Source organism: Ruditapes philippinarum, unplaced genomic scaffold (genome assembly GCF_026571515.1).
Source record: "Ruditapes philippinarum isolate M1 unplaced genomic scaffold, ASM2657151v2 ctg2809_1_1_1_1, whole genome shotgun sequence".
NCBI classification, from domain to species: domain Eukaryota; kingdom Metazoa; phylum Mollusca; class Bivalvia; order Venerida; family Veneridae; genus Ruditapes; species Ruditapes philippinarum.
Genome location: NW_026857798.1, coordinates 40,452 through 112,540, shown reverse-complemented (window position 1 = coordinate 112,540; position 72,089 = coordinate 40,452). Strand labels below are relative to the sequence as shown.

Sequence of the window (72,089 nt, the reverse complement as noted above, 5' to 3'; positions counted from 1 at the left end):
TCAGACTATTTTGAGCAGGTTAAAAGTGAAAGCCTTAGAAAAATCCGTGAAAATGTCTGTTTTCTGTTCAAAATATCTCAAGTTTTAAGTAAATGGCAGGATTTCCTGTTATAAATATAGACGTTCATCCATTGGGGTCACGCAAGCCAAATATCTACCCCGTGAGTCTTTCCTTGAAAGTTTTACAGACGCTCAATCTTGTCCGGTCGAAGAAAAAATGCTGCCGTTGTAGGCAGATACATATTATAAATGCTGCCGTCGATGGCAGAAATACCACGAAAGTGGCTAACATTCTGACAGAAAATCAAATTCAATCTTTTATCAATTCCTCTTTTCTTTGCGTCCTTTTAGTCAGAATTGAGACGTTAAACTATCATTTCTAATATTTTCTCAAGATAGAAAAGTTATAAACCCATTACCCATGAGCATCTTGTGAAAAATGGCTGTTTTCATTGAAAGGTCTCCCGTTACAAGTTCAAGTTGCTATAAAACTATAAAAAACTGCTTCAATACTAATCAAACTTGGCACAAATGTTGACTGGACCATTGCCTTTGTAACAACATGTTCAGTCTGAAATTTCCTGTTACCATAGCAACTAGGGAACATCTCAAAATTGCCAAAAATCACTATTTTGCGTTGATTTTTTCCATCAAAATTGATTTCAAGTGCTGCAACTTCTCAATGGATTGAGATAGAGTCAAAGGCTTTTCAGCATTGGTTACACGTTACCTTATGATCGACCTGGGGCCATTTTTAGCCTCCCACAAGTTCAAAGTTTTCTTGGCACATCCCCCTTCTGGCAACCCCCTGATGTATCTTTTGGATTGTGGGGGGGGGGGGGGCGCCGAAAAAGTGGTCAATTTTTTAAACAACATTTATCAAACAAAAACAAGTGTTTGGGGGCCTAAATAAGGCATTTTTTACCATTTGAGAAAGCAAAAAAGGAGTGGGGGTGAAAAAGGCGTCGAAAGGCGTATATATCTGGTAATGGGTTAACAGAAAATGATAAAAAAACGAAATTACCCAAAAACGCGTTTTTCCATGTTAAAACATGGCCTCACATATGATTTTAAAGAAAAATTGCTGTTTTGTAGATTTTTTGATTTTTTTTCATTAATGCGGTATGTGCATGGAAAAAAAGCTAATTAGCAACATGCAGTTACAATACAAAAAGTTATGATTTAGTACCACAAAATTTCACTATAAATAGAGAAATGAACATGAAAAAACTTCATTTTTCTATATTCATGCATGTGTGCTTGATCTGTTGTGTCTGTCAGTTACATGCATACAATAATATATGTATCTTAAGTTTAGCAGCGCACTCCCTTTTTAAGACATAACGCCAATTGCATATTACAGCAAGTAACTTCTGTAAGTGGATATTCATTTGCTAGCATATGACATTATTTTCTCGAGGTAATAATGTTCATCGCTTTATGACAAATAAAGGCTGAAATTTACTTAATCGGCGCAGATTATAAATTATTAAATTGATGTAATAAAGGGGAGACTATTAACCTCGCAACTGACATCAGTGTATCATAAAACAATGTATGTTAATGTAAAATGGAAAGATAATATTATTGACAGTTCAACTATTTTCCTATATTATCAAGATCTTGAAAAACACGACAACGTGGATTCATTTCTTTAAATTTTCATGTTTGTAATAGCGTTGTAGTTTGCCTTTGAATTACATTTACTATGCTAAACTATTAACAACAGTTCTAACATCACGTGCTCCCATTTAACTATATATTTTTTCATTCATTTTAGTTGTAACCATAACAACTTATAAAGATGAACCTTTCGATGATTCATATCACAAGATGAAAATAAATCCTGTATTTATAGGAAAAAAACTAGAATTTTTTTATTTGTTATATTCTTTTTCTCCTTTTTGACCTTTCAATTCATATGAACAAATCAAGCACACATGCATGAATATAGAAAAATGAAGTTTTTCATGTTCATTTCTCTATTTATAGTGAAATTTTGTCGTACTAAATCATCACTTTTTGTATTATAACTGCATGTTGCTAAAAAGCATTTTTCGATGCACACACCGCATTAATAACTTTTCTATCCTGAGAAAATATTAGAAATGATAGTTTAACGTCTCAATTCCGACTAAAAGGACGCAAAGAAAAGAAGAATTGATAAAAGATTGAACTTGATTTTCTGTCAGAATGTTAGCCACTTTCGTGGTATTTCTGCCATCGACGGCAGCATTTATAATATGTATCTGCCTACAACGGCAGCATTTTTTCTTCGACCGGACAAGATTGAGCGTCTGTAAAACTTTCAAGAAAAGACTCACGGGGTAGATATTTGGCTTGCGTGACCCCAATAGATGAACGTCTATATTGATAATAGGAAATCCTGCCATTTACTTAAAACTTGAGATATTTTGAACAGAAAACAGACATTTTCACGGATTTTTTCCAAGGCTTTCACTTTTAACCTGCTCAAAATCACGCCCGGCAAACTGTCGCTCCACTTCAAAATTGTGGTGTACGGTAAAACGAGCGAACGGCATTTCCGAGATAGAGCGGAAGGCCGATTTAAACGCCTAATTGCAAGTATTGTTTATGTTTTTGTCTTGTTATTCATTTTAGTTGTATTTTTTCGAAAAACGGAAAATGTGAATCCGTGTAGGATTGATTTAGGCTTCCAATGATCTAACCTGTTACAAAAAGAAAATTATATTAGGCCCGGGACAACTTTTCTCCCTGACGAAGCGAACGATGATTTGTAGAATATTGAACTTCTCAACCATAGAAATGCCATACCTTTCGGATTTCTTGAAAAAGTGTATTAGTAAATTATCAACCCGTAATAAGAACTTGTCCTTCGTGCAAAATAAATTACTCCTGAAAGATTTCTTAAATTTATAAACCGATATTTTTCGAAAGTAGTGGAGCGAAAGGGCAAGAGATGGAGCAAAAGGTTCGATGTTGAGCGCAAGGCGATATTAATTTGACGTATTAGGAGGAGCGTAGTCTATGACTTTTTACATATAAAAGCTATAGAAGTTAAAATAGACGTGATCAAGTGTTAAGACCGAGATATATATACATTTTGAAGACAACAAATAAAGTGTGATATCCTTTCAACGACTATAGCGTAATAAATGTAATCTCGAAGGTGTCACCTATGGCTTCCGTGTAGATTCCATTATTTATGTTCGAATTTTGGATGAGGCCCGACCATTGAATCATACACATGTATGCATGGCATACTACAGGATGCCACTTATTCGAGGTCAATCATGATTTTTGACACGGTTATGTACATTTAAAAACGTGTGCCCGTGCAAATGCGACAAAATCGAATATTTTTAGTTCTACCGCGAACAAATGTTTCCGACCAGGTACGTGTAACTCGATTGTTCACGCCAAAATGTTATGTTTTTCAAAAAGTTAGATATTCAAGGTGCAGAACAGAAACAAAATTATGCAATGCACGGAACACATTAAATTAAATGGATCACTACTACCGAGTTCAGTTCACAGTGACTTTCTGTAATTAATAGCTCTAACGTACCTGTTCTGAGCAAAAACACAAAAAAGCCACGTTTTCATGAATTTGTAAGGTGGGGAATCGCTATGAAAATGGTTGACAAGGTGTCAGTCTTTATAAGGATATAACACATGTTCCAGTTATTTTTTAAGATACTCCCTCCCTTATTTAGCATTGTTGTTTAGTTTATTATTTTCGTCTGTAAGTGTAAATTGAAATTTCTACTATAGCTAGGTCTATTATATTATTGATAATTTTAGTCCGTACACCGACTGGGTTCTGCCTCACTTTGAGAGGAAAATAATAAACTAAACAACAATGCTAAATAAGGGAGGAAGTATCTTGAAACATAACTGGAACACGTGTTATATCCTTATAACGACTGACACCTTTTCAACCATTTTCATAGCGATTCCCCGCCTTTCAAATTCATGAAAACGTGACTTATTTGTGTTTTGCTCAGAACATGTACGTTAGAGCTATTAATTACAGAAAGTCACTGTGAACTGAACTCGGTAGTAGTGATCCATTTAATTTAATCTGTTCCGTGCATTGCATAATTTTGTTTCTGTTCATCACCTTGAATTTCTAAATTTTCGAAAAACATAACATTTTGGCGTGAACAATCGAGTTACACGTACCTGCTCCGAAATATTTGTTCGCGGTAGAACTAAAAATATTCGATTTTGTCGCATTTGCACGGACACACGTTTTTAAATGTACATAACCGTGTCAAAAATCATGATTGACCTCGAATAAGTGGCATCCTGTATTATGCCATGCATTAATGTGTATGATTCAATGGTCGGGCCTTATCCAAATTTCGAACATAAATAATGGAATCTACACGGCAGCCATAGGTGACACCTTCGAGATTACAGTTATTACGCTATAGTCGTTGAAAGGACATCACAATAAATTAGTTCTCTTTAAAAGGTATATATATCTCGGTCTTAACACTTGATCATGTCTATTTTAACTTCTATAGCTTTTATTTATAAAAATCATCGACTACGCTCCTCCTAATACGTCAAATTAATATCGCCTTGCGCTCAACATCGAACCTTTTGCTCCATCTCTTGCCCTTTCGCTCCACTTCTTTCGAAAAATATCGATTTACAAATTTAAGAAATCTTTCAAGAGTAATTTATTTTGCACGAAGGACAAGTTCTTATTACGGGTTGATAATTTACTAATACACTTTTTCAAGAAATCCGAAAGGTATGGCATTTCTATGGTTGGGAAGTTCAATATTCTACAAATCATCGTTCGCTTCGCCAGGGAGAAAAGTTCTCCCAGGCTTAATATAATTTTCTTTTTGTAACAGGTTAGATCATTGGAAGCCTAAATCAATCCTACACGGAACTACATTTTCCGTTTTTCTAAAAAATACAACTTAAATAAATAACAAGACAAAAACATAAACAATACTTACAATTAGGCGTTAAAATCGGCCTTCCGCTCTATCTCGGAAATGCCGTTCGCTCGTTTTACCGTACACCACAATTTTGAAGTGGAGCGACAGTTTGCCGGGCGTGTATTGAGAGACAAAACAATTTGTCTTTACAGACAAGGAGTCCTCATTTCGAGGTTACTTTGTTCTGCTTCAACTAAAATAAATGGTGCCTAAAAGTGGCCTTCATCTAGAGGTATCTTTAAGACAAGTTTGACTGTATACTCTTAATTTGTACTTTTTTCAAGAGATACCAGTTAAACTTTCTCAGAACTACTGTATAACTCAATAACTGATTGCTTGAACAATGATTGCTCGCATTTTTCACTTATTCGAACCAGCAAAATTCCTATATAATTTGATGTTGTTTTACCTCAGTGTCACTCAAACTGATTTCTCGAACAAGATTTCTGGTCCCTTCGGCAGAAATATTGTATGTTTGAGTCTAATCACTGTTCAATGTCCGTAACTCTGAGATGTATTTTGACAGAATTGTGGCCCTTTTTGAACTAATACTTGTGTTGCTTGTTAATTGCTCTTCTTTCACCATATAGGTCTGGGAATGGTCGGGTATGCTGACCTGGACAGCTCTTGTTGAACTGCCATTTATAAAATGGTGGATATTTGTGCAAAAATCACTGTATGTAGCAACTTCCATAGCCTTCAGGTCTTTTTGAGGAACTGATATGTTAAAACAGTTGTGATCAGAGCTGATTTTAGCTTCAACGTTGTATATACATTGAACCCAGTGGCACAATATTAATATGAGGCTATATGGCTTATATTAAGTCGCTTACAAATTTTTGTAAAGTTTATCAACACACTTTTATACATATCCTTCGATATATTTGTTAAAGGTTAATGATATATTTGTTTACGAATGATTTTTTTTGTTACTATTGTGTATGCCTTTATTCAGATAAATGTTCAAATCTTAATGCTGGTGATGGAATGAACATATCATTACTTCGGGATGGGAAGACAACTTCTGCAGTATTCATGTGTGAAACGGGATATAGTTTGTCACATTTGAATAATGTCACATGTCTTAGTAATGGCAGTTGGAACACAGCAGTGCCATTTTGTGGTAAGCAAAACAATTTTATATTAAGATACCATCATAATTCACATTTTAGATATTATAGCAAATGTTTTAGAATAAACGCCCCTTTGATCTTGTTGATATACTTATGGTGAATTATATGCTTGGCGTGTGTATATTTTCTTAAAAAAACATGCTTCACACACATAGCACACTGTCAAAACTGTGCATGCATGTATGAAATTCACTTGAAAGTCAAAATTAATATATTTGAAATTAAAGATGGAAGATTTAGATTTTCGTTATTTCATCTTCCCCCCTACTTTAAACTAGGTACATAGAAATTTACAATGAAACACCATTAAAAGTTCACTTAACACTAGTATAAATTAATAACTCATGTTTTTGCTTTCAGTTATATGTGAACCATTGAATGCTACAACGGCTCTGTCATATAGTTTAAATTCAAACGGTAAATTGACCTCAGCAACATTTGTGTGTTCAACTGGATATGATATGACTGGACCAAAAAGTCTGTGGTTCTACTCAGGTGCATGTTTTTGCCTGAAATAAAACCTCAACCAGGAAAGCTGCAAAGCAACCATATGACCTACACTGTGTTGATGTGACGTAGAAAACCCAACCAAAAACAAAACAAATATGTTTTGATATAGGATTAAAGGACTGGACCCTTAATGCACCAGTCCAGCTACACACACTAGGGAGTGAAGATAAAATGAGCCAATTTCTTAAAATAAGTCCCCTCGGTTTCAAGTTAATGGTAGTTTTGTTTTGGAAGCCACAATAGCATGTAAATTTTTTGCCCAGACTTGCAGTGTAGGAGCAGATTAAACATAGAATGTTTTATCTGAATGTGCACTCGGTGCCAAAGGTTTAGTAATTGTTTGTAAAATTGACAGGTGCTTTGCTTTACATTGAAAATAAGTTAAATAACTTTAATTCACTATAACTATACCTATTGCAAAAAAGCAACAGATGAAAAAGATGGTTGTGGTAAATTTCCAGTGAATAACTTTTGGGATACTATAAAAGTACAACAAAATTTAAAAAAAACTTTTCAAAAATAAAAATACAGCATTTCTGAGGCATTATGTGCCTTTAAAATATCAGTATTTAATGAGAAGTTGCTATTTATACTTAGTTTGTTTTATTATTTGCAGTAAAAACATCGGTCGAGGCCGGTCAGCAGGGTAGCAATGATGGTACAAGCTCTGGTGTTGCTATAGCCTTTGGTGTTCTGTTTAGTATTGCCACAATAGTGGCTATAATTCTTGCTGCTATTGCATGGAGATTGTGGAAGAAATACAAGTCAGTTGGTGGAGCAAAAGCTAGCACATATATACAAGGTAACTGTAATTTTTCTTAACCCTTTAATTAGGAACTCTCTGTTATAATAAAAGTATACAGAACTCCTTTAATGTACTTTTGGATTTGTTCATGTTCAAATCCAGCCGGGGAATTGGATAGATTCAGAAGGAAAATTAAGTTTAAGTTATAAAGTCATTAATTGGTTTTGCCTTGAATATTTGTATGTATAAATGCAATATTGAATACATTTTTGTACATTTTGAAAAAACTATGTTACTGTTACCAAGGGTGAACTAATTTGTTGGTACATTTGTATATACATTTAACAGATATAGGAATTCATGGAGAAATGTTGCTGGCAATTATTATACAATGTACATGTGCTGTTGGTTTTATTCAGATGTGAAACCAAGTTCATTATTTGATGAGATTGACCAAGACAAAATTACTCCATCAAGAGCACCTTTAGGCCATCAGCGCCATGTGACAGATATGGGACGTGCTGACTCATCATTGGCACCACTTGCCCATCTAAAACATGAGACTGATACACTGGGTAAGATGAACTCTAATTCCCCAGCCCCACTTACCACCAGAAATATTGAACTTCAAAGACCACCTATGATGATTGGTCGTCGGTCTCCTACCATGTACTCATCAACGTCTGCCACTCCTTCATCATTACGATCAATCAGTCTAGGATCATTTCTACCAGATCAGATCGGTTCTCCAAGAGACACATCATCGCCAGCATCAAATGTTTTAGATATACCAAAAATCCAGATCGAAGACTCAAAACCAAAAAGAGTAGCAAAGAAAGCAAGGAATCAGGATACAGAACCGAAATCCGGAAAATTGTCACCATTCATGCCAATTAAGGAGACACCTGTATATCGTGAAGGTAGTCCATTACCTCAGCAGATTCTTACACCAAGAAATGCTGATGATATTGCTAGAGAGCTTAAACAGGTAAAAAATAGTGCAGATGATAAACCGAGAAGAAAGCGTGAAAAGAAACCAAAAGGTGACCTCATTGATAAAGATAAAAACTTGTTGAAAATATATAGCAGGAAGGATACAAGTTCTCCAACACCAGGAATATCTTCCCCGCAGTATCAGAAGCTAGCAGGTTATGAACAAGATAATGAAATTTCTGACATTGAAGTTTGATGGGTTAATTATGCTTGTCATTATGTTAAGTGTACATCTGTGTGTTTAAGAGATAAACTATTCTAGTTGTCTGTCAACATCCTCGCAAGGAGTTTGACGAAAAAATAGAAAGATAAAAAATTTTCAATGTTTTACTGATTTTTTTTCATCTTTTAAGAGCATCAGTGAATAAATTATTTTAGTAATAGTATTGCATGTACGTGTAATTTGATTTAATTTTTTTGATAATTGTAAACATTAAAGTCTTATATATACAAAGTTATGTTTGTTTAATTATTACTTCCCCAAAACATAATAGGGAAGAGGGGATACTGGAATGAAATTGTCATGTCGGTCAATCAGTTGTTCGGTCCATGCGTCTCATCATGTCCTTTTTAGCTCGACTATACGAAGTATATGGAGAGCTGTCCTACTCGCCCCGGCGTCGGCGTCGGCGTCCGCGTCCGCGTCCAGATTTTAGATTAAAGTTTTGGTGCAGTAAAATATTTTTCACTATTATAACTTTGTCATTTATTAAGGTATCAACTTCAAACTTCAAATATATGTTCCTTATCATCAACCACATCATATGTGACAAGGTTCATAACTCTATTTTCAGATTTATCTCCCCTTGAACTTAGAATTTTCCTTAAAAAATACTATTTTTTACTGTTACTTCCTTATTTCTTAAGGGATCAACCTCATACTTCAAATATATGTACCTTATTATCATCCCCATCTTATGTGACAAGGTTCATAACTCTAGCACCAATAGTTTCAGATTTATCTCCCCTTGAACTTAGAATTTTCCTCAAAATGTACTATTTCTTATGGTGTCTTCTTTATTTCGTAAGGGATCAACCTCATACTTCAAATGTATTTACGTTATCATCATCCCCATCTTATGTGACAAGGTTCATAACTCTAGCACCAATATTTTCAGATTTATCTCCCTTTGAACTTAGAATTTTCCATAAAAAATATTTTTTTTACTGTTATTTATTTATTTCTAAAGGGATCAACTTCATACTTCAAATATGTTTACGTTATCATCATCCACATCTTATGTGACAAGGTTCATAACTCTAGCACCAATATTGCAAGAATTATCTCCCCATAAACTTAGATTTTTTTACTAGAAAAATGTTATTTTTTATTATAACTTTTTTATTTTTAAAGGTATCTACCTCAAATTTCAAATACTTATTCCTTATCAACAATTACATTTTATGTGACATTGTTCATAACTCTTGATGCAATATTTACAGATTAATCTCTCTTTGAACTTAGGATTTTCTTTAAGAAATATAATAACTTCTTTACTTTTTAAGGTATCTACTTCAAACTTCAAATATATATTTCTTATCATTACACAAATGTTGTGTGACAAGGTCCATAACTCTAGCATGACTATTTCTAGAATTATTCCCCTTGATCTTGGAGTTTATGTTAACAAATATTATTTTTTTACTATAACTTAATACATAATTATACATAATTGATTTTTCTTTCATAGTTTTGTCCTCCTTACTGCGTCCAGTATTTTATTAGTCGAGCTTCGCTGTCTCCTGTGACAGCTCTTGTTATAAATCCTATAAGACCGGAAAGATTATTCAATCTTTGCGCGTAAGTTCAACTCAGCAAGGCAATGTTCAAACACTCTGGTTGCAATAATGCAGGCTTAACGTCACCCTTGAAGGTCATGATTTGAACATTTTGTTTCTGCCCTAAAATATTAACTTTTAAACGAAATGATGAATTGCACTACTTAATACCCTGTTTCATGTGGGGGTATTAATTTGGCAATCCTGTGCCATCTATAGTGAAATATTAGTTTTATTAATATGTTTGTTTTATTTTTGCGTTTTTAAGACGTCTTCTTTTTAAGAAAAAGTGTAGATATTAATGTGGATTAGTTGTTGTCTGCTAAACTTAGAGAAAATTTATCCCATTCAATTAAAAGACTTAATCTGGTTTTATCATGAGACTGGAATGATTTGGTTATTTCAACAAGGTGAAGTTGTAAGACAAGTGTTATTAGCTCACCTGTCACAAAGTGACCTGGTGAGCTTTTGTGATCGCTTTTTGTCCCGCTTCCAGCCGTAAACTTTTACTTTAAATGACATTTCCTCATAAACCACTAAGCTAATTTCATCCAACCTTCACAGGAATGTTCCTTTGGTGGTCACCTTTAAAAATATTTTAAAGATTTTTATTCCATGCAGAACTCTGGTTGCCATGGCAGCCAAAAGAAAAAAAAACTTAAAAAGAATTCTTTAAAAATAAACACGAAGAGCTAGACATTAGATATCCGGCATGAAACATCTTCTAGTGAGTGTCTACCAAGTTTTTTCAAATAAAAGCCCTAGGGTCAAAATTGGCCCTACCCAGGGGGTCATTGATTTCCCTTATATGTATATAAGAAGAACGTAAAAAATCTCTTTTAAAAAAACTCAAATAGCTAGAGCATGAATCATCTAGTAAGTGTACCAAGTTTGCCCAAATAAAAGCCCCGGGGTCAAAATTGGCCCTGACCCAGGGGGATCATTGATTTCCCTTTGTCCTTAATTAGCTCATTAGTTCCGAAGGTTCAGGGTGGGCTATTAGTATAAAAAGGGAATGCTCAGGCATCTGTTGTCATTCGTCAACATTAATCTTCTCCTCTGAAACAGTTGGACAGATTCACTTCAAAATTGGTCTGAAGCATCCTTGTGACAGTCACACATAAATTTGCTCATATCATTGCAATTGGCCCATTTTAGGGGTCAAGAGAGCTGAAATAGAAAAAAATCTGGAAACAAAGTGATCCCTCGGAAGCATTTATCACATCAAAATTACATGAAAATTGCAGAATCGGTTTGATTGAGTCTGTACATGAGGGAAAATGAATAAGTGCAACATCCCTCACAACCCCTAGCACCGGCTTGAGCGCTACTCATTTCTCAACACTTAATAGTGCTGGCATCAATGATCCCGAAAGACCAAAAAAATATAACATCACCGAAGTGAAGTATGGGCAACTTTTTACAGCTGCCACGCAGCACTTGACACCTGCTGTTGTAAAGTATAAAAAATCTGGAAACAAAATGATCCCTCGAAAGCATAAATTACAACAAAATTACATGACAATTGCAGACTCGGTTTAATTGATTCTATACATGAGGTATAATGAATAAGTGCAACATCTCTCACGTCCCCAAGCACCGACTTGAGCAGTACTCAATTCTCAACACTTAATAGTGCTGTAGACATCTTCTTCTACAGAACTAATTGATTCATGATCACCAAACTTTGTCTGTAGCATTCTTATGTAGTCTGTAATCAAATTTGCTCATATTAATTTGATTGGCCCCTTTTAGGGGTCTCTAGTGCTGAAAAGAGAGAAAAAACCTTTAAGACATCTATTTTTACAGAACTAATTGATTGATGATCACCAAACGTTTTCAGTAGCATTCTAAGATAGTCTTTTCTCAAATTTGCTCATTAATTTTATCTGCCCATTTAAGGGGTCTCTAGAGCTAGAAATAGAAAAACCTTTAGATATCTTATTCTACAGAACTAATTAATAGATGATCACCAAACTTTGTCTGTAGCATTCTTTTGTAGTCTTTTACCAAATTTGCAAATCCATTTTAGGGGCCTCCAGAGGTAAAATAGAAAAAAACCTTAAGACATTATCTTGTACTGAAGTAAATGATGGATGATCACCAAACTTTGTAGCATTCTTAACTAGTCTTTTATCAAATTTGCTCATAATAATTTGATTGGCCCGTTTTAGGGGTCTCTAGAGCTAAAAATAGAAAAAAACCTTTAGACATCTATTTCTACAGAACTAATTGATTGATGATCACCAAACTTTGTCTGTAGCATTCTTAGGTAGTGTTTTATCAATTTTTTCATATTATTTTGATTGGCCCTTTTTAGGAGTCTCTAGAGCTAAAAATAGAAAGAAAAAAACATTAGACATATAAACAACCAGCCGAGGTCTTCATATATGCTTGCTATACACCAAGTTTGATTACAATATCTCATTTCTAACTCTTATTATTGTCCTAACATATATGAAGACCTCAGCTGGTATTGCATTTAGACTTCCTTGGGTCAAGGTAAAGGTCACCAGTACTAAAAATAGAAAAATAGTTTTGGACAGTAACTAGAGTTAGGAAAGAGATTTTGTAATCAAACTTGGTGTATTGCAAGCTCATATGAAATGCCCAGTTGGTATTACATTTGGACCCCCGAGGTCAAGGTCACAGTTACTAAAATAGAAAAATGGTTTCCGGACAACAACTAGAGTTAGGAATGAGATATTGTAATCAAATTTGGTGTATAGCAAACTTCTATGAAGACCCTCGGCTGGTATTGGATTTGGACCATTGGGGGTCAAGGTCACCGTTACTAAAAAAGAAAAATGGTTTCAGGACAATAACTTGAGTTAGGACTCAGATATTGTAATTAAACTTGGTGTATAGCAAGCTTATATGATGACCCAGGCTGGTATTGCATTAAGACCTCCCTGGAGTCAAGGCCAAGGTCACCGTAACTTAAGATATAAAAATGGTTTTAGGACAATAACTAGACTTGGGAATGAGATATTGTAATCAAACTTGGTGTATAACAAGCTTATATGAAGACCCCGGCTGGTATTGCATTAAGATCCCCTTGGGTCAATGCCAAGTTAACCACAACTTAAGATATAATCAAAGGGCTGCAAGTTCTGTGGTATTTTCTGATCTTTACAGTCTAAATCGTACTGACTATCTGTATGTATTTTCCTATATAGGTTTATTTTTATATACTATAATTCATCTTACGCAGCGACTGCGTTAAGATTTTTTTCTATAACAGTTTGGGATTGATACATATGGCATTTTGCATGACTAGAGTTGCATCAAAAATCATTTTTTATGACAGCCACACTTTATCCTTGCATATCGTGGCTACTTCCTTAAAAAAGACACTTCATAAAAAGTTGCCTCGACTAGAATTTGAACCTTAGGCCTCTCACACCCTAAACGAGCGCGATACGAGCGCGATACCCCTGCACCACGGTGAAGTAATACGTAATATGTAGCCTGAATAAAAACAAATACATTGTAATTCCAAATTGAGAATTTCCATTTCGTGTTTGTAATCCTTATCAATTTCGAGGTATTTTGTTCACGATAAACCTGTTTAACTATGATAAAAATAATTTAGAGAAAATCTTTTCGCCAAAACAGTCCGACATGTATATATTCCACTACTCGGCAGTCAGATTTATTTGTATACTACGCCCTGGAGTATTCAGTAATCGACATAGCTAAAAATAGCATTTTCATTGATTAAAATGATATTCATCCGCGAAATTTGTGATTGTAACCTCATATTTCTATTGACTAATCTGAACTTTCAATGCACTGTAATTCGTTAAATGCCTACATTAAAAATTATTCTGTCTTTTAAATTGCTGGTTTTTAAGCAGTTTTGAGTGAGAACTACTTTGCGTTGTTAGGTCTGTTAGGAAATTTTGTGTTAGACCGTGGATGTTAGCTATGTATTTACTGATCTTGCGATCAGAAAATACAAAAATGGTTTCAGGACAATAACTAGAGTTAGGAATGAGATTTTGTAATCAATTTGGTGTACTAAACTAGCTTATATGAAGACCCTGGTTGGGATTGCAATTATATGAAATAATTCTTTGTACACAGTTGATACTTATAGTTTTCTATAAGTTGAGTTCATTTTTGTTTTATTTTCAAAAAGTCAAAGTTACTGGAGGGGGTATTAATCACTTTCAGTGATAGATCTATTTTTTAGGTACAGTTATGTTTCCATATAGAATGTATGAAAAGTTTGTTGTCCCAAACTGTATACTTTAAACATCTACACCTTACATATTTTGCATGTGACATTTTTAGTATTCATTCACAAAAGTTATATAAAAATTGTCCCATCAAAATAGGAACACACTTGCATCATAAACATTTTTAATAAAGACTTTCCAAAAAATTAGGACAAAATATTTCAGTTTATATAGTGAACAATGAAATGATGGATTCGATAAGTGATCTAAGGCCATCTTGGCCCTATTGTTTATTATTAAGGGAAAAAAACCAATCAGTGTTGTGAAAGTATATCAATAGAGGGACAAGTTAAAGTAGAGCCGGACTTGCATTTCGGCAAGTTCGTTTGAAAAATAATTTCTAATACTGAAAAACAATTGTTTCTGATGAGTGAATCAGGGCCATCACGTCCCTCTTGTTTCAATTAATACAGTGTGCAACATTCCAACTGCTCCAGCAAATGGTGAAGTTTTTAGATCAGATTACTATCGCATTTTTGGCAATTCTTACATTCTTAATCATTCATAATCGTGTATGAATCTGTGTAAGAAGATAAATATTAAGCTGTATTCTCGGCATTTGAAAAGGCGAGATTTTGGCATTTAATCATTCAAGCAACTTGTCAGGTAAATAGTGCTCAAACACTTTTTCTAGTAACTCAATTTCGAGAAATTATACCATTTTACATGTGTATCTCATTTTAAACTGGAGAATATTGGACAAACATTAATTGATAATTATATCCCTGACAAAGTTTTTGGGGTGTAAACTGGAATCAGCTGGTGGTGGGTCGGTCGGTACGTTGTAGATTTCTTGTCCGTGACGTAATTAAAGAAGTATAAAAGGTCTCAACTTAAAACTATGTAAATATATAATCTCACTGAGTAGAAGTGCAGTGAATAAGAACCGTAACCATCTCAACCCAAATTTGGTGTTATTACCCTTTGTTCATTTTTTTTACTTTGAATTTTGTTGGACATAACTTGAGAAATATATAAGGTATAAACTTTGTAGACTGAGTAGAAGTACAGTGCATAAGAACCCTTGCCCTACCTTTGGAGTTGCCTTTCTTCTTCACTTTGCCCTTTGTTCATTTTTACACTTTGAACTGTGAAACATAACTTGATAATTGTTAAAAGTATCAACTTTAAACATTGTATGTAGATGATTTTCATTGAGTAGAAGTGCAGTGCTGAAGAACATCTACCATAGCTTCCCTATTTTTGGAGTTATTGCCCTTTTTTCATTGCTTTACTTTAATATTTGTCCTGGACATAATTTGAGAGCTGTAAAAGGTATCAACTTGAAACTTTTAAGATAGATAGATCTCACTGAGTAGAAGTGCAGTGTAAAAGAACCGTAACCCTCCCTACCCTTATTATTGAGTTATTGCCCTGTGTCCATTTTCTACACTTTGAACTTTTTCCAGGTCATAACTTGAGAACTATGAAAGATATCAACATGAAACTATGTATGTAGATAGATCTCACTGAGTAGAAATACAGAAATCTTAGGGAGAAAGAACAATTAAGTTGCCCTAAAAAGAAGTCATGAAATCTTCAAATCCGAACTTTAATTTATCTGATTAATGTAGGATCATTTGAAAAAAAAACTATAAACTACTGCATTTTCCCTGTGTGCAAAATTATTAACTAAAATGCATGTTTTCTGACAAGCGAGTGTTGGGGTATTAGGCACTTGTGACAATTTATAGTTATTTTTGATTCTGATAGGGCTAAACATTAAAAACAATTATCATGAAAAAGTCATGAAATATTTACACCGTAAGGATATTGAATTATAATTTTACGTAATATCCAATTGGTGTAAAATTTGTATTCATGATGCTTGTACCTGTATTTTTTCCCTTTATAAGTAGACAATATTTGATCTCTTATAGATTTATTCTTTTTCAGTCAATTTAGTATGTGTGTCCAATACAATACAAAACATAAAATATCATTCAAAAATAATTCATACAAGTAATGTTTATGTATCTGAAACTATCTATATTATAAAGGATTTCATAATTTTACTTACACATTTCCTTTGTTTCAGATATTTCTAAATCTAAAAGACTAAATTTGATAACAATATCGATTGATACTTTCAAAATAAACGAGATGAAGTTCTATTTCTTCATTAATATTCTTACAAATTATTTAAAGTGGGGAATGGTATTATAATTACATATAAAGTACTCACAAGGCACATGAAAATTACCAAATTTTTTTTTTGTTAAACAACAATATATCTAATTTATTTCACTTACTAATTGTAAAATAAAATTATAAACTTGATAGAAAATCCTATAAGTATAAAGAACACTCTTATTTGACAATTTTAAATTTAAAAAAGTATTTACAAAAAAACATATTTAAATACATAAGAATAATTAAAAGTGAATTTTTACATTAAACATTTTACAAGAAAACATTTTTCTGTAAATCTTATTGTTAATCTTTAATTTGTAAAAGTAATATAAATCTTAATGATGTAAAATTACTAAACTTGTAACTTAACCCTTGATATGTAAAAATGTAACATTTCACTATTTAAACTATAATGAAATAAAATTACAAAGTTTGTAACTAAGTAAGATATAAAAAATATATCAAATTTAAAGAAAACAAAAAATAACAAAGTAAACAATATTTAATCTCTAGAAGATTTATTCTTTTTCAGTCAATTTTAGTATGTGACTGCCAGAGTACTGTGAAAGCTTATATACAGGCATCTGGTATCTGCCAAATACCTTGATGAATATTCTTTATTTCTATTTCGAATTATTTATTAAATTTATGTCACTTTTACTTTGTGTCTTAATTTGTATTTACAACAATATATTTTTCAAAAGTATAGAAAAAAGTGGTTTTAGGCAAACATTACACATAACATTATATGTTATTTTCGTTTTGGAGTGATATATGTGGATATATTACCTGCTAAGATTTTATATCACCCGAGCCGGTAGGCGAGGGTGATATTTTATCTTGGCAGGTAATATATCCACATTATATCACTCCGAAACCAAAATAATAATTTTATTACCCTTCCCCTGCCGAGTTTAGACAATTTTTTTTTCAAATGAAACGTCGAAATAAGATTCCATTTAGGGTACCTCTTCATCACAACATGATGTCACATAAATACATGACGTATTTTTCCCGTACCTAACGAATGTAAACAAGAGAAATGGAGTAGTCTATTGAAAGCACTTTTTTGTAATTAATATCAAGCTTTTACAAGGTCATATTTGTTTTCAATACTGATGAGAATTTGTATCATTACTCTACTTTGGTAAATATTTATCATTTGACTGTTAAAAAGTGCTGGTAAATCGGAATTTACATCGCGTAAAATCGAACCGTACGCGCATCACCTCAGCGCATGTCGTTTACAACGTTGGGTACCCAACGGGGAAATTTAATGTGTATATTACCCGTCTGGCTCGGTTATATTAATTTCTTTCGGGTGATCAATATCCAATCAAAAAGGCGGAAAAAATCTGGAAGGGTAATAAAAATTATAATAATTCTTACACAATAATTTTGTTGACAATTACTGAAGAATGTATGAACCTGTTGTTAAGTAATCATGACAATAATACAATATAGTTTGAGAGGAAATCTTATTACTTAATAACAGAACAGTGGTAAATAAAAAAATTTGTAAGGTTTGTAACAATGACACCTTTTTACATACCATACATAATTTATCTAATACTTGTTTACATTTGCAAAGTTTAAAAAAAATCATAAAATAGTCTTAATTTCTTAACAAAAGTAATTCTGATTTTCATTTCTTTATAAAATGGTTCAAGCAGTTTTGTATTGCATGTAAGTGCATCAGTGATCTTCTATCAGTCAGTCCTAAAAAATTGTTATAATACTCTAAAAATATCCAACAGCTTAAAGATTACATGTTTCACACTTTTAGTAGCAAATAAATTACATATTTTGTATTTTCAATTTTATTCAGTAACAGAAGCAAAAAGATAACACACTCTTTATTTTCAGATTATGTTAAACATTACATTCAGTTACAGGAGCAAAAACATTACATATTCTTTATTTTCAGACTTTTGTGAAACATAACATTCAGTAACAGGAGCAAAAATATTACATATTCTATATTTTCAGACTTATGTGAAACATAACATTCAGTAACAGGAGCAAAAATATTACATATTCTATATTTTCAGTCTTATGTGAAACATAACATTCAGTAACAGGAGCAAAAAGATTACATATTCTATATTTTCAGTCTTATGTGAAACATTACATTCAGTAACAGGAGCAAAAATATTACATATTCTATATTTTCAGACTTATGTGAAACATAACATTCAGTAACAAGAGCAAAAAATTCCATTTTCTGTATTTTCAGTTGAAACATAACATTCTTTAACAGGAGTAAAAAATCTTACATTTTCTGTATTTTACATTCATCAAATTACATTCATTTATCAAATTACATTTAGTTAAAGGAGCAAATAAATTACATATTCTATATTTTTATGATTAATGTGAATTATTACATTCATTAACAGGAGCAAACATTCTTTATTTTCAGTCTTATGTGAAACATTAAGTTCAGTAACAGGAGGTTCTATGGAGCTATGGAGTAATAGTGAATCCACATTTGCCAATATTACATGCAGTGCCGGGTTTAGCATGGACGAGCAGTCAGCATTACAATGCCGTAGTGATGGGGCATGGGATTTTAATACACCATCATGTGGTAAGACAATTTTGTATAACCATTCAAGATAAAACTAATCTGTGTGTATAAATAGATTACTGAACTCGATACAGTGTTGGAGTATAGATTACTGAACTCGATACAGTGTTGGAGCAGTACCTCTAGACGCTTGCAGAAATATGATCACAAAATAGACATTTTTTTTTTGCTGATTCTTACATTTTCCATTTATTATCGCATATAAATTGATGTGAAGAGAGGAATTAGACATTTTAAAGTTCATTTCATTGGGTGAAAAGGCGATATTTTAGCATTTAATCATTCAAGTGCCTTTTCTGGTATATACCCGAATATGGTATTTAGTGTGGTGCTCCAATCCTTTTTTAAGTGTCACTCATATATAGATGATATAAGAGTTATGGTCAGTTTAACTTTGAAATAATACCTTCTTTTAAAACAAAGCTTTTCATTCATTTTCACCACCACAAGAGGCTGTTATGAACTTTTATTAAAATCACCAGAATGTAAAGGTTACAAATGTTTTATGGTAGCAAGGCATATATTTTAAGGCAAAAATATGTTTTGTTAAAACTGGCACACGCTTTTTATTACTTTGGGACTATACGCCGCTTTTCATGGAATGGCACGGTAGTGTCACATTATAGGTTCCATGATAACCGCCGTATGAACACATCTGCGGATGTTTCTAAATTCAAAATTTCACTATTTCATGTTTAAATGTTGAATTCTGCTTAAGCCGGTGCTAGGGGGCGTGGACGGTAATTGCACTTTCCAGTACCGTCCATGAACAGGCTCAATCAAACCGAGCCTGCAACATTTTCAATTTTGTCGTGTTGGGCTTTCTTTAGGGGTTCTGTATTTATCTATTTTTAAGTGTAGGATATATGAAAACAGTTTTGTTATGCTAAAGTCCTTGTGTAAAATGAAAGACAGAAGTTTTGCTTAATAGTATTGAATGTGATAATTGTTAAAGTCTCTCACATACATAAATAAGAACAAAATGTTCATATGTCTGTTTTTATTCCATGCATCACAAGCATCACAGTATAGTCATCTTGTTTAAGTCTTCTAGTTTTTCAGCAAACTATTTATCATCATAGAGTACAAGGATGACTCATATCATTCATTCTAACACCATTTAAGAAATAAAATATCCCAAAAAGTGATTTTATCACTCAATAAAATCAATATTTGGAGTTTGGATTCAAGGAATTATATCACTTGGGGCGTAGCCCAAGTGATATAATGATGATCATCCGAATGACAAACAGTGATTTTATCAAGCGATAAAATTATTGATTTGGATATATTATTTTGATTCTAACACAACATCAACAAATAAATGCTGCCATACCTGATCTTAAGCTAACTGCGCCTGATTTGTTTCTGTACTTACTTTCAGCGTGTAGCATTTTTAGTGGTTACGTCACATGTATAATGATAACATCACATGTCTAAATGTAGAACGTCAACAGTGTTTTGATTGCATAATAACACACTTTTGGTTCTACTATGTTCAATAGGGAAAAATGCGGGTCTTGTTAGAATAGATATTTTATCCTACTCTGAAAAAGACAGCAGAGAATATGGCGATAGTCTCCATTAGTCATTCAATCCTTCTGCCATCTCATATTTTGGCATGAGGATAACTTGAAAAACTTGAACAGTATTTGACATAAGAACATGAAACTTCACTGGTAGGTAGATAGATCACATTAAGAAAGATGCAAAACTTAAGAATTATAACTCTACCCTTCATCATTTTGAGTTATTCCCCTCTGTTATTGTTATTTTTCTTGCTACTTTTTAGTCCAGACCATAGGTCAAAAAGAACATTTTATATTTGAAATAATAACTTAAACTTCATAGATTGAAATCTTGAAAATTTTCATTGAGACAAAGTGCAAGTTGCAAATTTTTATTCACATTTTAGTTTTGTGGATTGCATAATGAAAAGATTTTTTTTGACCATTAAGAACTGTTCAAATTGTTTTGTTCAAGACTTTTACAGTTTATAGATCTGTAGAAAATTTCCATCTTTGAAATCATAGCTGTAATACAGTTTCTTTGTTTCTCCACACCAACATGCAGCCCTTGGTGTCTTCTGAGCCTGCAGCACCAACTTTCCTGTAATACAGTCTCCTGATATCTCTTCTATAACATTTCTCCCATTATCACACACAAAGACAGTACCATCATCTGACAGTGACATTCCTGTAGGGAAACTTATACCACTATAACTACTAATCACTTCAACTTGCCAGTTTAATCTTGTTACTCTTCATGTGCCAAAATGAGACACAAGTATCTTGCTAAGTCTTTCATTATGCTTTCACTTTTAGACCAGTTTTAAAAGAATGAATGATGAATTTAAGAACTGTTGACATTGTTTAATATTTAGTCTCTGTTTAAGTCTATGACAGGTTATGTATTTGAAGGAAGTTGTCATATTTAGCATCAAAAGCAAAACAGCTATTATAAAGCCTCTTTGTTTTCTCACACCAGCATACAGCATATGGACTTTCCAGATTCTTCAACACAATCTTTCCTGTAGAACAGTCTCCTGATATATCTTCTATTACATTTTTCTTCATATCACACACAAAGAAAGTACCATCATCTGACAGTGACATTCCCTTAGGATCACTTATACCACTAGAACTTCCTATCACATCACCCTGCCAGTTTAATCTTATTACTGTCTCCATGTCCCTGTCAGATACATAGATTGAACTTCTGTTACATGTGATATGTTGTGGACATTTGAAAATATTTTTTCCATCAATTGTTGTTTGTATTGCGCCATTCAGGTCAAGGATCTGAAGTTTTGTAGGGGTACGGAATGACACAACAAGTTTACCTTGGCAACAGCTTAAACCATGACAGTCTCCACCAACCATAACTGTATGCTTCATTATAAGTTGGTTTGATGATATTGATATAAATTGTATTGTATGTTTGTTAGGGAGTGTGACAGCAAGTTCAGTACTGGTTACTGTGGTGATATCCCATGGTCCATCATCTAGTTGTAGTTGATCAGACACAGATTTACTGCTGGTATCCACCATCTTTACAGCATTGTTATAGTAGTCAGTGATGATAAGAAGATCAGGAGTCAGCAGAGTCATTCCTGTTATCCAGCATGTTCTTTTATCTTTTGATGTCATCACACAAATTTCTCCCTCATGTGAAGATTGTCTAGACTTTATTTGTACAGGTTGACATTCTTTATTTAAAGTTTTCTGTGTCAATGTACCCAGTGACTTCTCTGTTTTAATCAAATTTAATATTACATCATTCGATTGAAAGTTGTGCTCTTTGATATCAAATGATGACAGTTTTTGTAGTTTTCCCTCCATAACTTTGATTGTTTTCTCTGCAAGTTTTAAATCAATGAAGAGTTTGTCAGCTTGTTTCGTTGTGTTGAGTTGTTTGATTTTGTCTGATGATATCTTTAGAGATTTGGTAACTTCCTCACATGTTGTTTCTACTGCTTTCAGATGTTTGTTGTTTTCTTGTTCTATGACTTTAACTGCATCTTCAGCCTGTCTCTCAAATTCATCTAGTCTTTGGTTGATTTCTTGCCGAAACTTTTTAATGTCATCTAATGCATCTTTGAGAGAGCTGTATGATTTGTGTGTCATGTCCTTGACATCTTTTAATATCTGTTGAAATTTGTCAGAAGTGGTATTTAATGCATTCAAGATAACTTGGTATTCTTTGCTGTCTATTATATCACCAGAAATGTCTGGTATATTGTTGACTTTGCAGGAATTAGCTTGATGTTCAAGTGTAACACAAACACAACAGAGAAATTCTGTATGATCATTACAGTAAAACTTAATCATTTCTTTTGGATGTTTAGGACATGGCATAGTCAAATCATCAGACAGGACTGTTTGAATAAATGTTGAGGGTTGCTGCAAAACTTTAGGCATACTTGTTGCATCCAGAAGTATGTGCTTTTTGGTAAACTTGTTTATCTTATGTGCTTTAAAGCATGTCTTGCAAAGGTGTTCCTTGCAGTCAGTACAGTATCCATGGGCAGGTAGTCTAGTTCCTTCCTCGTCACAAGGCTGGCAGTAAACTTGAAGATCTTCATCTGATGCCATGGATGTTGTTGATGACGAAAATTGTTTTGATGCTTTCTTTCCTGGGACTGCCATGTTTTACCTAAAATGTATTATGATAGATTACTATGTATTGCATGTTTTTCAAATACATAAAACTTGAGATTCATAGATGATTTGAAACAATGGCAAAGTCTTGCTAATTTCTTGTATGACCTTTTTTGTGGTCAAAAGTTATGTTTGGAAAATATTCAAGCATTTAAACATTGTTCATTTCATATTTTTGATTTGTTTAAATCATGATGAAGGTCGATTTACGGTTATGTAATTGTTAAGAGTTTTTATGCCCCAACTTTTTGTGGGGATATAGATTTTCCTTTGTGTATCCATCTACAAGGGTACAATTTGTCAGACATTTTCCTAAAGTTTAGGTTTTTTATACTCCTGAAACTACTCTCTTTGATTTCGAGGTCTCCGAACCACTTTTGAGAATGATGTAAATCCGAGGAGAAAATTAAATTTGCGGGGTGGGGGTCTCTTTCGCCGAGTTTGCTACCGTCTATTGTCCGCCGATTGTAAATGTTTAGACCGTACCGTAAATATTTAGGCCATACGGCTTTTCGGGTATGCTCAGTTATTGTCGCTATTATAGTTAGCCAATGAACGTTAGCGTTAAATATACCGACCAATCGTAGCGTCTTTCTGTAGTTGAAGAAAGCAAAACAAATTGTCGGCCAATTAGCAAGAAAGATATTTTTTACATGAATAATGGCAGCAATTAACTCCAACAACGCTTCGAAGACCATGAACTGTGTCAAAAATGTTAAAAATAGATTAATTTTGTATTGGTTAGAGAACATAGTAAATGTGAATATCGGATCAACCGAGACAACCGTCCGCATTGGTAATGAATATTCCTTGACAAGCTTCGTGTTGACTATGTTCAAAACAAATTAATTATGGTAGTCGAGGGTTTGTTGCAATCGAGGATCACGTCAAATCGTAATATTATTACTGTTATAGAGACTGATTAATTTCATTGAAATTAAAGTCTGCCTTAACTTTGTTACTGCCAGTCAAAGTAATACAATATCATTTAATGAAAATATTTGATAAAGCACTAAAAGGAAATGCATTTTAGACCATCTGAAAAGGATGAAAACCTAGGAGCTTCCGGGGGCTTCGCCCCCTGGTCCCCCACCAGGGCTCTGCCCTGGACCTGCATGGGGGCCTACACGGCCCCCATGACCCCTTGCGTTTAATTTTCCTCTTTTTTTCAACTTGTCTGTTGGCATCCCTGCAATATGCATTTATTACCTTGAATAAAAATATGTTTTAACCAAAGTTCATTGGATACTGTTTTTGTAAAATGTTTTGAGATTGCAAAGATATTGGTCCAACTGACATATTACTTGTTAGTTATTAAAAACATATTTTAAAATCATGTAAGATGTTCTATTAATTATTATGCCCCCAAGGAAGTGGGGGTATACTGTGAAATTATTATTATTTGTGGGGCACTAATTTTCGTGGTTTTCGTGGATAGGTCTATCCACAAATTTAAGACCCGACAAAGTTTTATCTCATCCAATACTTCTTACCATGTCTTTGTTCCATATATCACAACAGGCGTTGGTGCTTTTCCGGCCGGTTTTTCTGGTATGAATGTATACTAATAATCAGGCCAGTGACAAATTAAATCCATAAATAGTTTAGTTTTGCAATATTTAAGAAAAAAATCGTGTGTATCTTTTCAGTTTACTGTCACAAATGTTCGTCGCATATAAACATCAGGGGGACTACTTGATCGGTGTAGGCTACTTGATTGTGTTAGCCAGAATACGTGACATAATCGAGTAAATATGGGAACCCAGTGCATTAATTAGCGCCGATAAAAGATGCCGTCGTCTTTTTATTACATGCACACGTACATATCTACCTGTATTGAGCCACTTACTCGTATTAATCTATATGCATATAATTGTACACAATCGATGTGACGTAGTGTATAGTTTTGGACCGATTCAGGGTGTAAATTTTTTACTCGCTGGTTAAAAAGTGGCAGATGTCCTATAATTTATGCGATGTTTACATTGGCGAATTAAAAGGCCGTGTAACTAATGGAGCTACATATCATGTCACACAAACATGTTAATTGCTGTCAATTATCGGCAGTAAATGTGTTACTCCCAGAGGCAAGGATTAAATTTATTGACAAGAGCTGTGTTATATAATAACACCAGGTATGTAAGCAGCGCGGTGATTAAGTGAAATATTACTTTCCATTGCTTTTTTAGCTCGACTATTCGATAAGAATAAATAGAGCTATTGTAGTCACCCGAGCGTCGGCGTCTACGTCCACGTCCGAGTCGGCGTAACCACTTATGTTAAAGTTTTTGTAATACCTCAAATATTTTCAAAGTCCATTGACATATGGCTTTGAAACTTTGCACACTTGTTCACCATCATGACCCCAACCTGTAGACAGGAGGAGGTAACTGTATCAAGCATTTTGACAGAATTATGCCCCTTTTTCTACTTAGAATTTATGTTAATTTAAAGTTTTTGTAATACCTCAAATATTTTCAAAGTCCATTGACATATGGCTTTGAAACTTTGCACACTTGTTCACCATCATTACCCAAACCTGTAAACAGGAGGGGGTAACTGTATCAAGCATTTTATTTTACTATCAAGCACTAAGAATAGTCGAGCGTTGCTGTCCTACCGACAGCTCTTGTTTCACAAGAAAATGAAAATCCACAAATTTAAGAACCAACGAAAATGCCAGTTTTGATAAAACCATGAAATTTCATGCCCACGAATACAAATGATTTCACAATATTGCTTTGCATTTGTCTATCGGTCGGTCCGTAGACCAAATGGTTTCCGAGTGATCACTAAAGAACGCTTAGACCTAGGAACTTCAAACTTTGTATGATGATTGTTCATGACCAGTAGATGACCCCTATTGATTTTGGGGTCAAAGTTCAAGGTCACATTGACCTTGTAGATAAAAACGGTATCAGATCAATAACCAGAGCTCCAGATAGCGTATGTATCAGCGTAAAATACGCATAGAAAATCTAAAATACGCATCACTTTCACAATTTGTGCGTCAAGTTACGCACAACAAAATGAAAATACGCTTGTATGTCAGAATTTAAGCATGAAAGAATAGAAGTGTAAACAATTGATATTTAGAAAGAGGATGTTTTGAGCATAAAAATTAATATATTTCCATACTATTGCTTTGAAACTAAAAATTCTGTTGTCAACAACGCATGAAAAACGAAAGTAGCAGGAAATACAAAACGGACGTAACTCCCATAGATCAACCTGTGAAATTATTGATAAAATTTGTGCCAGCTTATCATCGTAGGAGTTAACATAGTATTAAGTTTGTTTAGGTATCTATTGACATGCTTATCCCACAATATAACCAAAAATAAATTTTAATTTCTTTCACTTTTGTTGTTGGAACAAAAAAACATGTTTTTCACCTGCAGTTTTGTACTCAATATTTTCATACCCAGTCTACAGTTACGGACAATTTTCTCTCAGACCAATACCTTTTTTTTAAAGGAAAGATTAAAAAAAATCATGTTATATCCCCGCACAACAAAGTTGTAAGGGGGGTATACTGGAATCAGCTTGTCCGTCCGGCCGTCCGGCTGTATGTCGGTTTTTTTCTTGTCCACCCAATAACTTAAGATTCCTTTGACCCTTAGTCTTCATATTTGGCATGGAGGTTAGTGATGATTAGTAGATGACCCCTATTGATTTTGAGGTCACTAGGTCAAAGGTCAAGGTCACAGGGGCCTTGACTTCAAAAAGCTTGTCCGCCCAATAACTTAAGATTCCTTTGACCTACAGTCTTCATATTTGGCATGTAGGTTAGTCATGATTAGTAGATGACTCCTATTGATTTTGAGGTCACCAGGTTAAAGGTCAAGGTCACAGGGGCCTTGACTTCAAAAAGCTTGTCCCTCAATAACTTAAGATTTCTTTGACCTACATTCGTCATATTTGGCATGGAGGTTAGTCATGATTAGTAAATGACCCCTATTGATTTTGAGGTCACCAGGTCAAAGGTCAAGGTCACAGGGGCCTTGACTTCAAAAAGCTTGTCCGCCCAATAATTTAAGATTCCTTTGACCTACAGTCGTCATATTTTGCATGGAGGTTAGTCATGATTAGTAGATGACCCCTATTGATTTTGAGGTCACCAGGTCAAAGGTCAAGGTCACAGGGGCCTTGACTTCAAAAAGCTTGTCCGCCCAATAACTTAAGTTTCCTTTGACCCATAGTCTTCATATTTGGCATTGATGTTATTATGATTAGTAGATGACCCCTATTGACTTTGAGGTCACCAGGTCAAAGGTCAAGGTCACAGGGGCCTTGACTTCAAAAAGCTTGTCCGCAAATAACTTAAGATTCCTTTGACACACAGTCTTCATATTTGGCATGGAGATTAGTCATAATTAGTAGATGACCCATATGTTGGAACAAAAAAACATGTTTTTCACCTGCAGTTTTGTACTCAATATTTTCATACCCAGTCTACAGTTACGGACAATTTTCTCTCAGACCAATACTTTTTTTTAAAGGAAAGATTAAAAAAAATCATGTTATACCCCCGCACAACAAAGTTGTAAGGGGGGTATACTGGAATCAGCTTGTCCGTCCGGCCGTCCGGCTGTATGTCGGTTTTTTTCTTGTCCACCCAATAACTTAAGATTCTTTTGACCCTTAGTCTTCATATTTGGCATGGAGGTTAGTGATGATTAGTAGATGACCCCTATTGATTTTGAGGTCACCAGGTCAAAGGTCAAGGTCACAGGGGCATTGACTTCAAAAAGCTTGTCCGCCCTATAACTTAAGATTCCTTTGACCCACAGTCTTCATATTTGGCATGGAGGTTCACGTACTTCACTTCAGTGTTGTTATATTTTTCTGGTCCTTCGGGATCATTGATGCCAGCACTATTAAATGTTGAGAATTGAGTACCGCTCAAGCCGGTGCTAGGGGGCGTGAGGGATGTTGCACTTATTCATTATCCCTCATGTACAGACTCAATCAAACCGAGTCTGCAATTCTTATGTAATTTTGTTGTGATTAATGCTTCCGAGGGATCACTTTGTTTCCAGATTTTTATACTTCACAACAGCAGGTGGCAGCTGTAAAAGGTTGCCCCGTACTTCACTTCAGTGTTGTTATATTTTTCTGGTCCTTCGGGATCTTTGATGCCAGCACTATTAAATGTTGAGAATTGAGTACCGCTCAAGCAGGTGCTAGGGGGCGTGAGGGATGTTGCACTTATTCATTATCCCTCATGTACAGACTCAATCAAACCGAGTCTGCAATTCTTATGTAATTTTGTTGTAATTAATGCTCAAGCAGGTGCTAGGGGGCGTGAGGGATGTTGCACTTATTCATTATCCCTCATGTACAGACTCAATCAAACCGAGTCTGCAATTCTTATGTAATTTTGTTGTGATTAATGCTTCCGAGGGATCACTTTGTTTCCAGATTTTTATACTTCACAACAGAGTGTGTCAAGTGCTGTGTGGCAGCTGTAAAAGGTTGCCCCGTACTTCATTGTTGTTATATTTTTCTGGTCCTTCAGGATCATTGATGCCAGCACTATTAAATGTTGAGAATTGAGTACCGCTCAAGCCGGTGCTAGGGGGCGTGAGGGATGTTGCACTTATTCATTATCCCTCATGTACAGACTCAATCAAACCGAGTCTGCAATTCTTATGTAATTTTGTTGTAATTAATGCTTCCGAGGGATCACTTTGTTTCCAGATTTTAGTCATGATTAGTAGATGACCCCTATTGATTTTGAGGTCACCAGGTGAAAGGTCAAGGTCACAGGGGCCTTGACTTCAAAAAGCTTGTCCGCCCAATAACTTAAGATTCCTTTGACCCACAGTCTTCATATTTGGAATGGAGGTTAGTCATGATTAGTATATGACCCCTATTGATTTTGAGGTCAACAGGTCAAAGGTCAAGGTCACAGGGACTTTGACTTCAAAAAGTTTGTCTGCCCAAAAACTTTAGATTCCTTTGACCCACAGTTTTCATATTTGGCATGGATGTTGATCATGATTAGTATATGACCCATTTGATTTTGAGGTCACTGGATCAAAGGTCAAGGTCATAGGGACTTTGACTTCAAAAAGTTTGTCCACCCATTGACGTAAGATTCCTTTGACCCACAGTCTTCATATTTGGCATGGATGTTGATCATGACTATAAGGTGACCCCTATTGATTTTGAGGTCACTGGGTCAAAGGTCATGGTCACAGGGACCTTGACAAAAAAAAACTTTTCTTCTCAATTGCTAAAGAATGTCCTGTCCGCAATGTATTGATTTTGACATTTGAAGCATGTAGAATACATAACTTAGCAATGCACTGGCTTAGTAACCTCAGATTTGGCAGGGAGGTTGTCCTTGAGCTCTAAATGGCCACTGTTGATTCTGACAAAATGGTATGCGGGGGTATTCACGCCATGATAGTGGCAGTTCTAGTTTATTTTTCTTTAATTCTAATTTCAAATATAATTGTTCAAACATGATAAGGTACATACCAACAGAAATAAAGAAAGAAATATTGACTCATAGAATATAAATAATTTCAGGGCTTCCACTAGTGGAAGTTTGGGAGTCGTTTACTCCTTCATTTTGGCTTGTGATTTCCAAAATGTAATTCTTTTCCTTTTTTACCTATTAAATGTGACTTCCAATTTCAGAGATTTTGAAGTCTTGACTTCCAAATTTTGAAAATGGAAGCCCTGATAATTTTGCTGTTTATCATAAACTTGAGTTCCAGTATACTCTGGAAGTCTGACTTTACAGAGCATGATTGTTTTGTACTGTTTCACATTGAATCAGTATTTTATTTGTAAAAGTTTTTCTAAAAAAAGAACATAAACAAACAAAAACAGTGAATAAGTTTAATTTGTTTAAAAAAAAATGCAAAATGCTCTTTTGACAGATTTTACCCCTTAAGTTTTTCAGAATTTGCATTTTACCCCTCACTCTAGATTTTGAGGGGTAAAAACCTTGGCCAAAAAAATTATCTGGAGCTCCTATTGATTTTAGGGTCAAAGGAGGAGCTCACATTGACCTTGTAGGTAAAAACGGTTTCCAAGTGATAACTAAAGAACGTTTAGGCCTAGGAATTTCAAACTTGGTATGATGATTGTTCATGACCAGCTAAAGACCCCTATTGATTTTGGGGTCAAAGGAGGAGGTCACATTGACCTTGTAGGTAAAAACGGTTTCCAAGTGATAACTAAAGAACACTCAGGCCTAGGAACTTCAAACTTGGTATGATGACCAGTAGATGACCCCTATTGATTTTGGGGTCAAGGGGTCAAAGGACAAGGTCACATTGACCTTGTAGATAAAAACGGTATCCGATCAATAACCCAAGAACGCTTAGGCCTAGGAATTTCAAACTTGGTATGATGATTGTTCGTGACCAGTAGATGACCCCTATTGATTTTGGGTGGGGTCAAGGGGTCAAAGGACAAGGTCACATTGACCTTGTAGATAAAAACAGTATCCGATCAATAACCCAAGAACGCTTAGGCCTAGGAATTTCAAACTTGGTATGATGATTGTTCATGACCAGCTGATGACCCCTATTGATTTTGGGGTGAAAGGTTGAGGTCACATTGACCTTGTAGGTAAAAACGGTTTCCAAGTGATAACTAAAGAACACTTAGACCTAGGAACTTCAAACTTGGTATGATGGTTGTTCATAACCAGCAGATGACCCCTATTGATTTTGGGGTCAAGGGTCAAGGTCACATTGACCTTGTAGGTAAAAACAGTTTCAGATCAATAATTAAAGAATGCTTAGGCCTAGGAACTTCAAACTTGGTATGATGATTGTTCATGACTAGCAGATAATCCCTATTGATTTTGGGGTCAAGGGGTCAAAGGTCAAGGTGACATTGACCTTGTAGGTAAAAACGGTTTCCGATCAATAACTAAAGAACGCTTAGGCCTAGGAACTTCACCTTGATATGATGATTGTTCATGACCAGCAGATGACCCCTATTGATTTTTGGGTCAAGGGGTCAAAGGTCAAGATCACATTGACCTTGTAGGTAAAAACGGTTTCCGATCAATAACTATAGAAGGCTTAGGCTTAGGTACTTCAAACTTGGTTTGATGATTGTCCATGACTAGCACATGACACCTTATAATTTTGGGGTCAAGGGGTCAAAGGTCAAGGTCACATTGACCTTGTAGATAAAAACGGTATCCGATCAATAACCCAAGAACACTTAGGCCTAGAAATTTCAAACTTGGTTTGATGATTGTGCATGTCCAGCTGATGACCCCTATTGATTTTGAGGTCAAAGGTTGAGGTCACATTGACCTTGTAGTTAAAAAAGTTTCCTATCAATAACTTGACAAGCTATGGGCTTTTGGTCGTCAAAATTTGAAGGTGCATTGGTCTTGGCCAGTAGATGACCCCTAATGATTTTGGGGTCCGGGAAACAAAAGTCAAGGGTGCATTGACCTTGTATTTCATAATGGTCATATTGACCTTGTATGTAAAGACTGTTTCTGACCAATTACTCAACAACTCAAGATGCCTTGGTTGATATATTTTTTTAAAAATCCTTTTGGTATACACCTTTCAAGGTCTGATGTAATATAACTTGGCTGTCATTAATGAGGTCTACATGATTCACAAAATTTATGCATGTGTTATTTGGTAAAATTTGAAATAACTTTGTCATAAAATTGCTGCACACAACCTTTGCGGTCACAATTACCTAGTGACTAGTCATGACCATTAATTAACCGATTAACTGATTTTTTGGTTACAAGGTCAAAAGTCAGTCATAATAAACTGATCACATGACTTATTGGCTGCCGATAGGGGGCATACATGTTTTACAAACCTATCTTGTTATCTATTGCTTTGTCATAGCGTATGTCTCATATATAGGTACTTTAATTATATCAATATGATCAATCGGTCATGTACATGTTTGATGAGTACTGGTGATGTTCAAGGTAAAATTTGTCTGCAAATACATTTACAGCAGACATTCCCACATTTGACATTTCATATTCAAATCAGAAATCTTAAAAGAATCACTGGACTAAATCACTTTTCGTATCAGTAAAAAGGACAAAATTAAAAAGAAAACTTTTTTATCCTGAATCCATGTAGACATCTTGCCAAAATGGTTTCTGACTAATAAATCTTGGGCGCTTCATGATTACTTTTCTTTTTGGGTCAAAATCTAAAAGGTATAAACTCTAAAAAAATAAAGTTGACATTGACCTTTCTGTTTCCAACCAATAACTCTACAATCCCTGGGCCCCAACCATAATTGTGCCATGCCTAGTTTTTGAGTTACTGACCTTTAAAAAAAATTTGCACTGAAATGATTTGAGATTATTTAAAAAAAAACTGGTTTAACTGATGACTCTGAGTACACGTTGGTTATTAAAAACATGTTTTGCTATCATGTAGGATGTTCTTTTGATTATTAGCTATTACTATATTATAGAGCATGTCTGATATGTATTTATTTTATATCAATATGATTAACAAGCCATGTATGTGAGGTGATGTCAAAGTTAAAAGTAATGTCTGCAAGTATATTTACACAAGACATTCCCAAAAGTGTTTTGACATTTCACATTTGGAATAGAAATCTTAAAAGAATCACTGGACAAAATCAGTTCTCTCTTGATCATATGGAATAAGAAAAAAAAATGGCCTAGCTCTGTGGTTTCTTTGCTGTCAAATTTGTACATTGGTTTTGGCCACTGCATGACCCCTATTGCTTTTAGGGTTGCAGTTTTAAATGTCAAGGTAACACTGACCTTGAATGTCAGAACAGTTTTTGATCGGTTACAATCAATTAGACCTTGACAATCATACTTGGGCAGAAAATGACCTCTTTAATTTTTATGCCACCGCAGCATCTGCGATGCAGTGGCATATAGCGATTCACCTGTGTGTATGTGTTTGTGTGTTATATAGATTATATAGTGAACTTAAAAAATCTTCTTGTGAAAAACCACTAGTCCATTTTTAACCAAACTTGGCAGGATTGATCCTTGGGTGAAGGGCTTCCAAAGTTGTTTAAAGAATTTCATTCCATGCAGAAATCTGGTTGCCATGGCAACCAAAAGGAATTATAAGAATAAATTTAAAAAATCTTCTTGTAAAGACCCAAAAGGCCTAGAGCTTAGATATTTTGCATAAGGCATTGTCTGGTAGACCTCTACCAAGATTGTTCAAATTATAGCCCTGGGGTCAAAATCGGCCCCGCCCCGGGGGTCGTTGATTTTCACTATATGTACATATAGTAAAAACTTAAAATACCTTCTTGTAAAGACCCAAAAGGCGTAGAGCTAAGATATTTTGCATAAGGCATTGTCTGGTAGACCCTTACCAAGATTGTTCAAATTATAACCCTGGGGTCAAAATCGGCCCCGCCCCGGGGGTCATTGATTTTCACTCAATATAAATATAGTAAAAACTTAAAATACCTTCTTGTAAAGACCCAAAAGGCCTAGAGCTTAGATATTTTGCATAAGGCATTGTGTGGTAGACCTCTATCCAGATTGTTCAAATTATAGCCCTGGGGTCAAAATCGGCCCCGCCCCGGGGGTCATTGGTTTTCCTTATATGTATATAGTAAAAACTTATAGTAAAAACTTTAAAAAAAATTCTTCTAGCAATTGACAAATGCCAGAGTTTAGATATTTTGCATGAAACATTGTGTAGTGAACCTCTAGCAAGATTGTTCAAATTATAGCCCTGGGGTCAAAATTGCCCCCACCCCGGGGGTCATTGATTTTCAATATATACATATAGTAAAGAATAAAAAAATCTTATTGTCTGATGGTACAAGGCTTAGAGCTTTAATATTTGTTAAATGATATCATCTATAGGTACTCTACCAAAGTTATTGAATTTTGCCTCTAGTGTCAAAATTAGCACTGCCCCGGGGGCCATAGGTTTTCCTTATATGTATATAGTAAAAACTTAAAATATCATCTTCTCTAAATTTACAAAGGCTAGAGTTAAGATATTTTGCATGAAATATTGTGAAGTGAACCTCTACCAAGATTGTTCAAATTATAGCCCTGGGGTCAAAATTGGTTCCACCCGAAAGTCATTGATTTTCATTATGTACTTTGATGTTCGCTATAAAATATCATCTATAGGTCCTCTACCAAAGTTGATCAATTTTTTTCCCTGGTGTCAAAATTGGCCCTGCCCGGGGGCAGCCTGTACGAAAAAGTCTGGACAGAATGCAGACAGAATCTGTACAGACGTTATTTAGAAAACTCTGTACAGAGTCTGTACAGAAAAACAATCTGGTTAAATGAAACAAAGTTGAACCAGAATTCTATAAATAGATTTTAGCAATAAGGATAAAGAACAAAATCTGTACAGATTTTTTCTGAAATATTCGAATTAAGCCGAATATTTTCTGGGCAGAAAAAATCTGGGCAGAAAAAAAATCTGGGCAGAAAAAAATCTGGGCTTCTTCATATTCTGTACAGAATTAACCCTGTCCATATAAAATATCTGAAAGGGAATTCTGCACAGAAAAAATTCTGTACAGAAAATATTCTGTACAGATTTTCTTTTTTTGGCTAAAAACAAAATCAATTTTCCTTTGAACATTTCTTATTTATTAATTTCAATTAACAATTTTCTATCATTTCTTTCCTAGAGTAGTCTATCAAACGAGTAATAGCCTTGTTGAGGGCGCTGTTATCAGGAATTGGCTTGTCTCTGTCTTTGCACCACACATCCTTACATAATCTAAAGAGTAAAAAAAAAGGAATTTGAATATGTTCATCCTATTATTAAATGATATGCAAAATTTGTGAAATATTACAATGTGTATATAAAACAGTTACAATTGTATCCCTACATACCTAAGTTTTTTTGCACCCAGTAACAACTAGCAAAACTGTTTACATATATCATCCCTGACCATGTAAATTGCAACATAACTTAAAATAGTAACACAATTGCCGGGGAGTTTTGAATTGATTAATTTAAACTAAATTAATTAAATTATAGAATAGCAAAACAAAAAGCCAAACTATTTATTGCATAAAAGAGCAAGATATGAAATCTAAAAAAAATAGATCTTGACCTATCAGCTGATCAAAACTAATAATTTCACTGTCCCGGCTTTGACCTCAGTGTATTTATACTCATTAGACCATAGTGGTCTGTCTCAAATCAGAGTAAAATTAACTAATATAGATAATCCATAGACTATTAAAAGATGTATAAATAATTTCTTTTATCTATAGTGTAAAAATTCAAAGAAAACATTGCAAAATCTTACCTCTGGTTTTGATTATAATTCAATCATAATTCCTCTTTGGCCCCTAAATCTGAGTACATGATTGCTCTTCACAACATTCTTGTTAACTTATCTTTAGATAAATAAACTTAACAAAACATAATCTTTAGCAATATGAAGAGACACTTTGTGTAATAAAACCTCATGTGGCAGCCTGAGAGATTTGAAGTTAAATGGGGGTTACACCTGATATTACAGAATATTATACTACTCTGTGATTAACTCAATAGTGAAATTCTGGCTAGAAAAGTAAATTCTGTCTCCAGATTTATCTTTAATTTAGTGTTAAAACTTTTTTTCTAAGTATTGAAATTCTGTCTTGTAAACATAACTAAGAGCAAAATATCTGTGTGAAAATATTTCTGTACAGAAAAATTTTTGATTCTGTTTTATTCTGCACAGAAAATCACCTATTTCCTAGGCCGATTCTGTGTCGTTGTCAACTCTGTACAGAAAAATGAAAATCTGCCTCTATGACAACCAGAGTTTGTACAGAGTCTGTACAGAATTGGCTCAGAATTTTCGTACAGGAGTGATTCTCATTATGTACACATAGTAAAAACAGAAAATAAAACAAATGTTTTCTGAATGGGAGAAAGCTGCAGCTTAGATATTTAACTTGAAATGTTGTTTGGTGGACCTGTATCAAGATTGTTTTGAATTAAACCCTTGGGTCAAAATTTTGCCTTGCCCAAGGGGACAGTGACCTACCTTCTTGTCCTTTGATGTACAGCAATTAAATTTTGACCATGTGCACAGTTTTAGTTGTAAAATTGAACTTTGATATCTGGTGACCTAGATTTTGATGATGTGACCTACTTGTCCTTTGATGTATAGCTATGAAATTTGAACCATGTGCACAGATTAAGATGTAAAGTGGACTTTGATATCAGCTGACCTAGATTTTGACAAAGTGTCTTACTGTGTTGTCTTTTGATGTAGTCATGAAATTTAGGCTGTGTGAAATATGACCTTCACCACCAAATTCACTAGACTCAAGTGCATTGATATATTCCTTCTCTGATCTTTTATTGGATTAACAATAGATTTAACCACTAATCTGATAATAAGAATTAGATAGGTCAGGGATCTATCATAATGCATTATGACAATCTTCAATTGTATAAAAACAAAAAACAATCTGTTCCTTAACACTACTATTTAGTGTTGTGTTAATGCGGTGGCATAGCATTTTTCTCAAATGCAATCTTGTTTGGTTTGCAGGGTCAAAGGTCAAGGTCCAATTGGTTTTTTACTAACAACTTCACAACCCAATGGCTCTATGGCCTCAAACTTGTGACAAGTCATGTCTAGTATCTATTAACAAAATTGATAATGGACTGTTCTAGAAGGTGGACCAGAAGTTAAGCAGGTTAGGGGCTAATAAAGATCTAGTGCAAACAGTATTTAATTAAGGTTAAACTTTTTCTCTTTTCAAAGAGTTATTATCATGACCCTGTCGTCAGCATCAACATTGACGTGGACATTGGTTAACCTTTTTGTTAAGGTCCATTTTCTCAGAAAATATAATAGTTTATCGTTCACTTCAAACTTGGTGTACTTGTTTATTGTCATGAAAGGACACCATTAATTTTTCAAAGGGCAGATAATCTTTAAATTATTTTCTAACTAAAGAAATTTATTCACATTAAAGTTGAAATTCTTGTAGACTATCAAGGACAGGTAAGTCTTCTAATCACATTACAGAGTTATACCCCTTCTTTTCTATGTTGATTTTATTGAATTTGTATAATGCAAAGAGAAAAGTGGAGCCCTCTTTCCACTGACATGTCTGATTACAAAAACAAATATAATTAAAGGGCATGCAAAATAACCTAGTCCAGAATACCATGACTTTATATATCAAAATAAATGTATTATTTAACTTCTTTTTTTAAAAGGCATAATAAAATGATAATGCTCACTAGTTACATTTGTGAGAGAGTTTTTTTGTGAACATTAATATATTTAATAAAAATATTGTACCTTCAAACGTAATCCCCCTTTTTTCTCGGTTTTCTAATGAAATATTTTGCTTTAAATTTTGGGAACATGGTTTTGAATTTGTTTTTTACTATATTACATTAAAACACATGTTAAACGGAAAAGATATAGTTTTTTTAGCATAAATGCCTTGTTTCGAAAAATTTAAAAAATTTTATATTTTCCAATGTTCAAAAAAATAAATAAAGTCCTGATTTTAGCTCACCTGAGCAAGCTCAGTGTGAGCTACTAGGATCGTTGAATGTCCGTCGTCCGTCTACGCTTGTTCGTTAACACTCTAGCGGCCTCATTCATCATCAAAATTTGTCAGAATGCTTATCTAGTTGATAGCTCGAATAAGTTCGAATATTGGTCATCTCGGATGAAAAACTAGGCCAAAGGAGCTAAAAAGAGAAAAATATTGTTAACACTCTAGCGGTCACATTTTTGCCCCAATCATCATCAAACTTGGTCAGGATGCTTGTCTATGTTATTGCTCAAATTAGTTTGAACATGGGTCATTTCGGATGAAAAACTAGGTCACAGGAGCTACAAATAGAAAATTCTTGTTAATACTCTAGTGGCTACTGTTTTAATCCAAATATCCTGTAAATTGGTCTGAAAGTTTGTTTTGATGATTTCTAGGTCAAGTTTGAATATGGGTTACCTTGAGTCAAAAACAAGGTCACACTGCCCAAATATGGAAAAACCTTGTGAACATTCTAGTAGTCACAATTTTGACACACACAATTATCATCAAACTTGGTCAGGATGCTTGTCTACGTAATTGCTCGGAAGAGTTCTGTTTTGATCCAATTATTCTCAAAATTGGTCTGAAAGTTTGTTTTGATGATTTTTAGGTCAAGTTCATATTGGTCACTTGGGTAAAAAACTAGGTTACACTGCTCAAATATGGATAATCCTCTAGTGGTCACATTTTTGACTCACCTGTCATGAAACTTGGTCAGAATGTTTGTCTAGGTAATTGTTTGGATGAGTTCTATGAGTTCAGGGGAGCGATCTAGGGCAATCGTGGCCCTCTTGTTTAAATTTAAGGTTGATCGTTCGCATCTGCTGAAAATTTCAGTTATTATCTCGTCTAGTTTATTGGTTTGTAAATGATTAAACTTTATGTTGACTTAGTAGGATGATCATAAATTGTGTTTAAAATAAAAGTGGCTATAATTCATTCAGCTACAATTTAGAAAACAGAATGATTAAGAGTTCCCAACTTGTATTTTAAACATTGTTTTCAGCTTCACATTGTTTTTTGATGGATTTTGGAGGAATAAGGGGGGAAACTTAATGAAACTAAAATTGGGTAGTTGAAATTGATCAATATCTGATCAACCATAATCACTTTTAGGATCACACATAGAGGAAGGAAATTGTCTTATCAGTAACACTGGCTAATCTTTAAAGTCATCACTAAAGCATGTATAAACTTAAGACATGATCTAGTAATGAAAACACATAAATGATCTATATTTCAGATATGTAGCATAATAGGTAGTGTGTGATCTCAAAAGTGATTGAGATTTATAAAATACAGTACAACCTCTGCTGAGCAACACCCTCTTGGGGACAAAGGTGACTAGGTTGTTGCTTAGAGGTGCTGTCCAAGGGAGATTACATTTAGTGTTAATTCTTAGTTAAACACGAACATCTCTTGTTGAAAAATGGTATTTGCTCTGAAGAGGTCAACTTTGCTCAGGTTTCAGAGATACAGTCTAATCTGTGAACATATCATCCTAAAGAGAGACCAAACAATTGGTTTTTACAGACAAGTGGTATTCATTTCGAGGTTACTTTGTTCTGCTTTAACAAAAAAGCTTGCTTCATTCAGAGATGATCTTTAACACAAGTTAAATATACTGTTAAGTTGTACATTTCTCAAGATATACCAACCAAGCCTTCTCAGAACTAAGGTATACATCAAGTTTGGACTAAAAACATTCATCTAGGTTTTTCTGTGAGTGTTTTTCATATCATCAAAAACCTCTTCCTCGGCTTCCTTTTCTCCGAAGTCATATAACTCAAACACTAAGTGCTTAAACTCAGATTGCTTGAATTTCCCACTTCGCTTGTACTCTTGGCCATAAGTACGAGCAAAATTTCTATATAATTTATGTTGTTCTTTTATTCTAATAATTGAACATATTTGTAACCATGATTTAAAAAAAAATCATGTATTAAACGAATTAAAACTATGCTCATCAAACATAATGATAGTATCTCGCACAAAGACCACTTTCCGCTTGGTGGCCTTTTTTGATCGAACACGAAAAGGCAAAAAAAAAATAACTTGCAGGTTGACCTGTTCACGAACCACATATTGGTATCTGAATAAAACCTGTTTGACAAAAGTCAGATGGTAAACCTGTTATACAATAATTGCCTCTCACAGCTGTGGGTTTGAATCCCTTATTGGTACTTTGGGTTATATTATTTTGTGAGAGGAAGCTATCCAGCTAGTTTACAGCTAGTTGTCATGACTACTCTTTTTATACCACAAAAGCAATTTTAATGAAACTTTACAGGATTGATTGTAGCTCAAGTACTTAGGCAATATTACAAGAGTTTTCCAGTTGAAGGAGTTTTGACTGAGTTATGGTCCTTTAATAAAAAATTCATTTTGCCCTGTTAATGATTTTCTTTGCCAGCTACAGAGTAGTATTGATCCACTGTGTACTGCATCAACTGCCTTTTTTGTTTCCTTTTCTCTTGCACACCTTTCGTTTTTATTTTTTTCCTTATGATTTTCATGTAAAAAGTATTCATGACAAGAGGTAAAACACTCATTCTCACTTAAGTACGACGGGGCGTCCGTGGCCGAGTGATTAAGGTCGTTGACTTCAAACCACTTGCCCCTCATGGCTGTAGGTTCGAATCCCGACAGGGACTTTGGATTCTTTCAAGTGAGGAAGCTATCCAGCTAGCTTACGGAACGTCGGTGGTTCTACTCAGGTGCCCGTTCGTGCTAGAATAATGCACGGAATGGCACCTGAGGTCTTCCGCCACCAGTAAAGCTGGAACGTCGCGATATGACCTATACTGTGTCGATGTGACGTAAAACCCAAAAACAAAGTACGACATTTCATAAATTCTAGAACTGAAAAATGAACTTCCTTGAATATTAAAATTCTATTCCATTCCAAAATCATCAGTATCTCGACATCTTAAATATAAAATATTACCAGAACAGGTTTCCTGGATTTGTCCCTATGACAGGTTTTTCTTGATAGAACTAGAAGATAAATTTCGTCACTTTCGAGACAATGGTCCTTAAATTTGTGCATATGGTATGGCGATTCTATTTTGTCTCTGAAAATAAACTTTGTACAGACTCAATCAAACCGAGTCTGAAATTCTCTTGTAATTTTGTTGTGATTAATGCTTCCGAGAGATCACTTTGTTTCGAGATATGTATCATCTATTTATATGAACATTTGGAAATGAGAATCAAACATTGAACTGACAAAAAATACATCTTTTTAAAAACAACTCCTGGAAATGCATTTCGTACCGAATATGCTTAACTCTCATTTTCAAAATGAATAACCTTACACAATCCACAGATCCATAGAATGGACGAGTAAGAAAATGCGAAAATTACTGACGAATTCTTGAAAATACTTACTTATTTATTATTCAATTGTCAAATGTGAAATAATTTACGTCACCTCATATATTGACAATTTATTAGGGACGACTCGTAAATGATTTTTCATTTGTCCCGTAAGTGACCCGGTCTCCAGATGCTATGGGTTGACAGAAAGAAATGTTAATACTTTGAATTATATATTTATAATGATTGACGATTAACTTATATTTATTTATGAAATGGAGCAGATATTCCTTTGGCAAGATTGGGCCATATTAACAATATTTAAACAAATGAACTGAAAATAGTCAAAAAATGTGTAAAAGATCGGTCTTAGAAGTTCATCAAAATTGCTAGATTTGTATATAAATCCAAGTCCGTGTAAACGAAAACAATAGTATGAATCAAAACAAATATTTTTTCTCATAGAAATATCACTTTCATATGTCAAAATCTGCAATAGAATAACGAAAATAAGCTGTGTTTACTGTTAACCACGACCTTTTGAATGAAAATACGTGCAATGAAACATACTTCGATTTAGTTGAAGAACATGCTGTTTTTCGTACCCCTTCTTTGCAACAGCAATTGTCACTAGCAAAATCAAACCAATAGGCTGGTAAACTTGCGCTTAAATTAAATCTTTGATGAAGTACCAATTGTTAAAACGCTTTACAAGAATGTCCGGGCTTATATATCTCCACAGATTTTCATTGAAGAACATTGAAGACATGGAATGTCATACTTAAGTGAGAATGAGTGAAAATTATACGTTGGATATCAATATTAAAATAGTAGGAGTTGCTTCCAACCAGATGATGACAATTTTGTTAATATTTAAGTATCAATGTTATATTGGAATTTCTACTTTATGTTAAAGAAGTTCTATAATAATGTAAAGGTATCGTTATATACGCCCGTTTAAAAACAGGTCGTATTTGGTTTCTCATCTGGCGGGCGGTGTCCAATTTTTGTGCGGAACATATCTCCTACACGCATTGAGGAATTTTTATTAAACTTCTAAAAAATGTTCACGACTATGACTTTCCACATGCATACACGGATTTTGATATAACTTGGCACAAATGTTCGACATTGTGAGGCAAGGTGTCGCGTCCTGCGACCAAGGTTAAGGTCACACATAGGGGTCAAAGTTCAGATGAATATGTGTATTTGGACCATTTAGTGATCATTAATTGAGGGATTGAAACACAAATGGTCATTATCATGACTACATTTGTGAAACATGGAATTCAGGTTAATTTATGAAAGGTCAAGGTCACTAATGGTATTAGAAAGAGAGATATTGCCCAGACCATATCTCCTACACATATAAAGGGATTCTAATGAAACTTCATAGAAATGTTCACCACTATGTGATGCAGTGTCATGCGCATGAACCAGGTCTCTATGTCAAAGGTCAATATCATATTTAGAGTTCATTGAACATTGCTTGTCCGGAGAAAACATTCTACATGCAAATCGGGATTTTAATGTACCATTGCACAATTTTTTACCATTGTAAGAAGTGTCGCGTGTTTAGGTCCCTGTAGCCAAGGTCAATGTCACACATAGGGTTTAAAGTCAGATAAAATATGAAAATATGTAGTTGGACCATTAAGTCATCATTTATTGAGGGATTGAAGCACAAATGGTCATTATCATGACTGCGGGTGTAAAACATTTAATTTAGGTAAATATATACAAGGTCAAGGTTACTTAATGATAAAATAGAGATTTTCTCAAGAGCATATCTCCAACACATATGAAGGGATTCTAATGAAACTTCATAGAAATGTTCACCATTATAAGAAGCAGTGTCTTGCGCATAAACATGGTCTTTGGGTTAAAGGTTAAGGTCACAGTAAAAGGTCAAAAAACTGCTAGTCCAGAGCAAAACGTTTACATGCATAGAGGGGTTTCAATATAACTTGGCATAAATGTTCACCATTGTATGGCTGAGTGTCACCTATAAAATTTAGGTGCCTGCGGCCAAGGTAAAGGTCCCACTTTGGGGGTAAAAATTCAGATATAAATATGAAATATGTATTCGGACAATTTAGTCAGTCATCATCATGACTACTGGTGTGAAACATGTGATTAAGGTTAATATATGCAAGGTCAAGGTCACTAAAGATGATAGTCAAGGTCACTAATAAAAGATGATAAAATATAGAGATTTTGTCCAGAGCATGTCTCCTTCATATATAAAGGGATTCTAATGAAACTTCATACATGGAGAGATTCTAATGAAACTTCATACAATTGTTCATCACTATAAGACGCAATGTCTCGTGCATAAATCAGGTATCTAGATCAAAGGTCAAGGTCACACTAAGAGGTCATTGAAAAATGCGTTTTTGGAGCAAAACTTATACATGCACAAAGGGATTTCAATATAGCATGGCACAAATGTTAACTTTTGTAAGGCAGAATGTCTCGAGGAAAATTTAGGTTCCTGCGGCCAAGGTCAAGGTCGCACATAGGGCTCAAAGTTCAGATAAAAATATGAAAATGTGTATTTAGTAATCATTTATTAAGGGATTGTCATAACTACTGGTGTGCAACATATAATTTAATTTACTATATGCAAGGTCAAGGTCACTTAAGATGATTTAATAAAGAGATTTTGTCAAGAGCATATCTGTTCCACGCATGGTGGGATTCTAATTAAACTTCAAAGAAAGTAAAACACTTTGAGAAGCAGTGTCACATGCATGAACCTGGTCTCTAGATTAAAGTTTGAGGTGAAACTTAGAGGTCATTGAAGTCTTAATTCATTGGGGGATTTTAATGTAACTTGGCACATATGTTCACCATTGTGAGGCTTATTGCACACACATAATTCAGGTCCCTGTTACCAATGTCAAATTCATATAGAGAGGTCAAATTTTGTGTATGGGTACCATTTAGTCATCTGTTATTGATGCATTGTAACACAAATGATAACGACCTTCACTTCAAGTGTAAGACATGTAATTTACGTTAATTTTGCAAGGTCAAGGTCACTGAAGATTATAAAATATCCAGATATTTTCCGGAAATTGCCCAGAGCATATCTCATATACATCTATAAAACCCACATTTGTGTCAAAAGCCTTTGTGACGGGCGTATTTTGCGACAATCTGGCATTTATAATGTTTAACAACATCGGTAAGATAATCAAATGAAATCTTTTGGTCCTCTCAAATGTATATCACAATATATTCTATGTATAAGCATTATTGTTTTGAACTGTATAAAAACTGAGAAAAAAAACAATACAAAAAAACAATAAAAATTTTTTATTGATGTAATCGGAATCATTTAAGTGTTAAAGTGATTTATCGTACAAAATCTTTGGAGCAGGACAGGTATTGTATCATAAAATATCAACAAAGCATTTGATGATTACAAAAGATAACTCACCTGCTTTATCATATTGTAAGGTACTTGTTAAATGAAATGTAGAAAGTTTTCTTAATATTTTTTTGAATGTTACAATTATACCCCGCACAACAAATACTGGAATCAGCATATATGTCCGGCCATCCAGCCGTCTGGCCGTCCGTCGTTTTTTTCTTGTCCGCCCAATAACTTAAGATTCCTTTGACCCACAGTCTTATATTTAGTTTTGAGATTAGTCATGATTATTAGATGACCCTATCGATTTTGAGATCATTAGTTCAAAGGTCACAGGGTCTTTACTCAAAAAAGGTTGTCGGTCTTAATAACTTAATTACTTAATAATCCTTTAACCCACAAGTCATATTTGGCATGGAGGTTGATTATGGCCATAAGGTGACCCCTATTGATTTTTAGGTAACTTGGACAAAGGTCAAGGTTACAGAGGCCTTGACTTCAAAAAGTTATTAAGCCCTTTAACCAACAGTTTACATGTTTGGCATGGAGGTTGATCATGACTTCTGTCGATTTTGAAGTCACTGGGTCAAAGGTCAAGGTCACAGGGGCCTTCAGAAAGCCGATCCGTTCAATTGCTTAAGAATGCTTTGGTCAACAGTCTTCATGTTTGATATCGAGGTTTGTTATGACTGGAAGATGTCCCCAATTAATTTTAGGTGATTGTGTCAAAATCAAGGTCACAGGGGTTTTTACTACATTAAGCTTGTATGCTAAAATGCTTAAGAATGCCTGTCCACAGTGTATTGATTTTGATTATAATTATGTTCTCATATATTCATCATAAAACATCCCCAGGCAAAACTGCATGAATGGGGGGATATGAGCTCGCCCGTTTCGAAGACTTATGATCACTGTGGCGTTGTCATTGTCGTCATGAAGACATCTTAATGTAGTTCGATAATAATTTTAAAGGTATTGATATGAAACTATGTATGCTTGGCAAAAAAGCTATATTTTCAGATTTATGCTCCTTTTTCAAAGACAAGCATTACCATTGCCTGTAGTGCTCTTGTCGAATTGGTTACTGATAGAAACTTTTGAAAACTAAAGCTTTTGGACTCACTCTAGGGTCATGCAATCTTTTCATACATGTTTTTGAGGACAAGAAACAATCGAATGAGGGGGATACTAGAAAGAATGTATGAGAGGGATTAATCATGTGTTACATGGCTTTTAATATAATTGATTTTAAACAAAGATGACCAACTCTGTTATATGATATTATATTTAATATAGCAATACAATATAATAAAAAATATATAGATAGGTATAAAACATGTATTTTATACAAATGAGCTGAATAAGTTTATATAACTAAAGATCTGACATAAAAAATAACATGGATTTATTAAAACAAGGACAACTTTTTGGTAACTTACAATATGTGAGTTGAGATAAGAACATAAAATTGCTTCCAGTATTTAATATTTAAATAGTCAATTTGATTTTAATTTCAGGATTTCTAACATTTAATGGTCAAATCTGGTACCAAAATTACAATTGTAATACAACTTGATCCCAGATTTTATATACTAGTACTTTACAATGCAAAGGTGCATCTCGAGATTGAAAAATATCCAAATGTTAGCTGAAAACAAACATATTAAGCAAAAATTGAAGATTCTATATTCAGCTGGCAAATTAGATAAAACCATTTGAACTAAATTAATTGTTTGTCTCATTTTGACTTATGGTTAAAAACGTTCAGCTAAAATGTTAAATTTATTTTTTTAAAAATAACAAAGAAACAAGATGGATGGTTCAGTCCAGATCGAAAGATCCGGGCAATTCCATTTCAAAAATTAAGCGTTGTTAGGGAGAATTTTTATCAGCTCATTGCTAGTTTTAGGGATGATTTTGAAAACAAAATGCTAAAAATAAAGTGGCAAGCTAAAGTAAAGAGGCTGGTAAAAAATCGAGGAAAAAGCAGACTGGCAAAGCTGTATTGCACAGGTGACATTGGCAAGTCCAAATATCATCTTTATCGTTAATACAAACAAAATGTCTGCATAGAATCAAATCTTTATAAAGAATAGTAATGTGAAAACAGGTACATGTACAGTATCAATCGGTACTTTATATGAAATGCATAAATGAAGTTGCCAAATCAGAAATTGAAAAAGTTTCTAATATTACTTGTCAGATATTAAAACATTCGAGCAATACGATCATTTTCAGATGGAATATGACGTCAGCAAAATAGCACTTCTTCACACATGTGACTTGTACAGCAAAAAGTACAGATAAGTCATACTATATAAAAATAAAAGAGATAAATTACACATATGGCACATATATAAACTACAAAATAACCCAACCAGTACTTAATGCACGTGATTTACGTGCACACTTTTGAGGTATATATGTGTGTATGGATACCAAGGTATAACAAGAAAAAAAGAAAAATGGTATATAATACCACAAAAAAATAAAATAAACGTAAACCTAATACATTATTGCTCGGTTGTGATTTAACAAAAATGAAAAAAAAAAAACTCCATGTTAAACAAGCGCAATTGGTGCTGAGAAATTTGCAAAAGAAATTGAATTAAAGCTAAAAAACATGATTTTAGTGATTTTTTATATACATGTTTGTATGTACAGACGCTGTAAGATAAGTCTGTATGATGAATTAGAGAAAGTTCGGTTAACGAAATCTCGATTATTTCAAGCAAGTTGATATCTAGAATATATAGTGAACCGAATTATATGGTTTATTAAAACTTGTTTACATTTGAATTAAGAGTAAAAAAAGTTTCAAGTTGTAGTCTTGAAATTGGAACTACCAATTTATCAGTTTAAAGGATTTCGAAATTAAAATACTAAACTGAGCAATCATTCACAGACATTCAGGTTGACCTGTGACATAAGCAAGTCGCCCTTCAAACTGTTACGAACAATTCTTAACACAATTACACATTGCAAGCATTTATTTATGTGCATGTCATGTTTAGGCCCAATATTTATGTGCATGTCATGTTTAGGCCCAATATTCTACACTTTTTTTGTATGCACCAACAAAATTTTGCATCAATATATAAATTCAAAGAAAAAGAAAATGTAAAAAATAAATTAAGTACATTTCAAGCAGTGAATTAAACAAAATATTACTTGAAGACCTTAACAATGTTCAGAGCAGATCAAAATATTTACATAACATGTTAATCATTTGAGTTGTACTTGTTATAATTACTAACACAATCAACAATCCGGATAACATTAAGATAATCTACAATAAAACCGGAAGTCAATGATACTGATACCGGACGTACCAGATTAAAATAGCGTAGAGTTTCAAATTTTGAAAGATTTTAGCACGCGAGCATCCAACAAGCACGGAACATTACATTTAAAGGGAAAATTAAATTATCATTGAAAGAAAATGTGTGAAAGTTTTGTTTTTTTAAATTACATAAACTGAATGTCACGCGTACTGTCTACCTATAATTATTGAATGGATTGTCTTCATATTATAACAAAATATTCTTAAGGACAAGACCTTCATGGTTGTCAAACTCAAATTAACCTTGGTTCTTTTATGATCTTGATATGTATATTGCCTATATATATATATATATTAATGCGTAATACACATGCGGATATATATGGAAAGGATTCATACTTTGACAAAACGATTAAATTAGTTAAAAGGAAACGTTTAGATTTGTTCAAATAGATCGTTTGCTTTTAGAAAAAGTAAAAGGTCTGGCGTTGCCCCCGCCCGCGGTGTCTCTTGTTATAAAAAAGCATAATACAATAATAATGCTCACTAGTTGCATTTATGAGAGAGTCATTTTGCAGACAATAAGATGTTTAATAAAAATATTGTACCTTCAAATCGTAATCCTCAAATTTTCTCACAGGTGTCAAATATAAACATTTTGCAGTTTATATTTTATACCTGTACTTTGATATTGACTTCCTTGTTTTACAACAAACATTTAAACCGGAAAGATTTTCTTCATTTGTATCATAGTTTGGGGACCTTTCTGTTGAAAAAGTGTCAGAGTTAAATCGTATCCATATACATGCACAGTGCATAAACTGGAATGCAGGTATTAGTTACCCGCACTCCAGAGCATGTCCATTGATTGGCTCATTTTTGCTTGGGGTTTTCTTATTGTGACGACAGGGAAAGGGAAAGCGATAGAATATCACATTCAGATGCTCGTCCATTGATTACTTTTTTCCGGGGTTCATATTGTGGCAACAGGGAACATGTTTTCATGTTTGACTATAATACGAAAGAGAAAGAACATCAAAACACTCTGCAATCTGATTAATACTCGGGTGCTACCACTTCTCGTACAAATCAGATAGCCTCGCGTTTCGATGCTCTTTCTATTACTTATATTGCTGATAAAGTCCATAGTGTGCAAGAAGGTGTTGCGTTTTACAGAATTAACTTTTCAGAATTATAAAAAAGCCTTGACTGTTGAAATTTTGAAAGTTGTTTTTTCAAACCGTGCTAAAAGTTGATATCTCCCCTAGTTTATCGGCAAACGTTGTGTTGACTTAGTATATAAGACGATCATAAACTGTCTGTAGAAAAATGATATAAAAGTGGTTTTAAATTATTCACAGCATTATAAAGAGAATGACGTTGTTTTCAGCAATACATTGATATGGTTTTATCATGGATTTTGTTGAAATAATTGTAAGGCTTAAAAAGATTTACACTAAGAAGTTGAAGTTTTATCAATATTTTATCATCTACAATCATTTTTAGGATCACATATAGAGGGAAGAAATGTGCTTATCAGTAACTCTGGTCAGTCTTTTAAGTCATCATTTGAGCATGTAAAATCTTATACATGATCTAGTGATGAAAATGCATTAAGGATAAAATAGTTCATAAAGGATGCGTAATTGGGTGAATCTGTGATCTCCAAATTGATAAAGATTCATAAAATACTGTATAACCCCTGTTGAGCAACACCCTTTTGGAATGGAGACAAAGGTGACAAGGTTGTTGCAAAGAGGTGCAGTCCTATAGAGGTTACATTAAGTGTTGATATATTAGATTTATGCAACAAAAGAATAGATTAAATCATTCATCCTCAAAATTTGACATAAGATTCTACTAAACATTTAAAGATCAAAAAGGTATCTTGCTAAGTTTCCAAAGATATTACTACACATTTAAAAATTTAAAAAAATCTAGCATAAAAGTGTCTTGCAAAGTTTTCATCATGCTTTCACTTTAAGGCCAGTTTTAGAATAATGAATGATGAATTTAAGAACTGTTGACATTGTTTAATCTAATAAGTCTCTTTTCATGTCTACGACAGGTAACAGATGTGAAGGAAATTGCCATATTTTTCACCCAAAGCATAACAACTATAATACAGTTTCTTTGTTTTTTCCACACCAACAAACAGCTAATGGTCTCTTCAGATCCTGCAGCACCACCTTTCCTGTACAATGGTCTCCTGATATCTCTTCTATAACACAGCTTCCATTATCACACACAAAGACAGTGCCATCATCTGACAGTGACATTCCTGTATGATAACTCATACCACTATAACAACCTATCACTAAACCTTGCCAGTTTAATTTTGTTATTGCCTTCATGTCACAGTCAGAGACATAGATTGAACTTCTGTTACATGTGATATTATATGGATATTTGAAAATATTTTTTCCATCAATTGTTGTCAGCATAATGCCATTCGTATCAAGGATCTGAAGTTTTGCAGGAGAACGTAGTGACACAACAAGTTTACCTTGGTAACAGCTCATACCAAGACATTCTCCACCAACCTTCATAGTGTGTTTCTTTATGAGTTTGTTTGATGAGATTGATATAAATTGTATTGTTTGTTTTAAAGGAATTGTGACAGCAAGTTCAGTACTGGTTAATCTTGTGATATCCCATGGTCCACCATCTAGTTGTAGTTGATCAGACACAGATTGACTGCTGGTATCCACCATCTTGACAGCATTGTTAAAGTAGTCTGTGATGATAAGAAGATCAGGAGTCAGCAGAGTAATTCCTGTTATCCTGCATGTTATTTTATCTTTTGATGTCTTCACACAGATTTCTCCCTCATGTGAAGATTTTCTAGACTTTATTTGTACAGATTGACATTCTGTATTTAAAGTTTTCATTGTCAATATACCCAGTGACTTTTCTGTTTTAATCAAATTTAATATTACATCATTTGATTGAAAGTTGTGCTCTTTGATATAGAATTGTGACAGTTTTAATAGTTTTCCCTCCATATCTTTGATTGTTTTCTTAGCAAGTTTTAAATCAATGAATAGATTATCAGCATGTTTCTTTCTGTTAAGTTGTTTGATGTTATTAGATGATTTCTTCAAAGATTTGGTTATATCTTCACATATTTCTTCTACTGCTTTCAGATGTTTTTTGTTTTCTTTTTTTATGACTTTAGCTGCATCTTCAGCCTGTCTCTCAAGTACATCTAGTCTTTTGTTGATTTCTTGCCGAAACTTTTTAATGTCAACTAATGCATCTTTGAGAGAACTGTTTGATTTGTGTTTCATGTCCTTGACATCTTTTAATATCGGCTGAAATTTGTCAGAAGTGGTCTTTACTACATTCAAGATTACTTGATATTCTTTGCTCTCTAATATATCACCAGAAATGTCTGGTATATAGTTGACATTACAGGAAGTAGCTTGATGTTCAAGGGTAACACAAACCCTGCAGAGAAGTTCTTTATGGTCATTGCAGTAGAACTTTGTCATTTCTTTTGAATGTTTACGACACGGCAAGGTCAATTCATCTGACCTGGATGTTGTTGATGATAAAACTTGTTTTGATGCTTTCTTTCCTGGGACTGCCATGTTTCACCTAAAATGTATTATAAAAGACTATTTTCTGAATTAAGAAAAAATGACTTTTCCCTAGCTAATCCATAGGTAGAAACCAATTTTTACAGTTACAGCTTCGAAAGTTAGCTGACTAAGCTATTGTGAAAGGTAGTGTACTTTGAAGCTATAACGGTAAAAGTTTGTTTGTACCAACGGATGGATTAATTGGAAAAACCCATGTTTGCTGAGTTCTGGATAATATCTATAGATTACAATGTAATGAATGTTTTCAATGTCCTTTAGTGAATACATGAAACTTGAGATTCATAGATGATTTGAAACAAAAGTAAAGTCTGGTTACTTGTTTTCATGACTTTTTTGTGGTTAAAAGTTATGTTGGGGAAAATGTAAAAGTACATGTACATTGTTCATTTCTTATATTTGACTTGTTATCCCCCATCGATGGAATTGGGGGGGGGGGTATATTGTTTTAGCGCTTTCCGTCCGTCCGTCTGTCGGCACTCACAGGACAGTAATTATGAGGGAGCTAGAGGGAGAAAAGGTAACTGTTCTTTCTCTTTGATGCCAATTATTCCGTAATGCTTTTATATGGCTATTTTCTTTTATGTTGCTAAAAGAACAATATAAAGAACAATAGAGTAACCACATAATGATTGTCCTGTGAGAACGTCCGTCCTTCCGTCCGTCCGTCCGAATATTTCGTTTCCTCCCTAGTTCTCTGCAACAACTGGCTGGAATTCAACAACACTTTATGGGAATCATCAATATCAATAGGAGGTGTGCATATTGCCGGCTTGTTCCAGTCAGACTCTTTAACTCAGAGTTATGGCCCTTGAATAGTTATGCATTAAAATGCGTATAGAGCAAAATCGTTTCCGCGCTACCTCTCTGCAACTACTGGCTGGAATTCAACGAAACTCTATTTGAACCTTCAATACCAAGAGTAGATGCGCATATCGACGCCTTGTTCCGGTCAGACACTTTAACTCTGAGTTATGGCCCTTGATTAGTTATGCATTATGTGTAAAGAGCAAAAATCGTTTCCGCGCTACTTCTCTGTTACCTCTGGCTGGAATTGAGAACCTTCAATACCATGAGGAGATGCGCACATTATCGTCTTGTTCCGGTCAGACACTTTAACTCAGAGTTATGGCCCTTGATTAGTTATGCAGTAAACATATAGAACAATAATCGTTTCTGCGCTACTTCTCTGCAACAACTGTCTGGAATTCAACGAAACTTTATGGGAACCTTCAATACCAAGGGGAGATCCGCATATCGGTGGCTTGTTCCGGTCAACTCAGAATTATGGTCCTTGATTAGTTATGCAGTATGTATATAGAGCAATAATCGTTTCCACGCTTCTTCTCTGCAACTTTTGGCTGGAATTCAACGAAACTTAATGAGAATCATCAATATCAAGAGGAGATGTGCACACGTCGGTTTGTTCCAGTCAGACCTTTTAACTCAGTCTTATAGCCCTGAATAAGTTATTCATATAATGATTATGCTTATAGAGTAAAACTCATTTCCGCGCTACATCTCTGCAAGTACTGGCTGGAACTCAACGAAACTTTATGGGAACCTTCAATACCAAGAGGGAATGCGCATATTTTCTCCTTGTTCAAATCAGACACTTTAACTCAGAGTTATGGCCCTTGAGTAGTTATGCAGTATGCATATAGAGCAATAATTGTTTCCCTGCTACTTCTCTGCAACTACTGGCTGGAATTCAATTAAACTTTATGGGAACCATTAATACTATAAGGAGATGTGCATAATCTGCTGCCTTGTTCTGACCAGACCCTTCATTACAGAGATATGGCCCTTGATTTATGTAGTATGCATATAGAGCAATATTGTTATTTCTTTGCAACCTCTGTATTGATTTTCAACAAAACTGTATGGAAACCATCGATACAAAAAGACAATTAACATCTCATTGGCATGTCCAAATATAACTATTTAACAAAGAGTTATGGCTCTGTTATTGCCCTGAATATTTTTCATGTACAAAGAATAGTACTGTTAACACCATGATAAATATATATAAATAAAGCCTTATGTCTTCAGTTGTTGTGTTAGTAATAACCAGTAATCGGCGGGGATATAAATTCAACGAATTTGCTTTGTTTTATTGGTGATGATTGTTGATGTTATGATATCTAGTATCTAGTATAGGTCATATGGCGACGTTAAAGCTTTACTGGTTGAGGAAGACCTCAGGTGCTTTTCCTTGCATTATTTCAGGGTTATAATATCTAGCAGATTGCGGGTTTACATAAAACCAATGCTTCATATGGTTTATGTATTCACTGCTTTATTTTACCAGTGGGTCCACTCAAAGACATATATATATACAAATATCTACACACAGGTCTGTATACCACTGTGTAAAACTGTACAATACCATATAAGACTGTATCAATCTGAAACAATAGTCAAACAAAAATTGTTAACCTTTTGATATCAATGATATCAAATATACAAGATATCAAAGAGATATTATAGTTAAATATCATACAAAGTACAATATTAAGTTAGCCAAGAAGCAAATAGCATTATACATTACTCAATTAACTGTAAGTTAATTACTGCATCCTTACTTTATGAAACCAGAGCAATAAAAACATTTTAAACATAAACTTTATAATAAATTACATCAAAATAATAAGATAAAAGATTAGAATATCGAACAGAGATGGTGTATTGTGGTGTAGTGGTCTATACCTTGTAATCTATGTTACTTCAGAAGTCCAGAATAGGCTTAATTAATATTTTACAATATGAAGTTTACAACAACAGTTTAACAGTTAACATATATTGTTTGTAAAACAAGTACCCTGGCAAAAACACTCCACTGTCAACTGTTACGCTGCCGTTATGTTAAATTGGTGATATTCATGACAATCAATGGACCCTTGGTGTACCACTTATAACTTTACAAGCCATGGGACCTTCGTCTATCAAACTGCTGATATATCTGTCCTGTCTTTGCCAGTACAACAACTGTACCTACCATGGCACCTATTTCTGAAACCGCCTCCGTGGTCAAGTGGTTAGAGTCGATGACGTCTGATCCAGTTACCTCTCTGGCGTGGGTTCGATCCCCGGGAGATGCTTTGGTAGTTTAGCGCGGAGGAAGGTAGTCTAGTACTGGTGTAACTCTCCAGGAACGAGGTTAGGAAACTACCTGCCTATAAGACTGAAATACTGTTGGGAAAAGGCGTAAAATGAAACAAACAAACAAAACCTATTTCTGGGATCATCATTGTGTGATCATGCAGTTTGAAAAGTCACAGTAAAACCAGAAAAGATATTCTTAAATAAATGGTTGATTAAAGCGTCATTTGTTGATATTGAACTCACAGTTTATGATGCACATTTAAAATTGCAAAGGAGTACATTAAATTTTTATTAAGGGAGGCATATTACATGTTGCACAAACATTTTTCTTGTATATATTATTCAGTACGATTTGTGATAATTTTGTCACACAACCTTTAAAGCAGCATGCCTTCAGATCATGCTTATTTTTTGAAAATTATAAAAACACATTTAAAAGTAAAATATTTTGAAGTGAGCATGGAATATACTTTACACATTGAAAACAGCACATGCAATCCATGCAAATTAACAAAAAAGTGGTTGAAATAAGCAAAAATAGTCCTTATTGCATAAGTAACTCAGTAGAGATATGGTCATAAATACTGCAACATCAATGATTAATAGCACACAAAATGTAAATTATTACTTTAATGTTAATTTTTTTACTTTTCTTAAAATCTAAGTACAATTTCTAAAGTTTAATTTTCTTGAAATATTTTGGCTCATCTGGAAGAATAAGGCTTTAAGGTCACAATACCCTAGTGACTAGTCAGGAGATAAACTGTATCGATTTTGGGGTCACTAGGTCAATAGTCAAAGTCACAATGACCTGATCACTAATTGGCCGGGCATAGGGGTTGTAGGGCAAACATGTTTTATGTGTATTGAGTCTTAATAGTTTTACTTTTCTTAAAATCTACAATTATACAATTTTTCAAGATTATGAAGTTTAATTTCTTGAAATTTTTTGGCTGTTCTGGAGGTATACGGCTTTAAGGTCACAATAACCTAGTGACAATTTATGGCCAGTAGATAAACCCTATTGATATAATGGTCACTAGGTCATAAGTCAAAGGTCAAAGTCACAATAACCTGGTCACATGATAATTGGCTGGCATTCGTTTCTTGTCATAAAAGGATACCACTTAAAAAGGGTAGATAATCCTAAAATTATTTTAAACCTAAAAAAGTACATGTATTCAATTTAAAGCTCTTGTAGACTATCAACGGCAGGTAAGTTTGCTAATCACATTTGCAGAATAATATCCTTTCTTTTCAATTGTGTGATTTGTGATTTTATTGAACTTTATTAAAAAGCAATGAGAAAAGTGGAGGGCTCTGTCCACGAAAAGGTCTTATTACAAACATAAATATAATTAAAAGGCATGCAAAACAACCCAGTCCAGAAGTTTTTCAATACCATGACTTTGTATATCAAAATATATGTATATTTAACTTCCTTTTTGTTAAAAATGCAAAATAATGTCATAATGTTGTTGCCTTTATAATAGAGTCATTTTTGTAGGCATTGAGTAATTAAATAAAAATATTCACGCCCGTTTAACTCACAACGAGTGAAAAATGTCCATCGGTAAAAATGTTGTGAGCAACTTCCGTTCCTCGTTGTGAGCACCCATCTATGACGAAAGACACGATAAACAAGGTGAGTTTTTCATAATTTTTGAAGATTACAGACATTTATGTAAAAATATCGGAATGCAGTTAGCTAGCGATGTGTTTTCCGAGTATGCGCATGTAAAGATATTGCCTGTTGGTGGACAATTTGATGGAAATACCGTGCGACGCAGTCACTCGGGGTAGCTGGAAAACTGGAGACAACTTCTCTTTGGACCTAATTTAACATTGAAAACGTCGATTCTGGTGACGTTTTGTGCATTCTAACCTAAAACAGATGCCCACAAGTCTTCAGCGTAAGTTATTATCTGAAAGTCTTCGTAGAAACGAAGATATACTCTTTTTTGCTTTAATCCTCGTTGTGAGCACCATAACCTCGTTTATGAATATTTCAAAAATTATGAAAAAGTCACCTTGTTTATCGTGTCACACGTCAAAGATGGGTGCTCACAACGAGGAACGGAAGTTGCTCACAACATTTTTACCGATGGACATTTTTCACCCGTTGTTGATCTTTGGTGACAAGTTTGACTGTATATTGAAAATCACATTTTTTTGTAGAACACAAACAGGCACTTGTTCATGAACCTCATATTGCTATCTTAATAAAACCTGTTGGACAAAAGTCAGATAGGTAGATCTATTATACAATGTATTGAGGCATGTCTGATTATTTATACAATGTATATTTCACTTTCAACATGGTCATGAGGAGAAAATGTACTCGTATCAGTTTAAAAGCATGTATTTATATTTTATATTTTATTTTATAGTCAGGATCATGAATGTTTAAATGTTTTCAAATTAAACTAAATTTATTATTTATCATACACTTTTGGCATTATTTGAAAATGGGTTAAAATCTGGAAACAAAGTGATCCCTCGGAATCATTAATCACAACAAAATTAAAAGAATTGCAGACTCGGTTTGATTGAGTCTGTACATGAAGGATGAATAAGTGCAATATTTCTCACGCCCCCTAGCACCGGCTTGAGCCGTACTCAATTCTTAACACTTAATAATGCTGGCATCAATGATCCTGAAGGACCAGAAAAATATAAAAACACTGGAGTCTGGGGCAATATTTTACAGCTACCATTCTGCCTAAGTCTTGTCAATTTATAGAAATGACCAAATTTTGCTTAATTTTTACCACTTAAATGTCTACAGCTTCTTCAAAATATAAAATAAACATTAAGATCAGGGAAAACATGACATATCTGCAACATCACTTTTTTGTAGAGCAGCCTCCTAGTATCTCTTCCATATATCATATACCATGTATCAACTTATTTTTTACAACAATAAGCAGTTTATACTGACATTTATTGATGCAATCTGAATAATTTTAAAATGTTACAAATGCTTATAGTACACAATATTAGTAGAAACAGGACAGGTAACATAAAATATTAAGTGCATTTGATAATAACAAAAGAAAAGAAAACTCACCAGATGAATCATATTGTTATGTAAAATAAAAATAAAGAAAATTTTTAATCTTAGTTTTAAATGTTATAATAGATGCAACCTATTACAGTCAGTTTATAAATGGATACAAAGTTGTCATTTTAGTGTGTCTGTTTTGAAAAAAAGAGAAGTATTGTGATCGATGCACAATGTTGTCAACTTGTCATCAATATACAGTTAATAGACTAGGCATTATAAGAAAGATTTTATACTCAAAGCTACATTTTGGCAGTTATTCCCCTTTTTAACTTTTGTCAAAGTTGCTTATTAAGTTAGAATGATTTAAAGGCTATAAAAAAATCAACATAAATCTTATCCAGAAAGAAATATTTTAAGGAGTTATGACCCTTTTTAACATAAAGTATTTATAAACATCGGTCATTGATAATCATTGCCCTTATCAAACAGGGGGCATTATCCTGAAGGCAATATTTTTAGGAGTTATGTCCCTTCTTAACTTAGAATATAACGTATAGATATTGGTCATTATCCTTTATCAGACAAAATTTATCACTACATGAGCATGAGGTTCCTTTGTTATTCAGTGTATTCTCAGCATTACCCTAGAAGTTTCCTAGTTTCTCACCAAACCATTTATAAGAAAGCCACAAATCATTCTTCTTCATAACATAAGATTTTACTAAACATTTAAAGATGAAAAAAAAGTTCTGACATAAAAGTATCTTGCTAAGTTTTCAAAGATTCGACTAAACATATAGAAATTAAATAAAAAAAAATCTAGCATGAAAGTGTCTTGCTAAGTTTTCATCATGCTTTCACTTTAAGACCAGTGTTAGAAGAATGAATGATAAATTTAAGAACTGTTGACATTGTTAAATCAACTAAGTCTCTGTTTAAGTCTATGACAGGTTATGGATTTGAAGGAAGTTGCTATATTTCTCATCCAAAGCATTGCAGCTATAATACAGCTTCTTTGTTTCTCCACACCAACATACAGCCCATGGTCCATCCAGATCCTGCAACACCACCTTTCCTGTAGAACAGTCTCCTGACATCTCTTTTATAACACAGTTTCCATTGTCACACACAAAGACAGTACCATCATCTGACAGTGACATTCCTGTAGGGAAACTCATACCACAATAAATAGCAATTGCTTCACTCTGCCAGTTTAATTCTGTTATCGTCTTCATGGCATCGTCAGATACATAGATAGAACTTCTGTTACATGTGATATGCCATGCATCTTCGAAAATATTTTTTCCATCAATTGTTGTCAGTATAGTGCCATTCATATCAAGGATCTGAAGTTTTGTAGGATAAAGGAATAACACAACAAATTTACCTTGGTAACAGCTTATGCCATGACATTCTCCACCAACCTTCACTGCATGCCTATTTATGAGTTTGTTTGATGAGATTGATATATATTGTATTGTTTGTTTTGAAGGAATTGTGACAGCAAGTTCAGTACTGGTTACTCTAGTGATATCCTCTGGTTCATCATCTAGTTGTAGTTGATCAGACACAGATTGACTGCTGGTGCCCACCATCTTTACAGCTTTGTTATTGCAGTCAGTGATGATAAGAAGATCAGGAGTCACCAGAATCATTCCTGTTATATAGCAGCTTGATTCATCTTTTGATGTCTTCACACAGATTTCTCCCTCATGTGAAGGTTGTCTAGACTTTATTTGTACAGGTTGACATTCTGTATTTAAAATTTTCTTTATCAATGTACCCAGTGACTTCTCTGTTTTAACCAAATTTAATATAACATCATTTGATTTAAAGTTGTGCTCTTTAATATTGAATGATGACAGTGTTTGTAGTTTTCCTTCCATATCTTTGATTGCTTTCTCTGCAAGTTTTAAATCAATTACAAGTTTGTCAGCTTGTTTTGTTTCGTTGAGTTGTTTGATTTTGTCTGATGATACCTTCAGAGATTTGGTAACTTCTTCACATGTTGTTTCTACTGATTTTAGATGTGTGTTGTTTTCTTGTTCTATGACTTTAGCTGCATCTTCAGCCTGTCTCTCCAGTTCATCTAGTCTTTGGTTGATTTCTTGTCGAAACTTTTTAATGTCAACTAATGCATCTTTGAGAGAGCTGTTTGATTTGTATGTCATGTTCTTGACATCTTTTAATATCTGTTGAAATTTGTCAGAAGTGGTCTTTACTGCATTCATGATAACTTGATATTCTTTGCTGTCTATTATATCAATAGAAATTTCTGGTATATAGTTGACTTTGCAGAAAGTAGCTTGATGCTCAAGGGTAACACAAACACCACAGAGAAATTCTGTATGATCATTGCAGTAGAACTTGATAATTTCTTTTGGATGTTTATGACATAGTGAGATCAAATCATCTATCAGGCATGTGTGAATAGATGTTGAGGGCTGTTGCAAAACTTTAGGCATACTTGTTGCATTCAGAAGTGTATGCTTTTTGGTAAACTTGTTTATCTTATGTGCTTTAAAACATGTCTTGCAAAGGTGTTCCTTGCAGTCAGTACAGTAACCATGAGCAGAATGTCTAGTTCCTTCCTCGTCACAAGGCTGGCAATGAATTTGAAGATCTTCATCTGATGCCATGGATGTTGTTGATGATGAAAATTGTTTTGATGCTTTCTTTCCTGGGACTGCCATATTTTACCTAAAATGTATTATAATAGATAACTATGTATTGCATGTTTGTCATATTGTAATTTGTCATACTAGAGATTTAAAGATGATTTGAAATAATGGCAAAGTCTAGTTGATTTCTCATATGACCTTTTTGTGGATAAAATTTGGTTGGAAAAATATTCAAGCAATTATACTCAGCATCAGTTATTTCACATCATTTAGTCATTCACCTAAACATTAAAGTTTTTGCGCAAAATATTTTTAATCTGTAATCTTTAGCATAAAACAACTTTTTACTTATTTCTGCAAAAAGCCACCGTGACAGTAGTCCATTAAAATGTGAACATACATATGAAACATTTAACATTTTCTTGTGAGTTTCAAAGTAAAGATAGCTTTAATTTAAATTTGAAATTCAGCAATAAATCAGTTAGTAATTTTTACTGAAACATGAAAAATAAGGTGTAACACCATATGTTGCGATTTAAATGATGATATATTGTTTTCAGAACTGCCGACCTATGATCTTTGTTTTGATCATTAAATCTGATTTTGATTTAATATGTTTTTGTTACCTTTTGTCATACAGCAAAAGAATGTAAATGTTATAGATTATGACATTTTTTGTACATATGACATTTTTTGTACAGAGAGTTCATTCTTGTTTCAAAGCGTTAAGTACTGTGAACTATGAAGATACAGTATATATACCGGTATATATTTTTCATTTCATATTTTTGACTTGTTTTAAATGTGATGAAAGTTGATGTCATGATATGTAATTATTAAAAGCTTTAATGCCACCAGTACTTGTAGATTGGGGGATAGGGATGGGGCGTTAGCGTTCAACGTTTATCTTCTGATAATACTGGGTTTTTCTGTAAAATAATTCGAGATTATTAAAAAAAACTGGTTTATTTAACTGACTCTGAGTACATGTTAGTTATCAGAAACATATTTTGCATTCATGTAGGATGTTCTATTGATTATTAGTTATTACCTTGAATGTCAAAACAGTTTTTGATCAGTAACAACCAATGAGACCTTGACGATCATACTTAATAGAAACATTTGTCTTGGACAGAAAATGACCTCTTTTGATTTTTGGTTCGCAGGGTCAAAGGTCAAGGTCCAATGGGTTTTTAGCTCAACTATACGAAGCACATGGGGAGCTGTACTACTCGTCCCGGCGTCGGCGTTCACGTCGGCGTCCACGTCCGCGTCCAGATTTTAGATTAAAGTTTTGGTGCAGTAAAATATTTTTCACTATAACTTTGTCATTCCTTAAGGTATCAACTTCAAACTTCAAATATATCTTCCTTATCATCAACCACATCTTATGTGACAAGGTTCATAACTCTAGCACCAATATTTTCAGATTTATCTCCCCTTGAACTTAGAATTTTCCTTAAAAAATACTATTTTTTACTGTTACTTCTTTATTTCTTAAGGGATCAACCTCATACTTCAAATATATTTACGTTATCATCATCCCCATCTTATGTGACAAGGTTTATAACTCTAGCACCAATATTGCAAGAATTATCTCCCCATAAACTTAGATTTTTTTAATAGAAAAATGTTATTTTTATTATAACATTTTTATTTTTAAAGGTATCTACCTCAAACTTCAAATACTTATTCCTTATCATCAATTACATTTTATATGACAATGTTCATAACTCTTGAAGCAATATTTACAGATTTATCTCTCTTTGAACTTAGGATTTTCTTTAAGAAATATTATAACTTCTTTACTTTTATAGGTATCTACTTCAAACTTCAAATATATATTTCTTATCATTACACAAATGCTGTGTGACAAGGTCCATAACTCTAGCATGACTATTTCTAGAATTATTCCCCTTGATCTTGGAATTAATGTTAACAAATGTTATTTTTTTACTATAACTTAATACATAATTATAAATAATTGATGTTTCTTTCATAGTTCTGTCCTCCTTACTGCGTCCAGTATTTTATTAGTCGAGCTTCGCTGTCTCCTGTGACAGCTCTTGTTGAATAATAACTTCACAACCCAGTGGCTCTATGGCCTCAGACTTGTAACTAGTCATGTTCAGTATCTATTAACAAAATTGATAGTGGACTGTTCAAGACAGTGGACCGTGAGTTCAGAAGGTTAGGGGCTAATAAAGATCTAGTGCAAACAGTATTTTTATTAAGGTTAAAGTTATAAATGTACACACACGTGATGCTTTAAAGAGTAATACATACATAATTTTAATTTTTAAAAATGAAGAATGAACAATACCATATCTAATTTTAAAGTATCCACCCATACAAAACATATGTACAGAAAAACAAAATATACATTGTTAGAACGTGCACATTGTTAGTTTCTCTTTTCAAAGAAAAAAGTGGAGTTTTTGTCATAACCCTCTTGTCAGCATTAAGATTGAGGTGGAGATCGGTAAACCTTTTTGTAAAGGTCTATTTTTTTAAGCAAATATAATAAGTTATTATTCACTTCAAACTTGGTGTACTTGTTTATTGTCATGAAAGGACACCATTAATTTTCAAAAGGGCAGATCATCCTAAAATTATTTTATAACAAAAAATGTTATCAATTTAAAATTGAAATTCTTGTAGACTATTAAGGACAAGTAATTCTGCTAATCACATTTGCATAATAATATCCTTTCTTTTCTAAGTTATATTTATAATACAGCAATGAGAAAAGCGGAGTGCTCTGTCCAGAAGTTTTTCAATACCATGACTTTGTGTATCAAAATATGTGTATATTTAACTTTCTTAAAAATGAAATAAATAATCACTTGTTTCCCTAATAAGAGAGTCATTTTTGTAGACATTAAGATATTTATTAAAAAACATATTGTACCTTGAAATTGTAATCCTCAAATTGTTTCACAGGTTTCTAATGTAAATATTTTGCTGGTTTTTTTATTTATTGGATACATGGAATTTAAAATTGATATTTACTTCCTTGTGTTACAACACAAAGTTACAAGCTTAAACTGAATAGATATCAATTGTTCATTTAGCTAATTTAGTGTGTATTTTTGTTTTGTGATTGTCAATCAGTATGTTAATTGGTCAGAATTTAAATAAAATCCCGATTTTGAAATTTAAACCATGCTAAAAATTGAAAATGTTATCTCCGCTAGTTTATCGGTGTGTAAATGTTTAAACTTTATGTTGACCTAGTTAAGTAGGACAATTATAAACTGTATTGAGAAATGATTGGCGTCGGCGCTGAAGCGCGACGCCCCTTATTGAATGAAATAAGTTTTTGTGAAAAGGCAAATGCAACTTCTCAGGCTTCTTAGTCGACCATAATAGTCGAACATTCCGATTGGTATGAGATGTTTGAAAATGAAATGTTGCAATATGTACAATAAATAGCGAACTGGATAATTTCGCAATGTAAACATATTCAAATGATATTATCTCATCCGTCAATTAATCGCGCTCTTCGGTATTTTTATAAATCATTTTGTAGTACACAGCTGCACAGTGGGTTATTGTGTTTGTTATTACTATACCTATAAACAGAATGATGCAATGACCATAACATTGTGAAAGTCCGAAAATTTATTTATAAAAGTAGTTTAAGTTTACCGACACGGTCATTTGTGTCGCTCTATGTTATTAAATCACGAACTGGAGAATTTTGCAGGAAATGTTAAAACAATCAATTGCACTCTTTCAGTAGGCATTTTTTTCGAATTGTTATATCATAGGATTATCATTTTTCGTCTGCAATTTTAACATGATTTGTATTGATAGGAATGTAAACACTCTGATAGGTCAGACGAGGTTTTTGAAGTTATTCATTAAAACACTAGATTGACCTCCCAAATAAATCAATTAACAGACTTTGTTCATTACAGACTATTATTTTGTATGTTTCAAAGAAAAGACCACATGAACTTGAAATTCTATCAAATAACCAGTATTAATGATAATATCCAATAATCCCCCCTATATAGAATAAATAAACTTAAACCATATGAGGGTATATTTTGGATATTATAGACCTGTATATTTTGGATATTAACGTTAATATTGATAGAATTAAAGTTCCTATGGAAAAACATTTAATATTCAAATCTCTAGCATACCTACCAAAGTTCATGATGAACAATGTCTTTCGTCCGCCATTTCATAAATGATATACAATACTGGTTAAAACCAATTAACCACTGAAAAGTTTATAAGAATATCTGGTTATCAGATGTATTCTAGTTCATCTTCACTTGCTGCATTTCTTGCTTGGACGCCCTTTTATGCTTTGCATCAATGCTTTTCTTGTATATAAGTGGTTTAAATCATTGAGTTACAGCATTGAAAACAGAATGATTAAGACTTTCCTTCCCAACTTGTATTTTAAACATTTTTTCCAGCTTCACATTGTTATGGTGGTTTTATGATGGTATTTAATTGGTGGACTTAATTGGAAAACTTAATAAGACTTACATAAAGAAGTTGAAGTTTGATCAATATTTATCAACTACTATCAATTTTAAGATCACATATAGAGGGAGCAAATTGACTTATCAGTAATACTGGTCAGTCTTTAAAGTCATCACTAGACTAGATATGATCTAGAAATAAAAACTCATATATGATTATGTGCATAATAAGTAGGGTGAGTGTGTTATCTCAGAAGTGATTGAGATTTGTAAAATACAGTACAACCTCTGCTGAGCAACACCCTCTTCAGTCTTAGTTTAGAGTTTGTAAAATGGTATTTGCTTTGAAGAGGTCAACTTTGCTCAGGTTGCACTGTATATAGAGATAAAGTCATATCTGTGAACATAGATTGAGAGACCAAACAATTGGTTTTTACAGACAAGTGGACTCTTCATTTCGAGGTTACCTGCTTATACAAAAAGGTTGTTTAAAACGGGTCTTCATTCAGAGGTGATCTTTAACACAAGTTTGACTGTATACTCTTAACTTGTACGTTTCTCAAAAGATACCAGCCACGCCGTATAACTTTTTTTCACTCAAACTCTTGATTGATCAAACTCTCGAACTAGTTCCATCGGCAGAAGTATTGTATTTTTTAATAATTAAAATTTTAGAAAACATGATTTAAACAAATTTACTCATCAAACAAAATGTTATTGTCCCCTGAACAAAAGGCCACTGTGAACAAATACCACTTTTACAGTCTTCCCTTGGTGGCCTTTGTTGACAGGTTTGACGGTATATTAAAAATCACACCTTTTTGGTCTAACACAGAATGTGTCAAAATTTTGTCCGGAGCATATCTCCTACACGCATGGAGGAATTTTAATGAAACTTCACAGATATGTTCACCACTATGAGAAGCTGTGTCGCGCACATGGACCAGGTCTCTAGGTTAAAGGGCAAGGTCACACTTATAGATCATTTGAAAAAACTTGTTTCAATATAACTTGGCACAAATGTTGACCATTTTGAGACCACGTGTCACAACATTTAGGTACCTGTGATCAGGGCCAAGGTGACATATTAGTTAAAATAAAAATATGAAAATATATATTCGGACCATTTAGTCATCATTTATTGAGAGATTGAAACACAAATGGTCAGTATCATGACAACTGGTGTTAAACATGTGATTCAGGTTAATATATGCGAGGTTGAGGTCACTAAAGTTAATAGTCAAGGTCATTAAAGATGATAAAATATAGAGATTTTGTCCAGAGCATATCTCCTCCACATATAGAGAGATTCAAATGAAACTTCATACATATATTCACCACAATGAGTAGCATTGTCATGCGCATAAACTAGGTCAAAGGTCAAGGTCATACTTAGAAGTCATTGAAAAACACTTCTGCGGAGCAGAACTTATACATACATAGAAGAAGTTTAATATAACTTGGACAAATATTCACCATTGTAAGGCAAATTGTCGCAAGCAAAATTTAGGACCCATCAGCCAAGGTCAAGGTCACACATAGGGTCAAAGTTCAGATGAAAATATGAGAATGTGTATTTGGACCATAAAGTTATCATTTATTGTGGGATTGAAACACAAATGGTCATAACTACTGGTGTGAAACATGTAATTTAAGTTAATTTATGCAAGGTCAAGGTCACTTAAAGTGATAAGATATATAAATTTTGTCCAGGGCATATCTCCTCAGCGCATTGTGGGATTTAAATGAAGCATCATAGAAATCATAGAAATGTTCACTTCTATAATAAGCAGTGGCACGTGTATTAACCAGGTCAATTGATCAAAGTTTAACGTCACACTTAGAATCATGAAAAAATTTGCGGAGCCGAACTTCTACATTCATTGGGGGATTTAAATGTAGCTTGGCACAAGTGTTACGAAGATGATAAAATATCCCAGAGCATATCTCTTATGTGCATCTATAATCAAAACATCTGTGTCAAAAGCTTTTGTGACGTCCGTATTTTGCGACAATGTTGCTCTTGTTTTAAATTTATATTTAAAATAGATCTGGCATTAATAATATTTTACAACATCGGTCAGATACAATAGAATTATTATCTTGATCATCTTTGTTGAATCCTTAAAGAAATCTTTTGGTCCTCTTTAAATGTATATTACAATATATTCTATGCATAAGCATTAATGTTTTGAATTTTATAAACAAAAAAAAGAGGAAAATAACCATTACAAAAAAAACTAACAAAATTTTTTTATTGATATAATCGGAATTATTTGAGTGTTGTGTTAAAGCGATTTATCGTACAAAATCTTTGGAGCAGGACAGGTATTGTATCATAAAATATAAACAATGCATTTGATGATTACAAAAGATAACTCAGCAGCTCTAGCATATTTTAAGGTACTTGTTAAATAAAATATAGAAAGTTTTTTTCATTTTTTTAAATGTTACAATTATACCCCGCACAACAAATACTGGAATCAGCATGTCTGTCCGGCCATCCAGCCGCCTGGCCGTCTGTCGGTTTTTCCTTGTCCGTCCAATAACTTAAGATTCCTTTGATCCACAGTCTTATATTAAGTATTGAGATTGGTCATTTTTGGTAGATGACCCTATCGATTTTGAGGTCACTAGGTCAAAGGTCACAGGGGCCTTGACTAAAAAAAGGTTGTCGGCCTTAATAACTTAATAATCCTTTAACCCACAGGTCATATTTGGCATGGCCATAAGGTGACCCCTTTCGAGTTTTAGGTAATTTGGTCTAAGGTCACAGAGGCCTTGATTTCAAAAAAGTTATTCAGCCAAATAACTAAAGACTCCTTTGACCAACAGTTTACATGTTTGGCATCGAGGTTGATCATGACGACTATCGATTTTGAAGTCACTGGGTCAAAATGTCAAGGTCACAGGGGCCTTTAGTTCAGAAAGCTTCTCTGTTCAATTGCTGAAGAATAATTTGGTCAACAGTCTTCATATTTGCTTTTGAGGTTGGTTATGACTAGAAGATGACCCCTATTAATTTTTAGGTGACTGTGTCTATATCAAGGTCACAGGGGTTTTAACTACATTAAACTTGTCTGCTCAAATGCTTAAGAGTGCCTGTCCACAGTGTATTGATTTTGACATTTCACATTTGAAGCATATAACTGTGTTCTCATATATTCATCATAAAACACCCCCAGGCAAAAATGCATGAATAAGGGGGGGGGGTTGAGCTCGCCCGTTTCGAAGACTTATGATCACTGTGTCGTTGTCATTGTCGTCATGAAAACATTTTAATGTAGTTCGTTAACAATTTTAAAGGTATTGATATGAAACTATGTATGCTATATTTTTAGATTCATGCTCCTTTTTTCAAAGACAAGCATTTCCATCGCCTGCAGTGCTCTTGTTAAATTGGTTACTGATAGAAACTTTTGAAAACTTAAGCTTTTGTACTGTTGTAGGGTATTGCAATCTTTTCATACATGTTTTGAGGACTAGGAACAATTGTGTAACATGGCTTTTAATATAATTAATTTTAAACAAAGATGACCAACTCTGTAATATGATATTATATTTAATATAGCAATACAATATAATAAAAATATATAGATACGTATAAAAACATGTATTTTTTACAAATGAGCTGAATTTGTTTATATAGTTAAAGAACTGACATAAAAAAACATTGATTTATTAAAACTAGGACAACTTTTTGGTAACATACAATATGTGAAGTAAGTTGAGATAAGAACATAAAAATTGCTTCCAGTATTTAAATAGTCAATTTGATTTTAAATTCAGGGTTTCTAACAAATATTCAATGTTCAAATCTTGGACCAAAATAACAACTGTAATACAACTTGATCCCAGATTTTATATACTCTACTATGCAAACTTATAGTATATCTCGACATTGAAAATATCCAAATGTATTAAGCAAAAATTGAATTGATTCTATATTCAGCCGGCAAATGAGATAGAAGCATTTGTACTAAATAAATTGTTTGTCTCAGTTTGACTTATGGTTAAAAAATTTCATCTAAAAGGTTAAATTTATTTTAAAAAAAATAACAAACAAACAAGATGGATTGTTTAGTCCAGATCGAAAGATCTGAGCAATTCCATTTAAGATATTTAGCGTTGCTAGGAAGATTTTGATCAGCTCATTGCTAGTTTTAGGGATGATTTTGAAAACAAAATGCTAAAAATAAAGTGGCAAGATAAAGTAAAGAGGCTGGTCAAAAATCGAGGAAAAAGCAGGCTGGCAAAGCTGTACAGCTTTACAGATGACATTGGCAAGTCCGTAATATCATCACTCTCGTTAAAAAGGATTCACAACTACAAACAAAATGTCTGCATAGAATCAAATCTTTCTAAAGAATAGTATTAATGTGAAAACAGGTACATGTACAGTATCAATCGGTACTTTATATGAAATGCATAAATGAAGTTGCCAAATCAGAAATTGAAAAAGTTTCTAATATTACTTGTCAGATATTAAAACATTCGAGCAATACGATCATTTTCAGATGGAATATGACGTCAGCAAAATAGCACTTCTTCACACATGTGACTTGTACAGCCAAAAAGTACAGATAAGTCATACTATATAAAAATAAAAGAGATAAATTACACATATGGCACATATATTAAAACTACAAAATAAACCAACCAGTACTTAATGCACGTGATTTACGTGCACACTTTTGAGGTATATATGTGTGTATGGATACCAAGGCATAACAAGAAAACAAGAAAAATTGTATATAATACCACAAAAAAAATAAAATAAACGTAAAAATAATACATTATTGCTCGGTTGTGATTTAACAAAATAAAAGAAAAATCCATGTTAAACAAGCGCTGTAACACCGCACTTTGGGGTCAAACGCACTTTGGGGTCCGACCCCAAAGTGCGTTACGTACTTTGGGGTCCGACCCCATAGTGCGTTACGCACTTTGGGGTCCAATTTCGACCCCAAAGTGCGTTAAACTGGTACATATGCATTTTTTAACATCAGGCAAACGACCGCACTTTAGGGTCATAGAAAATTAAAGTTCATTATGTTTTAAATAATATATTGTAGTCAAAGCCAATGGTAAACATAAAAATCAAGGCATAAAATAGACACAAACATGTGCCCTGAATTATAGTAGAATCAATAGGGATTTAAATGATCTTGATTAGTAAGTGAAGAACTTTCACCAAATAAATCACCAAATAAAGAATTTGTATCAATTATTAAGCTTAAAATATTTTTTCTCAAACTTTCCTTTTATTTTAAAATAATGTACACCTTTCATTAACTCCATTGTTTTTAGCTAAATGCATTATTTTCCCGTTTATTATTTACACATTTATAAGAAATATGATAGTCTTAGCATAGACAAAGGTATAAATTCTGGGAAATCTTAGTAAGACATTTCAGTAAAAAATGTGCCTGATAGTATGTTGAAAGAGCCATTTATTTAGCTAAATGTGACATATAAGAAACTTGACTAGGTGAAGATGCGGCTTTAAGTAGTACACGTAGTCCGTACAGGCAGTACTAAAAATATCAATTATTTAAGTAGTCGCACATTAAGAGCGGAGCTTCAGAATAATGTAAAATTCTCTTTGGGGGTATAGAAGGGATTGTGGGGTATTGATCCCCCGAGGGTTAAGAATAACGTTTTAAAGGCACATTATGCTTTTATTTGTTTTTCTTAAAAGCTTTTTTTATTTTGATGTTCTTCTTTATTATCCAAAAAATACACATTGGCCATTTACCTGAACCATCTTTTTCATCTGTTGCTTTTTGGCAATGATGAGTACAGTTATAGTGAATTAGTGTTTTATATGGAAGTAAAATACTACAGTGTTCGTTTCTTTTATGACGAATAATATCACAGTTATCGCTACTTTATTCAGGTAACAAGCATCTTACATTTCTCAGATACCATTATTTTAACATTATAAAATTCATGTTTGCTCTTTTGCATTTTTTTCATTTCCAACATATTTAAAATGGGGCTCAATATGGCACCAAAAGTTATCAAGTAAATGACCGACAGAACGGGATACTTTTCGCAGCATCTTTTAATTCTAGGAATACACAATTTCTGTACTAGAGTATTTTGAACGGTGGCATAAAAGTGACATTTGTATTTTTTTTATACTTTTTTTTTTTGTTTTTCGTACATATTTTTGTTTGATTGCCGTAGATATTTTTTTACATGTAGTTTTGAATACATACTTTTTTTTAGTTTTGCAAACATATTCTTTTTTTAGTTTGCATACATATTTTATTTTAGTTTTGCATACATATTCTTTTGTAGTTAGCATACATATTTTATTTTAGTTTTTTTGTACATATTTTATTTTTGTTTTTTCGTACATATTTTTACATGACGCCATTTGCAAAGTAGAGGTTTGGATAATTACACCATTTGTTAAACACCATTTTCAAACACTTGCCATCTGTAAATTACAGTACCCCATTTGCAAATGCCATTTGCAAATACCAACATTTTCATTTTTTAGTATCCGCGGTAACCCAAAGAAAGGTTCTGCATATGGTCTCGCTGTGGTTAACATTGTCACAAGGTGCCTTAAATTCCTTCATAGGGTTTCGGAGATAAGGAGCGGACATGAAACCCAAGTCTTTATCCTTTGACCTGTAGCTGTGACCCCGACCTTAAGCCGGCACACCTGGCATAAAGTTCTGTACATTATCTGAATGTGCTAAGGAATTGACCTAAGTATGGTATGGGTATGGTTGAGTGGTGCATATTCATGGAATAATAACTGATCACCAATCAACAGCCCTTTCCAAATAGACACTAATATAACAGTATATAATAATAAAAAACAATAATTAAATAAAATACATATAATATAAAAAATGGGCCGAAAAGGGTCTGCCGAAACCAGACTTGCCCGGCCGAAAACGACTGGGCCGATTCCAAAAATGGGCCGAAATGTGACCTAACCACTCTGCTAGTTTTATACTCAACTACGGGCTGAGATTTGAAGGCTGTTTTGATTGGCTAAAATATGTATGAAAAACAAAAATAACATATGTACGAAAAACAAAAATAAAATATGAATGCAAAACTGAAAAAATATGTATGCAAAACTAAAATAAAATATGTATACAGAACTAAAAACAAAAAAAATGCAACTGTCACTTTTATGCCACCGTAATTTTGTTATATGAACACAACTTTTAGATATTTCAAGTGGTAACATTAATGAAACTTTTATCACTTAAGGGGGCAGGGGACCTAAAAATGAGCAATTTTTAGTTCCGTGAGGCCGTTAAACACATTACCAATTTTTTTTTGATTTTATAAACATGTGAAAAACTTACTGCTTGGCAGTATTCAAGGATATATGACAAACATTGAAAAAAATAACTAAATGCATCCATTGCTCCATATAGTACAATCTGAGAGCAAATAATATTACCCCCACCCATCCAAAATCAGGCTGAAAATAAAGGAATATGCCCAATCTTCATGAAGACGCATAACACTTAAGAATCCGCCTAATGTCTTTAATTATAGAAATTTTCTATAGTAAAATGATCATAAAGTATGAAAATGCTAAACAAAGTG

At 33.6% G+C, this 72,089-nt stretch overlaps 4 protein-coding genes across 4 annotated transcripts; 1 reads left to right on the top strand and 3 right to left on the bottom strand.

Moving 5' to 3' along the window:
* Positions 1 to 5,898: 5,898 nt before the first annotated feature.
* Positions 5,899 to 8,690, top strand: LOC132751092 (uncharacterized; the record flags this gene model as incomplete). Its single annotated transcript, XM_060741203.1, is given in 4 exon segments — positions 5,899 to 6,066; positions 6,437 to 6,553; positions 7,203 to 7,388; positions 7,751 to 8,690. Coding segments are annotated over 4 exon segments (1,241 nt in total), but the record flags the coding sequence as incomplete, so codon positions are not given.
* An 8,168-nt stretch (positions 8,691 to 16,858) lies between these two features.
* Positions 16,859 to 48,741, bottom strand: LOC132751094 (uncharacterized). Its single transcript, XM_060741206.1, has 2 exons — positions 48,331 to 48,741; positions 16,859 to 23,225 (listed from the first exon to the last, which is right to left on the bottom strand). Exon 2 carries the CDS (start codon positions 23,216 to 23,218, stop codon positions 21,467 to 21,469), a length of 1,752 nt encoding a protein of 583 aa, XP_060597189.1. The 5' UTR covers positions 23,219 to 23,225; positions 48,331 to 48,741; the 3' UTR covers positions 16,859 to 21,466.
* A 111-nt stretch (positions 48,742 to 48,852) lies between these two features.
* On the bottom strand, positions 48,853 to 51,426 carry LOC132751095 (uncharacterized). Its single transcript, XM_060741207.1, has one exon. The coding sequence runs from the start codon at positions 51,313 to 51,315 to the stop codon at positions 49,840 to 49,842; it is 1,476 nt and encodes a 491-aa protein (XP_060597190.1). The 5' UTR covers positions 51,316 to 51,426; the 3' UTR covers positions 48,853 to 49,839.
* Positions 51,427 to 57,365: 5,939 nt separating this feature from the next.
* Positions 57,366 to 63,258, bottom strand: LOC132751093 (uncharacterized). Its single transcript, XM_060741204.1, has 2 exons — positions 62,969 to 63,258; positions 57,366 to 60,136 (listed from the first exon to the last, which is right to left on the bottom strand). The coding sequence occupies exon 2, from the start codon at positions 60,127 to 60,129 to the stop codon at positions 58,378 to 58,380; it is 1,752 nt and encodes a 583-aa protein (XP_060597187.1). The 5' UTR covers positions 60,130 to 60,136; positions 62,969 to 63,258; the 3' UTR covers positions 57,366 to 58,377.
* Between the last annotated feature and the right edge of the window lie 8,831 nt (positions 63,259 to 72,089).

What these genes read in the sequence shown, in the direction of transcription:
- LOC132751093 (XM_060741204.1), bottom strand. Translation starts at nt 60,129, where the DNA reads ATGGCAGTCCCAGGAAAGAAAGCATCAAAACAATTTTCATCATCAACA.
- LOC132751095 (XM_060741207.1), bottom strand. Translation starts at nt 51,315, where the DNA reads ATGGCAGTCCCAGGAAAGAAAGCATCAAAACAAGTTTTATCATCAACA.
- LOC132751094 (XM_060741206.1), bottom strand. Translation starts at nt 23,218, where the DNA reads ATGGCAGTCCCAGGAAAGAAAGCATCAAAACAATTTTCGTCATCAACA.